This window comes from Cibotium barometz, chromosome 3, assembly GCF_041138505.1.
Source record: "Cibotium barometz isolate CiBa-2024 chromosome 3, ASM4113850v1, whole genome shotgun sequence".
Lineage (NCBI taxonomy): Eukaryota > Viridiplantae > Streptophyta > Polypodiopsida > Cyatheales > Cibotiaceae > Cibotium > Cibotium barometz.
The window spans coordinates 41,320,396-41,380,899 of NC_141048.1; the positions used below are offsets into that span (position 1 = coordinate 41,320,396).

General features: G+C 41.2%; 1 protein-coding gene across 1 annotated transcript; it reads right to left on the bottom strand.

Moving 5' to 3' along the window:
• Positions 1-27,285: 27,285 nt before the first annotated feature.
• On the bottom strand, positions 27,286-51,187 carry LOC147640070 (topless-related protein 1-like). The gene is made up of 26 exons (XM_086776730.1): positions 51,068-51,187; positions 50,849-50,954; positions 50,474-50,653; positions 50,105-50,218; positions 49,861-50,019; positions 49,592-49,766; positions 49,369-49,495; positions 49,146-49,264; positions 48,834-48,981; positions 48,632-48,741; positions 48,425-48,494; positions 48,186-48,259; positions 47,763-47,858; positions 43,954-44,049; positions 43,737-43,864; positions 43,328-43,562; positions 43,057-43,236; positions 42,883-42,972; positions 42,648-42,794; positions 42,450-42,560; positions 42,174-42,353; positions 41,929-42,057; positions 41,736-41,831; positions 41,391-41,579; positions 41,086-41,258; positions 27,286-28,106 (listed from the first exon to the last, which is right to left on the bottom strand). Exons 2-26 carry the CDS (start codon positions 50,926-50,928, stop codon positions 27,896-27,898), a joined length of 3,417 nt encoding a protein of 1,138 aa, XP_086632856.1. The 5' UTR covers positions 50,929-50,954; positions 51,068-51,187; the 3' UTR covers positions 27,286-27,895.
• Between the last annotated feature and the right edge of the window lie 9,317 nt (positions 51,188-60,504).

The following is a 60,504-nucleotide window of genomic DNA, read 5'->3' on the forward strand; positions in this document are numbered from 1 at the left end:
CTTAAATAAGTGTATCTTACATACAATGTCTTTTGTCTTCTCTTTTGCATACATATGTGTGTGCACATACACACATATGTGTGATTGTGTAATGTCTTCACGCGTGCATGTGTAGTGCAAGTGTCTTGATTGTGTGTGTGCGTTAGTGTGTATTTATTATGTGTGTGTACATGGTGTGTATGTTTTTATTTATGTGTATCCATAGCGAGTGTTTGCATGCATGTGTGTGTGAGCATGTGAATATACTCGTGTGTACATGTGTGTGTGCACGTGCAGGTGCATATGTGTGTGTGAGCGTGTACATGTCCATGTGTGTACACATGTACTTGTGTATGTGAGTGCACACACATATGCACGTGCAGGTGCATATGTGTGTGTGAGTGTGTACACATATGTCCATGTGTGTACACATGTACTTGTGTATGTGAGTGTATTTATGTGCTTGTATGTATGTATACGCATGTGTGTATGTGCAAGCTTGACTATGTGTGTGCAAGTGTGTGTATGTGTGTTTGTATGCGTGTGTGCACGTATCATGTGCTTGTGTCTGTGTGTCATGTGTATGTGTGTGTGAACATACATGTGTGTGCGTCGACATACATATAAATCTATTTATATATACATGCTTACATACCTATAGATACATATACATACATAATATATATACATGTGTGTGTATGTATATTCTCTCTCTTACACATGCACATAATATATGTGTGTGTGTATGTGCAAGCTTGAGTATGTGTGCAAGTGTGCATATCTCTATATGTCGCACGTGTGTCCATGCGTGCGAGTGTGTGTATGTGTGTTTGTATGCATGTGTGTATGTATGTGTTTGTATGCATGTGTGTATGTATCATGTGCTTGTGTCTTTGTGTTATGTGTCTTTGTGTTATGTGTGTGTGTGCATGAACATACATGTGTGTGCGTGGACATACATATAAATCTATTTAATATACATGCTTACATACCTATAGATACACATACATACATGTATAATATATATGTGTGTGTGTGTATATTCTCTCTCTTACACATGCACATAATATAATATTAGAAGATATGTGTGTGTGGGAGGGGTGGGCAATTTACTTTCTAATGTATTATATATATATATATATATATATATATATATATATATATATATATATATATATATATATATATATATAAAAGAAACTCATTCAATGAGTAAATGGTTTGATGGTGACAACTAATTGTGAGCCCCAATGCATCTAGGCGCGTGGGAAAGAAACCCTCAAACTCTTGTCTTCTCTTCTCCTTTCTCCTTTTCAAAAATTCTCCCTCTCCTTTCTCCACGTAAAGGGGTGGGCAGTCTTCCTTTATCTTGTAATAGATAAGCTATAAAGCTTAATAGTTAACTTTAATAAGTTTAGTTCTTACAAGCTTAGGATATTAACCTACAAAATTACTAAATATAGAATATATATTAGTTTTAAACTAAATATATATCCTTATAATTCATTATTAAAAGTTTAATTGTTAATTAAAAGAATAAAAAATATGAGTAAAACTTTTTTTATTTTGTGTAAAAGAATACGATAAATGTTATATATATATATATATATATATATATATATATATGAAGGAGTGTGTATCATATGTAACTAGAGAATAATAAGTGATACTAAATAATAATAAATAAAATTAAATATGAATATATATATATATATATATATATATATATATATATATATATATATATATAGGAGACCTTGTATGTATGTGTGTGTGTGTGTGTGTGTGTGTATATATATATACATATGTTCATAATTGATAGAATAAAGAGTAGAGACGAGTCTTTTTTTAAAAGAGGAATAAAGGAAACTTATACATAGGAATAAGGGAAACTTATAAATATAATTATGTATATAAATATACATATTTATATATATATATATATATATCCCCTAAAATTCATAGATTAAGGAAGGAGATGAATGAACTAGAATATAGTATATATATATATATTTCTTAAGTAAAGTTTAAGAAAAGGTAATAGGAGGGTTGATATAAAGCTATATATATATATATATATATATATATATATATATATATAGGTAATAGGAGGGTTGATATAAAGCTATATATATATATATATATATATGCAAGAAAGGGGACCGAGTGCACTCAACCAGAGTACCACGGTGGTTTGCACTAGTAATGGAGTACACATATAGCTTCTCAAGAGGGAGATCTCACCAGCAAAGCTTGCTCTAGGAAAATGAGCAAAATGGTAATATGTCAAAAAGATGTACAAACTGTTATGTAGTCACTTACTCCTAGGACCTTTCACACACATTAGGCTACCCATAAACCTAAGTCCTATGTACCACATCATGTGCTGAGGCCCTCATCCCATATGTGCATGTGCAATACATCCAAGCACATAATTTCCTACATTACAAACCATCCCCTCCTATAATGATTTTGTCCTTGAAATCAAAGGGTGGTCGTGCAAAAAAAAGCCAAAATCAACCCATAACATGTGGAGTCGTAGACCACAGTAAGTACCCAACAATCCATTATCCCATATAATAAACCAATTCACTACCAGGATCAAATGGAAAACCATGAATGTCGATGCACAAATAGCATCAACATCAAAAGGCCCTCGTAGGCTCTCCTAGATCAAATGGAAAACTCCATGGATCAACTCCCAGGCTGTAAAACATGATGCCACCTGGGTAAAAAGATGATGTAGCCATGCATCCTCAATCATCACACAATCTCTTGGGTCAAATGGAAGTCCCAAGCACCAATGATCCATATGCACACGTGCATGACCACACATAGTACTAAAGGAAGATCCATCCAATGATCTCCCAAGAAAGTCACCAACAATGATCCAAATGACTACCTGGATTAAAGGGAACTCCATGTGAAAGTCACCATCCAATATCGATGTCTCATAGTCATGGGAATCCCAATAGCATCTGCAATGATCAATAAAGTGGCCATAAATTGTGCTAGGATCTAAGGAAAATCTTATACAACCATCCTCAATCACCAAGTAACCATAAATCCAAGTGTGGCCTACCCCATGATCAAAAACCATGCATCATCCCAAATGACATATGCTACATCCAAAAATGAATGCCTCAGCTCTATAAACCACAGGATCATGATGACATCCACAAAGGCCAAATAAGCATGTCTCATAGGTGGAATCATACACAATCATAAGCAAACCAACACCCTCATCATATATATCATCCCCTGAACGATCCAAGGCATGGTCCACTATATGAATGTTTCTCTGAACAGGATCTACATGTTTATAGCCACCATCATGAGTATGCATAACCATGACATTCGTAGCATCCCAATTATATCCAAATGTGAATGTCTCATAGATTGAGTCTATAGTTTCAAGGCAACATCCATTATGAATAAACATAAAGTATGAACATGGGGCTTGGTATAAAGGATAGCTTTGTAAGCTTACTAATCAACATTAATCACTACTAATCATAATTATAGCTTTTCAAGATTCCATGGCTTTCTTGGCCTCCCTTTGCTCAAGGATGGTGACCTACACCCATGCCTACTCCATGCCCTAAGTAGCCCCTTTCTTGCAGTGGTATGAGAGTTTTGCTTTTTGATCCCATTTTTCCCAATTTTTACTAAAAAATTCTACACATTTCCTTTTTTTATCCCTTCACCCTAGAAATCTATCGCAAATGCTTGAACCTCTTTACATGAGACACTTAGGGAAACTTATGCTTGATCTAGACCACCCTTGGCATCACATTAAGCTCATGAACCCTAGGAAAGCATGCAGCAAAAACAACAGCCTAGCGATGAAAATTCAAAACCCTCCATAGCCAAGTAACTTGCATACTCCACCATAGCTCACATTTTAGCTTTCTAAGGCATTTCTTACTTGTATTATGGTGTTTCCAAGCTTCTAATAGCCTCAATGGGACCTCCTTTTCATGCCTTGAGCAAAATGTGGCTAAGCTTGGACATGGAGTTCTTCATTCAAGTAAACATCAAGCATTCAAGCAACAAGGGGTGAGATTCATCAATTGCTATGCTAGTTTTAACTTCAATGGTGCTTGCAAATGATTTGTGCACACAAATTTGGGGATTTTTTGGCTCGTTTTTTGGCTACAAGAAAAATAAACCATAAAATTAGGGTTTCATAAGCCTAATTAGTGGTTTATTAGGACCAAGAGGTCCTAGGTTCAAAGCCCCCCTTGGTGCTTCCTTGGCGCGGCATCGCCTATAGGTCACATAAATAAGTGCCTACTACGGGTGGTGAAAATTAGTAACTATGGGAGGATCTTGGACCAAAGGCCAGTTGAAAAAAAAAAGTAAATTAGTGGTTTATTACTATCATTAGCATCTTTAGCTTGCCTAATGGCCAAAACTATAAGTCATTTTTGTTGAATATTGGCCCATACCACTCTCATGCTTCCATTTGTGCAAGCATTGATATATTTGCATGCTATTAGAGCCATTCCATATGACATCTCGACAGCATTATGCAAGTCCTTACTCTACATCTCGCATGTCATTGGCTAAACCCTAAGTCAATATCTTGGGGATTTTGATTAATGCCAATCAATTTTATGCATTTGAGGGCTTCAATGGCTACACACATGCTATTAGAGATGCCATATGCTTTATTTCATGTCATTTGGATGCCCTAGTTGCCATTCATAGCCATCTACATGCTATGGAATGACATGACATGCCTATGTGATGGGGCCAGAGATGGAATGAGCACATGTACTTGATTCACACACTTGTGGGATGTTTTTTTGATGCTTAGGAGCTATATGGTGATGGAAAAGAGCATGAGTCCATGCTAGATGATACATGATATAATGGTATTAGCATGAGTGCATGCCAAACTTGTAAGTGGCTTCCTCTCATACTTGTGGAAGTAATTTTCATTGAAAATCTACATTGTAATGAACTCTCTTTTCATAAATGGAATCTAGTTGAGATAAAATTCAATGTACAGAAGAGAGAAAGTGAAAAGAAAAAAAATAAAAAGGTTCTGGCACAATTTCCAAGGTTTTTGAAGAGGGATTAAGGTAGACTATGTGATGGATATTGATAATGTGATTGGGCACCTATGTGTCATGCAGGAGTTGATTTGAATAGGTGGCAGGCGCGGCAGGCCAATGCCAAGTGTCAGCTCAGGGAGCCTCCTAGAGAACTTGCCCGTTTTTGGAGCCGTGGAGAGTCGATTTGGGAGTTTTTTTTGGGTGGCGATGATGAAGCAGGCGCCTGTGTTTTTTTTAATTTGGAGGTGCTGTAAGCTATGAACGCAGAAGAGGTCGACAGTGGGCTTGCTACGGATGCTCGGAGAGAAGATGGCGATAGGAGGCTACTGAATTCGCTGTAGGAGGCTAAGGGAAGCAAGAGAGAGCTGGTCAAAGTACTGCATCTCCATCGCAAGGGAAAGTGGCTTTCGAAGATTCTAGAGTTAAGAACCTGAAGAAGAAAGGCGATCTGCATAGGCCACACTGGAAATTTTCAGAGGCAGTAGAGGTAAGACAACTTCTGTTTTTAGAAATCTCCCAGGTACCAGGAGCCAGAGTAGCTTGTGGGTGTAAACCTTACAAAGCCTATTGCATAACATAATATGGGAGGAAGGTGACTGGAAGTTTTTTGCATGGGCTATGTGGCTGTGAGGTAGGTGTGGAAGCTGGAGGGGAAAGAGGACAAGAGAGTGCCCTTCTGTGATATGGTGGTTTGCAGAGTTGGCTGGGAGACACCCTTCTTTAAGCTAGAGCCGTGGAGCTTTGGGACTTGCTCATTGCTGCTTTGAAATGGTGGAAGGGTTGGCTGTATGAGGTGTTGATGGTTTTTCTTGAGATCGTGATGATATTGCCAGTGTACCACCCCAGTGCCCCAAACACTTACCACACAGGCTATTTGCAGTGTCGGGATGTTTCTAGAAGTGGATGTGGTGCTTTCTTGCCACAATAATGGCATTCCAAGTCCTTTTTGGAGTGGGACTTGCTCCTTCCCCGTTCTTGGCTTTTACCCCTTTGCTAGGATCTCCCACGTGCATTCATTGCATTGGACTTTCCAGCAGAGTTGTTCTTCCTGTTCATCTCCTCTTGAAGGAGAGCACCCTCCACATCTGCATATGACAGCATAGCATTCGAATTGCTAGTGGCTGTCCTGAATGTGTCCCAACTCTCTGGCAAAGTGCATAAGAGAAAGGTGGCTTTGAACTCATCGTCCTGTTGGATAAATGTAATCCCAACTCCTTAGTCCAATTTAAATGTGGTTGATAGGCTAGTGGTCAGTGGTTGGTGTGTAAAGCCTACAAATGGTTGGTGCATGTTGTTCATGCAACTCATGCAACTAAAAATAGGGTAGAGGAGTCTCTAAAAATAGGGTAGAGGAGTCTCTAAATAAGGTACAAGTCGTGATCAAGTGATTATGTAAGTTTGGTTCATGTCTAATTACAATTAGTGTCTTCTTGTGTTAATCTCATATCAATTTTCTACATATACCAATTTTGTCCCTCATATTCATGATGTCTTGTACAATCTTTGATCCACCTTGAGGATGTTTTGATCAATCTTAATAGCTTAGTTATCATATCCAACATGTCCATTGCCAACTTTTGATTGATGACCTGGCTGACAACACCATTAAACTCATTTAGATGGGCTGTCATAGATGCCCCTTCCTTCATTTGAAGACCTATGAGTTTCTTCAACCAACTTTGCTTGAGGCACTTTGCTAGGCATACAAGTCCTGCAATCTTTGCCACATTCCCCAAGCTGTCTTCTCTTCACGTATGCTGAAAAGTAAAGTGTCTGACACAAACAACATGATGGTGGATCTTGCTAGCTCATCCATATCTTCCCATTCTTCAGCAGTAAGAGAAGCGGGCATTACACCCCTTTCTTTGATGGGCTTGTGTTGCTTCTTCTGGAGCAACACATTATAGCACTGGGTTTGCCAAATGTCATAATTATGTGAGCCTTCAAGCTTCTTGATGTGAAGTGAAGAGCTCTCACCTGTGGTTGCCATAGCAATATGCAACCTTTGACACAGTCAATGCCTGACTCCCTGCAAGATGTGCAAACACTACACCAAAAAGCACACAAAGTGCTCACAGTTGTTCTCCCAAAGTTTATCTCCCACTACAGAAGCACAAATGCAACTCTCCTCCCACTGAATGTGATAAAATCACCAAAATCTGGTTGCTGCAGATTTATGATAGCACCTTAGATGTGCTCTGTTCCCCTTCCAAAGTATTGTACAACAGTACTAAGTGCTCACCAATGATGTACCAAATCTGTACTGGCAAGTATAGCAGCTGAAAATGAGCCTTTTCCTCACTCAAATCAATGTACAGCCATGCCAAAACTTGTACAAAGTTGTACCAAATTTGTACCAGCAAGTACAGTAGCAATAAATTCTCTCCTGGCTGTCCAAATGACTGAAAATCAGACCTTGACAGTCCCCACCACTGCATACAACAGTCCCGGACAGAAATTGGGCAAAATCCCCTTGACTGCTACAAGTGGATTACTGAGGGTTCAAGGCATAAAAGTCTTCCCTACTGCTTTGCCAAGCTCAACAAGCACAAAGTCTTGAAAAGCCCCTTGATTCAAGATCAATTTCTTATCACACGAATGGTACATTAATGCACATGAAAGCATCTAGAGTCTTCACAATGCTTCCCCCTTGCCACATATACATCCAATACATAAAAGCCCCTTGATTTACTGGCACATTGAGTGCTTGACAGGCATCAACACATTGCCCAAAGCATCAAATGTCAGTGCCTGCATGCAAAATCAACCCAATTGGCACAAAAGCCCTTTGATTTGCACTCCAATTTCCTGTAATTTTGGCCCGAATGTGAGATTGCTCACATCATAGAGCATGTATGAATGCCCAATGGCACAATTACATCAAAAGCCCCAAATGTTGACACCCAATTTTCTGCAAATTGACCTAGAGTGTGACCAATGTCATGCAATGTTGCCAATTTTGCTCAAAATCTGAGCCATTTGGACCTGTACTTGCTCAATTGATGATAATGGACATGTAAATTCCAAAATTGAAGCAAATACCTCTGAAATCAGCTAATTTTTGTTGCAAAAAAGGGGGAGGGCTTCGTATTGCTGACTGTGCAGGTACGGATGCTGTATTCGTGCAGGTGGACAGTAGTTTGGTTACAGGTCGTCAACTGCAGAAAATTGACGTTGGGCTTCGTATTTACTGACTTGTGAAGAAGCTAATGCTGCTGCTGCTGAGCACGAGGAGCTGTCGGATGAGCAGGTACGGGGCTTTGGAATTTGGGTGGCACAAGGCACTGTAGAAGGCATGAGCACGTGCAGGTACGGGCTTGTGTCAGTTGCGTAGTATGCAAGGTCTTCGTAGATGCAGTCCTCTGCTGATGAGGTCGCGCACGGAGTCGAAGTCACGCCGGCACCAGTTGAAGGGGGTGCTTTTACGTGTTTGCCTGAGTATAGACGGTGATAGCAAACTGGAGCTACTTTTACGTGTTCGCCTGAGTATGCATACCCGCCTACCTGCATGCGCGTATCTACCCAACGCTTGCGTGCGCTTATTGACCACCTGCCTGCTCTGCGTGAGCGACTGGTTCAACGACTCTCTTGGCTAGGAACAGAGAGCCAATTGGACGTGGACAGCTGGCACTCAGAGGCCTTGCAAAGCAGCTACTAGAGAGTCGTGCTATCAAGAGAGTGCAGGCGAGGCAGAGCTGCAGAGGCCATGAACTATGTTGTATGCTCTGATACCAATTGAAGGGGCTCTGAAGAGCTCAGCTGTAGAGTGTTAGGGTTTCATGTGGGAGACACACAGAGAAGAAGGGAGAGAGAGAGAAAGAGACATGTGGGGATAAGTCAACTCACAGTATGAGTGTGTGACTCCCCTATCACACATGTATATTTGCACTAGTACACATAGTGCACTTAGTACATTAAAAGTACTAAGTGTACTATGTACTATAAAACTTATGGGCTAGTACACACTATAAGGGTGGGCATAATGCCTTTACCCCAACACCCCAGCCTAGCCACAATAGCATGCACGGACTACATATACTGATTCGCAGCACAAATATCCCATCTTTTGTTATAAATGCCATAAAAGGGCCATAAACAGTCTCAGTGCCATTTTAAGCTTCCAACAATGGATAACCCTTCAATCGGCAAAACTCCACTATATTGAAGAGGATAGCGCTATTGATAATCTCGATTTCACTCCAGATTGAAGTTGAGATGGTCTTCAATCCAAGGTGAACAACACAAAATCTATTGATCAAGTATGCCTCCCTCGCTCTACATGCTTTATTGCGAATGAAAGGTCATATAAATGGTTTTGAAGTATGTGTTTTACACGACAATGGTAGTTCACATGACTTCATCTCTGAAAAACTTGTTAAGAAACTCCAACTTGAAACTTCTCCTTCTGTTTATAAAGTTAAATATGCTTTTCAAGGAACTAGGTATAATGGCACATGTGAAATAAAAGATCTCGAAATTTCTATTGATCCTTATAAAAACGAATTGCACCTCTGCACTCCACAGATGTCATTCTTGGTATGCCATTTAGAGACCAACATAATCCATAGATTGATTATCATACACACACTATGTCTTTCAATTTCAATAATCCATAGATTGATTATCATACACACACTATGTCTTTCAATTTCAATAATCTCTCTCTCTCTCTTTATCTAGTCACACTCTTCTCTTGAAATGTTTCCACTCATCTCTCACACACAAGCACGTCGTGTATTAAGGAAACGTGAGAAAGTGTACATGATTTATGTTAATAAAGTGGAAAAGAAAGAATCCTCTCTCACCCCACAACAACAAAAAATTCTTCCTTCATTTAACGATTGTTTTGCGGATGACTATCCTCCCCATCTACCCCCTTTTCGTGGTGACTTAGACCATAAGATAAAACTTCTTCCAGGTATTCAACCGACTCACAAAGCACCATATATACATGGCCCTTTGCACCAACAAGAAGTGCAATGTGTCGAGTAGTTGAATTTCTTGACAAAGGTCTCATTCACCCATTAGGAGAAATATGGACTCTCCATTTTGCCCCTTAACGGGTTTCTCTCACTTCTCTCTCTCTAGAAAAAGATTCTAAAATAATGTTATAATATTAGCTCTTATAGAATCAAGGATATCTCTTTATTTTATTTTTAAAAGAGATTCACCTATTATTTTATTGTAGTATTGTCCCATCTCCAAAGTTAGGACCACCTATCCTCAAATTTCTCAAATTTGAAATAATAATATTCTATTTGATCTAAAAATGTGAAGCATCTAAGATGTAACACTCTTAAATACCCATATGATTTTTTAGCTTCTAAATCCTTCCAACAAATAGATTGCATTTATGTATTTCAAAATGGGAGAAGTTAAAAAATAGAATAACTGTTATAGACATCACATTTTTGAATTTCTTTTTACCCATGCCTACCTCTATGCTCTAAGAGTGTGACTGTTATTTTTTGTCATTTTTCATTAAGTATACGGAGGTTTATGAATTTTTTCTTCATTTAGAGACTTCTCTAGATTTTTTAGAATAAGAAAAGTAGGGTTTTCAGTTTAGGGTGATTTTAGTTTGCTTTAATGAGATATTGCTTTAGGTTTTTCACTTTCCCTCCTTTGTACAAAGAAAATTCAAATCCCTGTTTGTTTTCTTTAGTAGATATGCTCAAAATCTTTCTTTCCCTCCTAAACCACATTAATGAGTTTAGATCTTCTCAATCATAGGGTTTCTTCTCTTCTGTATAACAGAGAAATTGAAGAGTATGTTAATTATTTGGTGCCATTTAGTTGGAACCAGATATTCATCTTTCCTTCAATCATCTTTCTGTTCATTAATCTCTGCAAAAGAATCAAAGAACAAGAGAGCAATGGAGGTATGTCCATCTTGTTATCTGTTATGTTGTTTTGTTATGGTTTAATTTTGTCTGAGTTATTATGTTTTATTTTCTATTTTGACCATCTTATTGTTCTAAATGTGATTTAGTCATGTGTGAAATAGAAGATAATAGTTGAGTTAAATGATGTTATTTCTGTGCTATTTGGATTGTTCATTATTACTAATTTTTTGATTGCAACAAGTGTGTGAAATATAATTGTTGATTAATAGTATTGATTTAGTTTTGGAAACAAGAGAGTACAAGAATCAAAGAACAAGAGAGCAATGGAGGTATGTCCATCTTGTTATCTATTATGTTGTTTTGTTATGGTTTAATATTGTCTGAGTTATTTTGTTTCTTTTTTATTTTGACCATCTTATTGTTCTAAATGTGATTTAGTCATGTGTAAAATAGAAGATAATAGTTGAGTTTAAGGATGCTATTTCTATGCTATTTAGATTGTTTATTAGTGATTTTCTGAGAAACAAGTGTGTGAAATATAATTATTGATTAATAGTTATGATTTAGTTTTAGGATATATTGAAGTCTATATGTTATGTTCAATAATGTTATTTCTCATTTATGATGTTATTTCTCTATTATTTGGATAAAACAAGTGTGTTATTTTGATTACAAGTTATGATTTAGTTCTATATTATATTGAAGTTATATCTGGTTAACGTTATGTTCAATAATATTATTTTTGGTTAAATTTTTGAGTTGTACAAATGTATAAAAGTTACTTTTTTGTTAATAGTTATATTTTGTCCAGAGCTAATTTTTGGTTAATAGCTATGTTTTGTCCAAATGCTAATTTTAGGATGTAGGCCACAACAAGAAGAGATACATTCATTTCCAATTTGAGGCTGAGTATGTACCTCTAAACAAGAGAATGGCAACAAGTAAAAAGCAACTAGAGATAATGCGACAAGACAAAAATACAAAGGCTGAGTTTGGATCAAAGGAAGTGCCCTTTAAATTGCATGTAGACAATAACTTTGTATTGAATGTATGCAAGCTACAAGCAGCAATGGTAAAGTTCTACAACATGTCTATCAAAGAGTGCAGAGGTAAGCTTCAATTTGTTTTGAAGCTTGATGAGAGTGAAGTTGTTAAGGGCCAAAAGCTTGAACGTGTTAGCTTGACACTAATGAATAGGGTGTTGGATCCCAACATCACACTTTTGCACCTTGCATTGCATAGTAAGGATAATAGAGAAGTTGGTGTTTGAGTACGTGTGTTTTGCCTACAAGATGCAGCCTACTTCAGATGTTGATGCAACATGCAAGAAGGTAGAACAAGTCTTATCTAATGTTGGATTGCACCAGGGCCAAGTAGAAATAAAAAAGGATGAGAAAAAGTCAGGAAACAGTGAAAATTTGCCATGCAAACCGTGTTTTGGGGGAGTGAAGGCTAGGAAATTCTTATCTCCACCACGAGATGAAGATGGTAAGTTGCTTGTAAAACAACCAGAGAAGTACAAAGCATGGAAAAAAACTACACATGGCTGGTGTAAAACAACCAGAGAAGTACGAAGCATGGAAAAAACTACACATGTTGGTGCCATTAGATCCTAAGTGGAATCCTATTTCAGAAATACCCTTAACAAGGGTCTACTTTTGCACCTTGCATTGCATAGTAACGATAATAGAGAAGTTGGTGTTTGAGTACGTGTGTTTTGCCTACAAGATGTAGCCTACTTCAGATGCTAAAGCAACATGCAAGAAGGTAGAACAAGTCTTATCTGATGTTGGATTGCACCGGGGCCAAGTAGAAATAAAAAAGGACGAGAAAAAGTCAGGAAAGAGTGGAAATTTGCCATGCAAACCGTATTTTGGGGGAGCGAAGGCTAGGAAATTCTTATCTCCACCACGAAATGAAGATGGTAAGTTGCTTGTAAAACAACCAGAGAAGTACAAAGCATGGAAAAAAACTACACATGGCTGGTGTAAAACAACCAGAGAAGTACGAAGCATGGAAAAAACTACACATGTTGGTGCCATTAGATCCTAAGTGGAATCCTATTTCAGAAATACCCTTAACAAGGGTCCACTTTTGCACCTTACATTGCATAGTAAGGATAATAGAGAAGTTGGTGTTTGAGTACGTGTGGTTTGCCTATAAGATGTAGCCTACTTCAGATGCTGAAGCAACATGCAAGAAGGTAGAACAAGTCTTATCTGATGTTGGATTGCATCGAGGCCAAGTAGAAATAAAAAGGGACGAGAAAAAGTCAGGAAAGAGTGGAAATTTGCCATGCAAACCGTGTTTTGGGGTAGCGAAGGCTACGAAATTCTTATCTCCACCACGAGATGAAGATGGTAAGTTGCTTGTAAAACAACCAGAGAAGTATGAAGCATGGAACCCTTATCAAAGCAATGGGGGACGGATGCGGACAACAACGACAAATGTGTGGATTGCCCTTGATAAATTGGAACCACTTTTACAAAAGATGACATTCAATTCTAATGATGCCAATGCATTTAAAGAGGGGGTTGTAAACTTTCATAACTCAACGACGGAGGCATGGACTTCAAATTGCATTACACACTATATGGTCAAAGTGGTCTCCATTTCCTTTTTACAACTAAATTGTGAATGTAATATTTTGAGTTTAATTGTGGATCCTGTGTTTTTGAATGCAGCACATACTTGAGGCTAATGGTCCGTACTTTGCTAAACAAGGAAGTTTGGTGATATGGTCCACACAAGGCATGGTGGCGATCTTATTGGCAAGCTCGATATGCGGATTCCAAAAAGCAACAGCACATGGAGGTAGAATCAATGATTCCAATCCTATGAGGCACTCCAATGGTGGTATAGGAGAATACATATAAGATATGAGGACAAATTAATAAAATCCAAATCCAAATTTCTCTCTCTCACCTCCAAGAGCATGGCTCGCACCATTACAAGCGTAGGTGGAGGCCTGGCACTGTTGTGTGGCTCTCTGTGAGATTAGGAAATACCAAAATACGGTGAGCCTTCTCATATATCGAAGCTCTCCTTCCAACGTGTGGTGCAAGAGGTCATGTAGGATCTGCAAGACCATCGCGTGATAGGAGGTTTTGGGTTTATGCAACATCAAGCCCACTACCTACGTGGTGGACAGGCAAAGCTTTGGAGGTACTCCAGGAGGCTGCGGAGACGTACCTAGTGGACATTTTTGGTGACACGGTGTTTGCAGCTGTCCATGTGAAGAGGGTCACCATCAGTGAAAAAGGACATGCAGTTGGTGTGACACACGCGACGCTGGAGAGATCCTTCGGGTTAGGATCTTTAGTTTTATTTTTGTATATCTCGCATGAATGTAATTCTCAGAAGCTATGTAAAGCTCGATGTATATCTTTTAAAAAAAATTCTCTTACCTTGTGTTTCAAATAAGTCTCTTTTAATTTGAGTTTATATAATTTATTGATTTAGATGTGTCTTCGAATGGATACAATTTTTATTTGAGTTGTGTGTGTAATTTGAATTTATTTGCTTGAGTCAACTAATAAAATACATTACAAGATGCGTATTAAACAAAAAAAAAAACTCTACAACCCAAATTTCCATTCATAGCATAAAAAATTACATAGTCTCATCAAAGTTACATAATCATCATAGCTATATCCTAGGCTTCTTACTAATAGGCTCTCCAAACTCTAAAGCCGCCTTGAAGGTTGGAATCAAAACATGGAACCCTTCAAGCTCTGTCCTAATGACAGTGGGATCTTGTACCCCCACAACAATGCCATGGGCCACCACAAAATGTAAAGGCCCTGACCTTTGAGTCGAGAACAAGTAAAGTAACTTTGAGCGTCGAAGTAGAACAACTTTTTCCAAACGTGATTTAGTCGGAATAAGTTTCAATGCAGCACCCTTTGTAAGTGCTTTAATCTTCAAAACGTTCTCCGCATACCCCAGAGAGCAAGACTTGTGGAAGATTATCACATCATTAGCAAGTTTGCCAATGTACTCCTTGAGTACAGAGTCCTGAGCCCTTGCTTGGCCCCCAGATCTTCCACTCTGCCTCCTCGATGCAAATTCATCAAGATACACAATTTCCTGCAAAAACCAATAAAAATTGATGTCAGCATCGATCATGCAATGCATGGGAGAGGATGAATTTTTTTTTATAATGGCCCCAAATTTGATATTTAGGGCCTCTAAGGGCATGTAGACCCCACATGTATGATCCCATGCCCATTAGAGGTTGGGAAGTGCACTGTCCGAAGGCTCGCATGCCCATTAGAGGTTGGGAAGTGCACTGTCCGAAGGCTCGCATTGGGAAGCTTGATTTTTGCAGATTCGGGGCTTCCCACGTGAGCCTTCGGATAGTGCACTTCCCAGCATCTTATGGGCATAGGATCATACATGTGGAGTCTACATACCCTAAAGGCCCTAAATATCAAATCTGGGGAGCAACTGGTGTAAAAGGAGATACCTTTCCTGCTTCGTCAAGCTCCTTCTGCAAGGGTGCCTCCATACCTGGTCCTAGAATGGGTCTGCCACCATCGTTCGGCTGGACCACAGGTGTCGCATGCTATGGTTGAGGTCCGAAGAGTTCATTCTGCAAGCGCTCAAACTCTTCATCTGAGATCTCATATTGAGGAGCTGCATCCTCAATTTGCTTCTAGTGGACGGCAATGATAGCAGAGATATCATCTACACTACTTTCATCATATCGTCCTACCTCATCAACCTGTGGTAGGGCTTCTTGGTAATCAAAGTCCAAGAAATCATCACTGGCATCTTGCACAAGTATACTATATAGTTCCTCCTCCCTCAAGTCCAAGAGCTCCAACACATCCTGCACCCCTTCAGTGGTGATGGCACTCAATGAAGCTAGTGGTGGGTCGTGGCACTCAATGAAGCTAGTGGTGGGTCGTGACTTTGGGTTTCATCAAGCTGGATGGATGCAAGCGCCATGCGAGAGCTCTCTGCGGCCTCAACGACAGGGTCTAGAGTGGTCTCCTCTGGATCTACGTCTATGTATTCCACTAGAGGGAGATCCTGGATGTCATCATCCTTTGGCTCTTAAATATCAGAGTTCAAGATGTTAACGCTAGAAGGGTCATGACCCTCCCAAAGAATAACCACATCAATGAGGGCTGAATACGTGCCATCTCGCATATCTTGGTCCAAGCTAAGCCACTCCCCTCGTAGAAGTCGCCGCCTCCTATATGCTTGAAGCGAATGCACAAAGTTTGTCTTGCAATGAAGGTACCTGTCATAAAAACAAACAACAAGCAACATAAAAATATTAAATCAACAATCAACAATCAGTATTTTGCAATAAAGTACTTATGAATAAAAACCATCAACAATCAACAGAAGTGCAATCTTACCTAAAGGTTGTTGAGATTCAAGCTCGATGTCAGTGAGCCAGCTATGCTATGTACTGGCAGATTAGGTAGGAACATGTGTGAGACATAAATGACCGTGTGTCTAGCTGGTCATAGTGTGTGGACATTAGCTAGGGTTAGTAGAGTGTGGACACAACTCATTGTGTGTTGTGTGGATTATGGATTAGTGCAATATACTTTGTGTGAGAGTGGACATGGCTTCCCTCTATGGTTAGGGTTTGCAATAGACATTAGGGTTTGCTCCTGTGTGTGTGTCTCCTCCTCCTCTACCGTTCTTTCAACATGGTATCAGAGCCTTGTGCTGTTTATTAGGGTTTATGAGTGAGTGAGTGAAGAGGGAGAAGAAGAAGCTGTGAAAAGAAGCTGTGAAGCTGCCATTGGAGCTGTGAAGCTTGGAGCACACCAAAGACTATCAAATCTGAGAGCTTGGCCTACCGGGTAAGGTCCTCTAAACATCCTTGAGCGGATTGCAGGTGAAACAGGCAAAAGCAAAGCATTTTAGAGCAAATCAAAGCAAGGCAAAATTTTGGTTTTTGAAGCTTTCCATTAAAGCTTGGGAACATTGATGTATGGTGGAAATATGTGTGATTCTGGCAAAGCAAACATGTATCTGACAATGAGAGATGTAATGGCAACTCTTATGCAAGCCCTACTGTGTTTTTGGAGCAATTTACATGCATTTAATTGAGAGAAATTACTGGTTTTTTGAGCTCTCACAAAACAGAGAGAAGAAAGTCAAAAATTGATGCATTTGGAGCCTATTCTTGGTGAAAATCAAAGCTTTGGTGGATTGCACATGTGCTCAAGTGTGTTGGGCAACTAAATATATCATCAATTGACATTATAAACACTCCCAAACACCTCAATTGCAGGCGGCGCAGCCAGACAGTAGGAAACAGGGCAGTTTTTCTGGTTTTTGACTCCGAGGAGATCGATTTCTCATTAGTTGATTGATAGCTTCCACAACCTTCTTAGCAATTGGATGCTTTACATCTTGGAGAAGAGGGCTATGTGATTTGTTTGACCAATGATGCTTAATTGAGCTGGGAATGAGCTGATTAAAACAGGCTGTCCACTGGTTGCAGAGAAACAGAGCATTTTAATCGAGCAATTAATCTTTGGTGTTTTACAATTGGACAAATTCCTCTTACATGGAGTTGATGGACACTATTGCTAAGCCAATGAATGCCTGGTTGCTCAATTTGGTGAAATATTGAAGGAATTAGAGCCAAATCATTACTGGTTTTTCTGGTTTTTCTGGTTTTTTCAAAAACAGAGAAAGGGGTTTTCAAAAATTGATAATTACACATGTCAAATGGAGTTGATACTCAACATTGAGGTTCATTAGGTGTCAATGCAAGTTGCCTATACTTGATTGCACCATTACATTTCGATCTGGAGCCTTGGAAGGCGTGTCAATACAGGGTATCCCGCACTGAGTGAGACAGTTCGTCTTGGATGATTACAGGTTGATTTTCTACATCAAATTTGGAGTTTGTTGGCTATCTTGGAGTATCTGGAACATTCATTGGAGTGTGGTTGAGCTGAGGAAGGCTCACTTACAGATTTGAAGTGTGCGGAAGGTGTACGCATTGAGCAACATGTCGGACAATCCAGTTCAGATTGTTGGTGAAAAGCTGGATAGGAAGAACTTCCAGGCATGGAAGTACAGGATAAAGAGTTTCTTGAAAGGAAAAGGATTTTGGAATCTCATTACAGGTGCTGAGCCAGAGCCTGAGCTACTTCGGCAACCTACACAGCAGCAGCTTATTGCTCATAAGAGTGGTCAGAGAGAGCATTCAAAGTGCTGCATTATTTGTCTATATGCATTTCTGATGCTATGCTCATACACATTCAGGATGCTGAGAATCCCAAAGATGCATGGGATACTTTGGTCAAGATGTTTGATACAGATACGAGTGCTCGCAAGTCTCAATTGCGACAGCAGATACACAATGTGAAAAGGAATAAAAGGAGCATACATGATTATGTGCAAGAAATCAAGAAGTTTGCAGATGCATTGGCCACAATAAATGCCCCCATGCCTGATGATGATTTGGTGGATATTACCTTGCGTGGTCTTAGCAAGGAATACAAATCATTTGATACATCTATCTCAGTGAGGAGTACAGGTTTACCCGACTTCGATGAGTTGGTTTCCCTCTTGTTGGTTGAGGAAATCAAGCTCAGTGATTCATTTCTGGATGCATCTACTAGCCATGATGATGGCAGAAATCAGGCATTTTACTCGCAGAGAGGTTTTAGAGGCAGGGGGAGATTTGCATCACGTGGACGTGGTGGTAATGGTCGTGGATGGCAGGATAGGCCTCCACAACAGAATTTTCAGCCTTCATATGGTGCTCGAGGTGGTCGTGGATATGCACCACAAAGAGGCAGAGGTACCCCCCGTGGACGAGGACGTTGGCAAGGCCAACAAAATTCTATGCAAGATGTTGAATGCCATTATTGTGGCAAATATGGTCATATGGCGAGAGATTGCTTTCGCAAACAGAATGATTTGAGAGGGGGAAGAGCACATCGTGGTGGTCATTATGGTGGAAACTATGCACAACATGGTGGCAACTATGCATCAAGTAGCAATGATGGAACTGCAAATCATTTGTTTGCCATGAAGCATGTTGTGGGTTCTATGACGACAAATGCTGAGAATGATGATACATGGTACATGGACTCAGGAGCATCAAATCATATGACATGCCATGGTGAATGGTTTGAGCACATGAAGCCAATGGATGTAAAAGGCTATGTGGAAACAGGTGATGATACCCAGCATGTCATTACACATGTTGGGAAGTGTACCATTGGTCATGCATAATGGTCAGACAAAGTCTATGTCAGATGTGCTGTATGTGCCTTCGATCACTAAAAGCTTGGCCTCAGTTGGTCAAATGGTAGAACAGGGATTACAGGTTAGATTCAACGAGCATGGATGCTTCGTTGAAGACTTCAAACATGGATGTAGAGTGATTGCTAAAGGCAAGAAAGAAGGAAGACTGTTTAAGCTGGATACTAGAATTCTTGAGCTAAAATCAGCCATGTTCTCAAAGAGCAGGAATGTGGTACAGGATATTGATATGTGGCACAAGAGGATTGGCCATGTAAATATACAGAGATTAAAGAACATGCAAACAAGAGGCATTGTCAATGGATTGCCTAGGTTCAAATATGATGGACATATGCATGTTTGTGAAGCCTGTCAGTTTGGGAAGCAGGCAAGATTGAGATTTCCTAGAGAAGGAAATATGAGCAACAGGCCACTTGAGATAGTACACAGTGATGTATGGGGTCCTGCACAAAACCCATCTATCAAAGGCAGTCTATACTATGTTACATTCATTGATGACTTTAGCAGGATGACATGGATATACTTTCTCAAAGAGAAGAGTGAAGTGTTAGAAAAATTCATGGATTTCAAAGCTTTTGCAGAAAAGCAGTATGGCTGTTGGATTAAATGTCTGAGGACAGATGGAGGTGGTGAATACACCTCAAAAGCTTTTGAACATTTCTTGAGGAAGCATGGGATAAGGAGACAATTGACATGCAGGTATACACCTCAGCAGAATGGTGTGGCTGAGAGAAAGAATAGAGTTATATGTGAAGTGGCAAGGGCAATGCTTAATGAAAAGAGCATGCCAGATTACTATTGGGCAGAAGCATGTGCTACTGCAGTATACATATTGAACAAAACACCTACAGCAGCCATTCATGGAAGCACGCCAGAGATGCGGCTCACAGGTTACAGGCCAGACATTGGACATCTTAAAGTTTTTGGATGCATAGCTTATGTGCATGTGCCTGATGAAAGAAGAAGGAAGTTGGATCCTAAGGCAGAGAAATGTATATTTGTTGGATATGCACAGGATCGAAAGGCCTACAAGTGTTATAATCCACAAACTAGACAAGTGGTCATCTCACGTGATGTGGTGTTTGATGAGCTTGCTAGTTGGTATAAGGCAAAAGATGAAGGTGTTATTGAGTCACTTGAGGCTGATGTACATGTGAACTTGCCACCACAAGCAAGTTCTAGTTCTACTACTATGTCTGGGCCAGCAGCAGAAGCTGAGAGCAGCAGTGTACGTCCATGGTCAGGACGGTTGAGACATGAGAGTGTAAGCACTGGGAGTAGTGCTATGGACAAAGGCAAAAAGAAAGTCGAAGGAATTGGAATCACAGGATATGAGTCATCCAGTTCTGAAAGTTTGGATGAGGAGCTTGGCATACCTGTTCTACGCACACCTGGTGCTAGACAGGACAGATATGTGCCACCACATGCTAGAGTCACAGGTGTACAGAGTGACCCGCATGCATTGCGGAGATCCCAGAGGGTCAGATATCCTGTTGACAGGTTGACATACAGAGATTTTGCTATGCACTATGCATACATGACATCTATGGTGAAGCATGTGGAACCTACATGCTATACAGAGGCTGTTGGAGAGCATGTATGGGAGAAAGCAATGGACATAGAGATGGACGCATTGGTCCATAATGATACATGGGATTTGGTTGCCCTACCAAAGGACAAGAATGTTATTGGATGTAAATGGGTCTACAAAGTGAAGTGCAAATCTGATGGTTCTATTGAAAGACATAAAGCAAGATTGGTAGCAAAGGGTTATGCACAGACCCATGGATTGGATTATGATGAGACGTTTAGTCCAGTGGCTAAGATGGGCACAGTGAGAGCAGTCATTGCTATGGCTGCAGCTAATGGCTGGGAAATGCATCAGATGGATGTTAAGAATGCATTTCTGAATGGAGATCTACAAGAGGAAGTATACATGGCACAGCCAGAAGGGTATGTACACCCTAGATATCCCACTCACGTATGCAGGTTGAAAAAGGCATTATATGGTCTGAAGCAAGCACCACGTGCTTGGAGTGATAAGATGAGTAGATATCTTATCTCACTTGGTTTTCAGATCTCTACAGCAGATTCTTCACTGTATGTGAAGAAGACACAGCATGGGATTGTTTTACTAGTCATCTATGTGGATGACTTGATTATTACAGGTGATCATAGTGCAGATGTGATGCATGTCAAGAAAGCTTTGAGTGGGCAATTTGACATGAAAGATCTTGGTGAGTTGAGATACTTCCTTGGCATTGAAGTGGTGAAAGATCATGCAGGTACTTGGTTAGTACAGCGCCAATATGCATTGGATATGTTGGCAAAGTATGGCATGACAGGGTGTAAACCTATGAGTACACCATTGGAGCAAAATGTGAAGTTGCGGGCTGATTATGGCGAGGAATTGGATGATCCTTCCATGTACAGGAAGATGGTTGGTAGTCTCATATATATGACTATCACACGCCCGGATTTGAGTTATGCAGTGGGGCTGGTTAGCCAGTTTATGCAAAGCCCCAGGAAACCACATTTGGATGCAGTGAGACGCATCATGAGATATGTGAAAACCACAGCACATTATGGTTTATTCTATGAGAGTGGTAAAAGCTTGGACATTCATGGCTACACAGATGCTGATTGGGCAGGTAGCGCATATGACAGGAGGTCTACTAGTGGATATGCTTTTACACTTGGCAGTGCTGTGGTGAGTTGGAGTAGCAAAAAGCAACCTACAGTTGCTTTATCCAGTACAGAGGCTGAGTACAGAGGTGCAGCCATTGCTACTTGTGAGGCTATATGGTTAAAGAGTCTCTTGGCAGATTTATGTGAGCCTCTTGATGGCAAAGTTGTCATACATTGTGACAACATGAGCAGTATGCAGTTGGCAAAGAATCCAGTATTTCATGCGAGGACCAAACACATAGAGGTCCATTATCACTTTGTCAGAGAAAAGGTGCTGGATGGTACAGTTGATCTTCACTATGTGAAGACTGATGAGCAGGTGGCTGATATCTTCACGAAGCCACTTAGCAGGGAGAAGTTTGAGTACTTCCGGACTATGTTGGGAGTACATGGGATGAGCTTGAGGGGGAGTGTTGAGAGTGTTGATATCCCAAGCTCATCTACATCTTCATCGGCAGTACATCATGAGCTTGAGAGGGGCTGTTGAGATTCAAGCTCGATGTCAGTGAGCCAGCTATGCTATGTACTGGCAGATTAGGTAGGAACATGTGTGAGACATAAATGACCGCGTGTCCAGCTGGTCATAGTGTGTGGACATTAGCTAGGGTTAGTAGAGTGTGGACACAACTCATTGTGTGTTGTGTGGATTATGGATTAGTGCAATATACTTTGTGTGAGAGTGGACATGGCTTCCCTCTATGGTTAGGGTTTGCAATAGACATTAGGGTTTGCTCCTGTGTGTGTGTCTCCTCCTCCTCTACCGTTCTTTCAACAAAGGTAACATCTGACACAGTAATTTTGCACTCAATGATATCATTATGGTGAGTTCTCTTGAGAAGCCACCATGGCTTACCCACAATAACTGATGAGGATCATGTAATGCAATACATACTTTGTGTAATCTTTGACGTTATGTTTATATAACTAGTTGCATTTCTACTAAGAACAAAGGGTTGTTTGCCAAGGAGACTAGAGGTCAACACACTTAGGGGGTTTTTGATGAGATAAAATATTGGAGGTGCTTAGGCCAATCTAGGGAGGCATGCTTTTTATTTATACACCACCGTGTGTGCATGCTTCCTTGCCCACTTAGTTGTCTTCCCATGCAATAGTAAAAGAGGGTTTGTGAATGCTTGAGTTTGTGCATTTAGTTTTTCTATGAATGTGTGCATGCATGCTTACATGTGTGTGCATGTGCCTCCTTGCCCTTTCTAGTAATTCTTCAACGCACTATGGAGCACTAGTATGTGGTGAGCAAAGAGACAACTTGTGATTGATTTTGTGTATCTAGATTTGTGTCTGCATGTGTGTGTGTATCTAGATTTTGTGTCTGCATGTGTATGTGTGCATGCTTGCTTACATGTGTGTGCACGTGAATTCGTATGTGCGGATGCATGCATATGTGATGTGCTGCTATTGTGCAATTATGCTTCCTAACCACCATGATATAATTTCTATGACTCGTAGTGGTCACCGGCGAAACATTTAATTGCTCCGATTTATTTTGGAAGGAAACATTTCAATGCCGGGTAAGTGAACAATGAAACGATTATAAACAGATATTTGAAGGCTAAGGACCAAATCTGAAATTTCACATTTGGGCCTTCAATTGGAAAGGAAAAGTGTAATTTTCCCCTCCAATTTAGGGGCATAAATGTGAAATTTCATATTTGGGCCTTCAACTAGAGAGAGGAAGTGCAATTTTTCCCTCCAATTTGGGGGCCCAAATCTGAAGTTTCACATTTGGACCTGCCAAAATGTGAAATTTCAGATTCGAGCCTTCAATTGGAGAGTGAAAGTGCAATTTCCTCCTCCAATTTGAGGAACAAAAGTACCAAAATCCAGTAGTGAATAACCAAACAAAGTTTAAAACTACAATGCATTGTTGATTGCATCCATGGAAAATTCTAAGTGATTTCCTCATTCTAAGTCATACTGTATACATGTAACATAAACAAAAAATAACATGCCTCATAATTGGTGAAGCTGCAAGCATAAATTACAATAATGTTCAATATTGAACATTTTTATTTCTTCCTTCTTGACTTTTTAGTTGCCTTTAAACGTTGGATGAATTGTCCATGACTAAAACGTTTCAATAGCAAAATGCTTCAATAGCCAATGAGACACGTTTCGCAGTGACCCTAACACACATGCATGCACATGGGGTAATGCTTTTGAATAATATACATGTAAGACACTCAAATGGTAAGAACAAAATTGTGAGGATCAAAAGCGGCATCAAAGCTCTTAGATAGACTTGCAAGTATTAAAAGTATATGCATCAAGTGAAGTGGTTCTTAAATTTCCCTTTCAATGTTGTTAGAGAGACAATGTGTATATTTAAAGATGATCTGCAATGAAAGGACTTGTCTTTAATGTTTTTCAAGAGGCAATTGAATGCTACCTATTTGTTTATTGTTAAACTAGTGACAATATTGCCCAACGATGAGGTTAGTGTAAGTGACAAAAAAAAACCAACTTTAATGAGGACACACATGACTTTAGTAATGTTTGAAGATTTCAATGAAGAAGATTCAAACTGAAAAGAAGACAAATCTCCAAGAAGATAAGTGATTTTTAAGGACTCTTGCTTCTATAAATTTATTTTCTACTATGGACGAGAGAGGCACGATTGAGATGCATGAAGTGTTAATAACTAACTGCTTTTATAGACTTGAGAATCATGTGCAAGAGAAGCACCTACAAAACGTTAAAATACCAATAAAAAGAATTCAAGAAACAAATCAAAAAGAGTACTCGAAGGCATGGACAACAATGGAACGAGTTTAAAAACCAATTTCCAAGTCCTTCATTAGGCAAACAAACTAAACCACATGGCGTCTTGGCACCAAAACAATGAAAAGCTCATGTGAGCAGATATCTATGCACTTCTAAGGTAGAACCATCATGATGGCTCCTCTCTTTCTATATAGCTTCAAGTTTAGTTCTATGTTAGAAGTAATATTTGAGAAGCATCAACATGATAAACAAGTCAACATACGACAAGGAGGGCTTGAGGAAAACAATCATGATGTAAAAATAGAAGCCAGTTTCACCCAAGAAGAGTCAAAGATAGATCCTCAAATGGTGCAAATGAGAGCCACAATGATTGGTGAAGAATAAACTTTGAAAGATGAGCAAATGGGAGTAGAAGCAAAATGTAAGTTAAAGAATTCTTTTGATTCAACAACATCAAGAGAAGGAATGTCTGACATTTTTTATCTTGGAAAAATTCCAAATGATGGGAGAGCAGCTGTCAAAAGATTACATTGACATTCTAAACAAAATAGAAATAGGGATGATCAACACATTTTTCAAAAATTTCCCACATGATGATATCTTTAACAAATAAACATCAAGAAACACCACAAATTGATGAGGATGATTCTTAAAAGAGACATGTTAGATATATTCCACATACCAACAAAGGATGACTAGATCAAGAGACACAATGCAGATGGAGGCGTCAAAAGATATATTAAGTTTTCTTTTCTCTCAAATGTTCTACATTGAAAATCTTATTTAAAAAATGTGATTTAAATTAAGTATTTGTTAGAGAACATTTACATGAAAAATGCCTCCAAATAAGTGAAGGTAATGTAAACAATGACATTACAAGTTCAAATTATAAGCTCAAGGGGCACTTCTTCTCCTCGAAATGTAAGCATAAGTATCTTTCAATCACTTCTCGATACTTTTGTTACTATTTTCTTTCTAACTGAAATATTAATTCATAATTTCTTGATTGTTGACATAGGCAAAGCTCTAATCATGCGCACATGCTTTTCTATATTTTCAATGGACCTCCAAACAAGTATACTTCTCTTAAACGTTAAATAGTTAGTATAACATGTGAAGTACAATAAATGTTACGACATAACTAATTACTCCTACTCTTGTTTCTTTTTCTCGCGTGCATGCAAGCTTCTCGTTATAGCTCACCCAAAAAGCTCTTTCAAAAAATTGTGGTGTGACCAGATTGTAAATAAGCTTTATAATTATTTGTTTTTTTTCAAACTCTATTTTTTTTTAATGTCTACAAAGGCATGAAATGTCATAGTTCATTTAAATGAACCTTCCTTGACTTAAGTTGCATCTTCATGTACTAATTTACATCAAGGCTTATTTTCAATCTGCAGGACGCTACTTCTTTGGACAAGGTAGGCTTCAACAATCATGAAACACCTCATCATACATTTAACCCTTTTATGATACCCCCTTGGCACCTTTCTTCTCCAACTAAAGTATTCAATCCCGTATTCTACATGTTTACCCTTGCAAATTATTATTGGAGATCAAATTGGATATATTTTGTGATGAGAGGACCTATTTGGGAGATTCAAGTAGATGACCTCATGTTCAATCTACACGACAATAGTTGGATGCCCTTCTCAACTTAAAAGAGATACGTAGCAATTGGCAAGTGGAAGCTTCCTAGGGGGTAAAGCATGGCACATTAAGTCCTTTTGAAAGGACAACAATGGTTTGTTCTACTGTACATAGCTCGCTCTAATACAAGGGAAAAAACAATCCAACATAACACACCACCTATAGAAAATGCTTCCACATTCACGCATCGTTATTAAAATCTACAAGTAGCTTTCTTGTCTGGCAAAGACACGGCAATACGATGCCTTCACCTCCCATTCAGGGAAGGATTCCTGTCCACATATTTGGAGCTTCATTACCCGAGGATCCGTCGCAAGGGAAATGTTCACAAGACCGAACAAATCATTACCAGGATGGTGTGCATAGGATGGCACTCTGGTTACAACAATGTTAGACGGAATACCTACAAATCTTCTAGCCCTTTGAGGCAAGTCATCGACCAGCACACTCACTCTAGATGAGTGCATCCCCATGCCAAGGACTAACCAGGTGCATGTATTGCAATTCCTATCCAGACTTAAAAGATAGACCTTTTTCTTTGACACTCACCACAAAAATATTCATGGCATCAAAAACCTCCGAACACATTACATGATATAGAGCAGGTGGGAAGAGAGAGAGTGGAGTCTTCCCCTTTATATCATATAATTTATCCCACGTAGCAAATTTTCTTGGATACCGCTTACCTGATCTATTTCTTAAAGTAATAACAGAAGGCTCTTCTTTGCAAGGGGCAAAAAGTAGGCACTCCAATGATTTCCTTGAAGAGGAAAAGTACTCATCATGGAGCAAATAGGACAGGACCCTTTCTGTTTGCCACCCATCCATGTCATGATTACCTAGTATCACAACAGTTCCAAAAAGAGAGACTTAAGCGTAGAGCTGTCAACAATTTGACTGGAACATATTGGTGTTGAGCTTTCCTTGCAAGTTTGGTAAAAAGATGTTCTTAAATTGCCTTCCCCCACCACCAAGTAGACTTTCAACATGGTAGTTTTAATTTTCCAAAGCCATCAAAAGAAATGTAAAATACTTCGACACCACAAAAAACAAGAGCAAGAAGCATATAACAAAGCACCTGTTTTGAAAAAACTGAACAACCAGGGCAGAAGGACCATCATCTACATAGTTGAATTCCCAACAAAGAGGATTACTAGCGGATAACCACATTATCACCTAACAATTCTGAAAGTACAGCTTCCCAAGCCCAGCCCTAAATTCGTCAAGTTCACCCAAGACAAATCCAGGGCCTGACCATAGCGTTCTATTTCCTCATTATGGGTTGAGCCTGACCAGAATGCTTTTTTTTCTTCACTGACCTCATTTTTTGTCATTGGAGAGGAAGATACTGAGGTCATCCTGGTTCAACAAAGACAGAGCAGTAGCTCAACACCCTTACTAAAGCCCCTACGCATCATCACCGCCTCTTTTAAAAGGCTGGACTCCAGGTTCTACTTTCCCCTCAAAAACTCATGCTTGAGAAAAAGAAGATCAATTGCACACAAAGCCACACCCATCCACCTTGGAAGATTCTGGAGCACGTCTTTGAATCCAAATTTTGATCATTCCCAGGAATTCGGTACTATACAAGTGTTGAGCAATAAAAATAGAAAAAATTTGTGATTTTACAAAAACAAACAGCCTTGTTCAGAGTCGTTATGCCACCAACTGCTACCTTGGGGCTGACTCTGCAACCTGGGGACTGGATGCCACAGCTGACAAAACACCTTTGATCGTCCCACCATTGTCAGATGGTGGACCTACTCCCCATCTTCCTTCAGCTTCCAATGGCTCAACAACTTGCACTCCTCCATCACTTAATCCAAGAGCAAATTGATTTGGCTCCGAAGGATGTGCCGCAATCACCAGAGGGTAGACAGAACTGCAGTAATCAAATGCCATGGTAAAAACAAAGCAACACAACTAATCAAATACCATGGTAAAAACAAAGCAACACAACTCCATAACCTCTTTCTCTCTCTCTCTCTCTCTCTCTCTCTCCCTCTCTGTGGAGCAGTACTAGAGGACAGGATGAGCTCTATGGCAAAGAGGATGGGAAACAGAGCATCAGGTCAGGCAGGCCACAGGAGAAACTTCTCCACTTGGACCCTATCTTTACTTTACAGGCTAGAGGAGGCAAGGTTTGGACCATATCTTTACACTTTACGAGCTGTCATAGAGGCAAGGCTGTTTCGTGGATTTCTGCAAAGCTTTGACTCTATCCCCCAATCCCTTTTGTTAGGATCGAACGCAAGAGCTCCAGTTCTCACATGAAATGATATGGGGCACTATATGAGGCAATACTTGGCCGAGCACATGCACCCGGTAGCCTCTTGGAAGACATACGTAGCTCTATTGAGGTTAGGCAGGGCTGCCCACTATCACCTACACTCTTCGGTCTATATAAATTGATGAGATTGCAGTATTGAGGCAGTTTCGGAGGTGGAGGCTCATGATTGGCCCAGTCAGTAGTGCCCATATTGCTTTATGCTGACGACGTTGTCTTGATCTCAGCTTAAGCCAAGGGTTTGCAAAAACGCTTTGATGATTGGACAGATTCTGTTGGGGGAGACAATTTGAGCAAAACGAAGGTTATGGTCTTCAACAAATCTTATGTGGTCACCTCACGATTATCTTTCTTATACAGAGAGGCCCTAGTGAAGATCGTGCAGAAGTATGTATACCTAGGAATCACCTTTTATAGGTCCCAGTTTTGCCTAACCACGACTGCCTCTCTAGCCCATCTGGAAAGATAGTGTTTCCAAGGACATTTCTAGGAGCCCCATGCTAAGTCACGTGTTAATTATTTATGGTGCAGCCTTCTGAGAGCCAGGCCAAGGAAGGATGAGTGGAGGAGCATACAAAGGCTACAAGTGATGATGATGTCACACATGCTCAGGAGTAAGCCATCTGTACCACATAACATTATACATGCACGGTTTGGGGTGACCCCATTGGTTAAAGAAGATGTCATCTTTCAGACCGTCATTTACATTCAGCATGTATACATAGATCACCTCTCACGGATAGCACTAGAGGGAGAGAGCGGGTGAGAGGAGCTGGAGTGCCCTCCTCATTACACGAGCACCACCATTACCAACACATGCTGAAGACCAGTAGGGTCAGAGTTATAGGCAGCAGCTGTTGCTATGGAGGATGAAACTCCATCGTGAATAAGTGAGAGAGAGAGAGAGAGTGTGAGAGAGAGAGAGAAATTGCACGACTCAAATCATCATAAATTAATGTTGTAAAACTTGAATCTAGACATGCTTTTTGTACGTTTAGAACCTTATCTTTTGACTCACACAAATCACATAAACACATGACACATGGAAACACAAAGCCTTTTATAAAACAAGAGAAAAGAAACATATAAGCCTTTTATCTTTTCATAAACACAAAAGAAACATTTATTACAAATCTTTTTTGGGAGACAATCTACGCAGAGGACCTATGACACTCACACATAAAAACATAAATATTTAAGAAATTAAAACCCCCCCACAGTTGTTGCACGCATGTGTGTACGCTCCTTCTCTTCAATGATGTCGGTTAAGGTCTCGACAAGAATGCCCTAGAAAATAATGTCGATGCGACTGCCCCTTCTACGTACATGCAACTACGCTATTCTACTCAGATGCCTGGTATCTAGCTACAAGCCTAACACCCGGAACACCTATCATCATTCCAAAGGGTGACACACAGTACGGATTGACACTGCTTCATGTGCGGGACATCCACACCTGACCAAGACCACGTGCAGACTTGTACACCTGACCTTGGACGCTTAGAGTGGAACCTTGTCTGACTTGTCCTGGACTGGGGCTCACAAGGGACCACTATTCACTCCATGCCCTACACCTGCTGTGCAGATATGTCCATGTGGAATCCAAGTGCGAGATGCACATGACATCCCATTCTGTTTAACCTGATGGAAGCCGCAAAGTCTGCTCCACAACAAGCTACACCTCAAGAGCAAGATTCGACTTCTAAAAGGGGGAATCTCATATTCCCAATTGGTTGTACCACACATTGTGGGACTCCGGGGTAGTCCGTCAATAATGCCGGAAATCTTCAAAGAAGGTCTTGTCAAGCCACACTACTTCGTGTGTCCCTCAATCTTGAAACTTCTTGAGGAACAGTCTTTCTTTTCGGCCGGAGCCATGCTTGAACTGATGTAGAAGGATCTATTCTGGAGCCATAACTTCATCTTTCATCCACTAAGTCTGGATCCTGTTCTTCATGGACATCAGAGAGATATAAGGCTTTAACCAACTCACATGTAACACATCTTGCATGGTCCAACTGGGTGGTAGCTTCAGCTTCATGGAAATCTCATTGATCTTCTTTAAAATGGGAAAGGATCCGAAGCTCCGAAACGACAACTTTGGGCATCTTAACCTTCGCTTCATTATCCTGAGATAAACCCAATCTCGTAAAAAAATCACATCTCTGCTGTCCTTGTTGACATGTCAAGTGTAGGCCTCTTGCGCTTTAGCCAATCTGTCTTTCACAAACTCCAAGATCTCTTGGTAAGACTTCGTCAATCTGTTAGCTTCAGGCACGGAGGACAACGTCTTGGTACACACCCCGTATCCTAGCGTGAGGGCATCCTTGGATGGTCAGATTGCGTTCCGGCATGACCACCGACTTCAGCATCATGTCTACAGAGGAGAGTACCATCAGCCGCCGGAAGAAGTCTCCCTCGAAGGAGACATTGCTCTTCCAACTACAACAGACACCATAGCTCTTCTTAGAGCTCCGAACCAGCTGCTCATGGAGCGTCTCCAACTCTTGGAGGCAGCAACAGCACGTCCTCCGCCTCCAGCAGTCCCCGACTACATCTCCCTCTTCTTTCAGATGGAACAACAAAGAAGAGAAGACGAGGCCCGAAGGAGAGAAGAAAAGCAAAAGCAGAAGCAAGAAAACAACAAGAAAAAGTAAAAAGATGGCACTATGAGGAAGCCCAACGCCGCAGGATCGGCGAAGACCGGCGTCAGGCTGAACTCGCCGCTCGGGAGCACCAACGAGAGCTCGATCAAGAACGTATGTTACTCGAGCACCAAAGGGAAAAGGAGGCCATTCTGTCAAAGTTGACAACGCGGAAGCAGTATTGCGTTAGTGAGAAAACGCTAAGGGAGAGAGGATGAGAGAAAACGCTGGCAGAGAAAGAGAGAGAGAGAGAGAGAGAGAGAGAGAGAGAGAGAGAGAGAGGGTGCACAAACGCTAGAGAGAGGTAGAGAGAGAGAGTATTCGAACCAACACAACAACAATGAATTAGATGAATTTTACAATGGAGCTAGGGTGCTTATATATCCACAAATGGACTTGGCTGACCTCACTTGAGATGCATTAAAAAAAATTTTAACACCCTCTCTGCAGCTCATAGTGGACATAAGTAGGAATACCAAGTCGATGAAGAAGCTACCATGGACACCCCAGCAATGGCCAACCACTAGGTACACCTCGGATTTGCAACCACCAGCTTGTCACCACCGAAAATGCCATCCTGAGCACCAACTTCCTCAAAGAACATTGAACTGTAGACCACACTACGTCCAAGAATCCCCATTCATGAACTGTGAACACATCACGTCCAAAAAACTCCACAAGATAATGAACTTTGGTACACACCCTGTCCATTATCCCGAACACAACAATAATGACTGCAGCACATCCATAGTGTTTTATACGCCATGTTGGTTCCTTGCCAGATGCCTAGTGCTTTGAATTCCGACACACGGATCCAAACACCCAGAAACTGAACTCCGACACACGGGTTCAAGTCGTCAAAACGGGAGCACAAACTGCCCCTCTCTGCCACTCACATGCCTCTCTCTGGCCGAAGCACGTGGTAGCATCCATCCACCAAGCTAGAATGCTGGAGCATGTGCCAGTGTAGTCCTCGCCACACCGGCAGAAGCCGTATCATCCCTAGTAGTATCACTGTCACTGTCATCCTCATCAGCTTTGCCTTTGTCTTTGTCATTCGTCGAGCCTTGAGCTTTAGCTTTGGATTTGCAATCCCGAGCCAAATGCCCTCGCTTTCCGCACTTATAACAACGGCTCCTAGACTTCTTATTGAATTCCGATGCAGCATGTGCCGATTCTACATCCTTCAGAACTCGAATCTTGCCTTGGGAAATGAGCACTGCTTCCTCCTCAATGAGAAAAGAGCTGAGATCATCAAATTCCAGCTTTTCCTTCGTGACTTGTAAGCGTAATGCCCTTGAGACCATCTCGTACTCCTCAGGCAACTTCGTAAGAACCAAGGCAGCTAACTGGGTACTAGTTAACGCACTATTCATAGCCGATAACTGATCATGGATAACCTTTGCCTTCATTAGAAATGAAGGCATAGAGGTCCCAGCTTCAAACTTGATAGAAAACAACTGGCCGAGAAGGGTTACTGCTCGCTTATTGAGTCTCGATCAAACATTCCTGCAAGCTTTGACCACATTTCCTTGGCAGTCTTCAAAGTCTGTATGGCAGGGGAAATTTCCTTAGTGAGAGATTCTGCAATCGCCGACATTGCCTTCGCATTGTGAGCATCCCAATCCACAAGAGATTTGAGAAACTCCTCCTCCTGAAGACGTGTGAACCGATTGCTATCCCTTCAGGGACGTTCCTCCGAGCCACCAACAATGTCCCATAAGCCTTTTCTACTAAACCATAGCCTCATAATCAAGTTCCAATGCGCATAATTGTCGCCATTCAGTTTGTCGTCCTTGCTCGAACACGGGAGACCCATCTCCTTCGTCAATCCGATCCTCCTCTCCAAAAAACGCAGCCCAAATCTCGTCCAACTTCACGCTGAAAATCAGCAGCACTCCTCCGTCGATTACAGGCTGAAAAACGCAGATTTGAAGGGGTTCTCCGCGATGAAAACGCTGCTAGATCCAATCAGCCCCCCTCTTATAGCAAAAACGCTGGTCCAAGGGTGCTTCTCGCGATGAAAACGCAGCAAATCAATCACACTCCTGCCGGCTGAAAAAACGCAGCCGAGATCTGCCTTCTCCTCGCGCTCCGGTCCCCTAGGCGTTAACGTGCCTCAGCTCTGATACCATGTCAAAGTTGACAACGCGGAAGCAGTATTGCGTTAGTGAGAAAATGCTAAGGGAGAGAGGATGAGAGAAAATGCTGGCAGAGAGAGAGAGAGAGAGAGAGAGAGAGAGAGAGAGAGTATTCGAACCAACACAACAGCAATGAATTAGATGAATTTTACAATGGAGCTAGGGTGCTTATATATCCACAAATGGACTTGGCCTACCTCACTTGAGATGCATAAAAAAAAATTTTTGCCAGGCCTATAGTACCCATGTCCATCATTTTTCCAACCTTGCAGCACCTCTTACCGACTTGCTCAAGGGGGTGAAGACTCACAAGCAAAAAGTCTCAGTTTTAGGCAAGGCACTTGATGCATTCCGTGCACTCCAGAAAGCCGCCTCAGAAGCGCCTATATTAAAGTTAGCATCTTGGGATGAACCTTTCGAGGTCATTACCGATGCAAGCAATGTAGCCATAGGAGCAGTGCTCCAACAGGACAATAGACCCGTGGCATACTACAGTAGAAAGTTGGATGTCGCCGAAAAGAATTATTCGGTATATAACAAAGAGCTTTTGGGTGTGATCACAGCGCTCAAACATTGGAAGGCTTTTCTTTATAGACAGGTCTTCACAGTAAAAACAGACCACCAAGCACTTAAGTGGCTTCAAACCATGCCAAGTGCCCAATGGAGTGATCGGCAGGCCAGGTGGAGTCAACTCTTCCAACAGTTTGGAGGAATGATTGAAATACATCCCTGGTAAGCATAACCCAGTAGCAGATGCTCTTAGTCGAAAGACCAACATCCAAGCAGCCCACGAATCTACCATTCTCGAAATCACGGGGAAGGACTTAGATAGCATGAAAGACCAATATGTCGACTCCCCTGAGTTTGGTACTTAGTATAATTTGGCCCTCAATTATGAGCTTGGCTACTATTCAGTACAAAACGGTTGGTTGTTCTACAAGAACCGTCTCTGTGTCATTCGAGAAAAGCGATCAGCTCTTCTCCATGATACCCATGACTCCTTAGTTGGAGGACATAGGAGTATCAACAGTACCCTCGAGAAATTAGAACGGTCCTTTTATTGGCCAAAGATAAGGCGTGATGTAAGTCCATCGGAGATGAAATAGGCCTACAGTTCTTCATCCCAAAGGCCTCCCGCAACTCATGAACATACCGCTGCTGAGAAACAAAGAACCCCCTCTAGGTCTGCCAAATCTCCAATCCCAAAAAGAAATGAAGCCAGCCTAAATTGTCACATGCACTCTGCACTCAGTGCATGGTGACAAGATGGCTCATCATCAGAAGTGCAGCAGTTGTACAGTTTTAGAACCCAATAGGATGATATTTGTCGTACGCCGTGACCCCATCGTACATCCTCAGTCCAGGATAAGTCAGGCATGAGCTACGTAGGTCATTCCTCAGCCTTAGTGGGTCAGTCAGTCAGTCAAGTCCCTTAACCCACTTGGAGAGAATCATTCATGCATGTAGAGTCAGTAGAAGCCTTAGGGTTTGCATCAGAAAGCACTCTGCATCTTGCATAATATGCATACATATGCCTATGCATCATTTAGAACATCCCCAAAGCCTTAGGAAATTTACTGGGATTTATCTGGTATTTTTTCCATATTTATTAGTATTTATTTATCATTATTTGCATTATTGGGCATTTATAAATATTAACTTTATTAAATGACCAACCTCCAATTAGTATAAATAGGCTTGCCTAGAGCCTCTTTTGCTCATTCAGTCTTCATTGTGCTAAGAGCTCTCCTCTCTCTTGCTTTCAGCCCAAGACTAATCCAGCCCTAGAGCCCATAAGCTTTCTTCTCCAGCCCCTTGAGATCCATAGCTTCAGCCAGCCCTAGGTGCCTGCCTTCAGCCTCATTCAGCCCTGAATTCAGCATCAGTTCAGGCCCACAGTTCAGCCCACAGATCAGCATAGATCAACGCCAGAATCAGCCTGCATAGACCTGCGTTTTTGCACAGCCGTACAGCAGCAGTGCTGCGTTTCTGTTCCAGCCGTACAGCAGCCCTGCAGTCCCCTGTTGCTCATGCGTTTCAGTCCACAGCCCTCTCTACAGCTCAGCGTTTCTGTCCACAGCAGATTCCAGCCCTGAAGGTTCAGTCTACAGCAGTTTCCAGCCCTGAAACAGTTGTTTGCATCAGTGTCCAGCATTCTGTGCATCATCCACACATTCAGCAGTCATCTGGTGAAGGTAACACAGCATTCATATGTGTTTTCAGCATTCTAACAGTGTGTAGAACAGTCCACCTTCTTCTTCTTTGAGCCTCAGGTGTGCAGCCCTTCCTCATGCCCTTGGGAAGAGTGCATAGGCTCGAGATCAGGTCATCGAGGTGTTTCTACAGCAGTGTACAGATCAGCCACTCTCCGATCCTCCGAGATCTTGCGTTTGGCTTATCTACAGTCCACAGTCATTCTCTCTAAAGTAATAAAGCAAATACTATCTCGTTATCGGGATAGGGGGCCCTTCAGTGGGTAATTCGGGACCCAATCTGGTGTACAGTTCTCATATCTCTCTCTCTCATCTCTTTAAAGTTTGAAGTAATGAAATGGATTGCTAAACTCACGAAACTCGGGATACAGAAGACGGTGTGAGCATTTGTGTGACAGGATCAACCAATACAAAGACTTCCGCCGCATATCACATAAATCCCTCATCTCAAGATCCTCTGACAAGCCTTCGTCACAGCTATGTGCTCCACATAACCGCCAGTGAGGATAAGATCATCCACATAAAGGCTTATCAAGGTGACCATACCACATTCTCGAGAGAGAGACAAGTTCGGATCTGCAACTGATCTCTGAAAACCCTTTTGAAGAAGGAAAGAATCAATCTTCTGATTCCAAGCCCTAGAGTATTGTTGGGCTGTTCGGGACGTGGAGAAGAAGATAGAAGGCAACACCACTGTTGGACAGCCACCTTGCATTTATCTAAGCCTCTTCTTCATATTTTTTTTCCCACCCACCTTTCCTTCACAGGACCAATTAAACCCCCAAGATGGCAGATTTGCTCAAGATGGCAAGAGGAACATGTGAAGATCCCCACCTTCCTGACGTTCTCGGTGGACCAACACTTGGACGAGAACAACTATGGCATCTGGAAGGTAATAATGGAGTCTGTCTTGGAGTCTTATGATTTGGCTGATTTCATTGTGGTTGGAGTTCCAAGGCCAGAGTTGGAGGAGCTTTCAATATCCACTAGGAGGCCAAAGTTGTTGGAGGCCTTTGGGTTACTAGGTGGGCTTCGAAACCCCTGGAATTGGCACACTGACTTGTGTGGACCTATGCAGACCCCATCTTTGGGAGATTCTTTGTATTTCATGCTGCTTGTGGATGATTGTAGCAGGTTCACATGGCTGTATTTTCTCTGAGAAGGACCAAGCCTTTCCTAGGTTCAAGGATTGGTATGTTATGGTGGAAAAGGAGTCTAGATTGCAGGTGTAAATTGTTCGGGCTGACAAAAGAGGAGAGTTTTCTTCTAATGCTTTTGTGCGGTTTTGTGTAGAGCATGGCATCAAGCGGGAGCTAGCCAATACAGGGTCACCTTCAGAGAATGGAGTGGTTGAGCGAAAGAACAGGACTGTGGTGGAGATGGTGAGGACGATGTTGGAGCATCGTGATCTTCCTCGTCCACTTTGGGGAGAGGCTGTGGCTACCGCTGTCCATACCCTCAACCGATCTCCGACGACTTTAGTACCTAGGATGACTCCATTTGAGGCTTATTTTGGCAGGAAATCAGATGTCTCCCATTTCCGTGTTTTTAAGAGTGATGCCTATGTTCACATACCAAAGAAGCGAAGGGGGAAGCTGACTCAAAGTCCCATAAGCTTGTTTTTGTGGGATATAACTCTCTTTCCAAAGGCTAAAGGTTATATGACCCAGAGCGGAATGAGGTTGTTGTCAACAACAGAGATGTTGTCTTTGATGAGCATGTTCCAGCTTCCACTATCGAGGAGCCACCAGTTCTTGGAGAACCAAATGAATATGAGGATGATTCCCAAGCTATTGTTCCAGCTAGCTGGCCTCAATCAGTTGTAGAGGTTGAGCCCGAGGTTGGAGATGAGCCACAACAACAACAGGATGCTCCACGTTCTATTCAAGTACCAAAGTGGTTGTTGGACACCATTTGAGAGTCAGGTGTTACGGAGTATCCCTCCGAGTGAACCACAAAGGATGGACCTCGAAGATCACACATAGTTTGTGATAGAAGTCAATCAAAGGAGCTTTTACAGGTAAACTATGCATTTATGTCTTGTATCATTCGGGACAAAGAGCCTACTTCAATTAAGGAAGCTCTTTTCCAAGAGACTTGGAGGAAAGCCATGCAAGTGGAACTTGAAGCCATAGAGAAGAATAAAACTTGGGAGTTGATTTCGAGGCCGTCAAAACGATCAGTCATTGATGTCAAGTGGGTCTACAAGACCAAGTATACGTCAGATAGGTCCGTGGACGAGCACAAGGCCAGACTTGTGGCTAAGGGGGTATACTTAGCGTCCTAGCATTGATTGTGAGGACACTTTTGCACCGACAACTAGGATGACCACGAGTCGGACAGATCTTGCCCTTGCCTCTCCTCAGCAGTGGCCGGTGTATGCTGAGCAACCTCCAGGATTTGAGATTCCGCCATCAAAGGGTATGGTTTACAAGTTCTGGAAGGCCTTGTATAGTCTTAAAAAGGCTCCCAAGGTTTGGAACCAAAAGATTGATTCTTTCTTTCTTAGAGGGTTTCCAGAGATCAATTGCAAATACGAACTTGTATCTCTTTCGGGAACGCAGTATGTTCACCTGGATTATCCTCTATGTGGATGATCTTATTCTCACTGGCGGTCATATGGAGCACATAGCTGTGGATGATCTTATTCTCACTGGCGGTCATGTGGAGCACATAGCTGTGACAAAGGCTGCATTGTCAGAGAAGTTTGAGATGACAAATTTACGCTAGCTTCATTTCTTTTTGGGATTGGAGGAGGAGGAGCTTTCACTATCCACAATCCTACGTCCCAATGAGTCTTCAAAGGTGTCTCCTTAAATGAGCTCAACAGCCCCATTGGAAAACTCAAGTCCAATCTGGTGTTCAGCAACCAAATCAATGAACTGACAAGTTTCCGATATAAGAAGGCATCAACCTACTCGCAAGGATCGTGATTAGTGTACTAGAAGTTTGGTATTCAGGTCCATCAAAGATGAAATAGACTTGCAGTTCTCCATCCCAAAGGCCTCCAGCAACTCATGAACATACCATTGCTGAGAAACAAAGAACCCCCTTTGGGTCTGCCAAATCTCCAATCCCAAAAAGAAATAAAATAAGCCTAAATCCGTCATCTCAAACTCCTTTAACAAGATAGCCTTCGTCACAGCTATGTGCTCCACATGACTGCCAGTGAGAATAAGATCATCCACATAGAGGATAATCAAGGTGACCATACCGCGTTTCCAAAAGAGATACAAGTTCAGATTTGCAATTGATCTCTGGAAACCCTTTCTAAGAAAGAAAGAATCAATCTTCTAGTTCTAAGCCATGGGAGCTTGTTTAAGACCATACAAGGCCTTCCGTAACCTGTAAACCATACCTTTTGATCTCAGAACCTCAAAGCCTAGAGATTGCTCAACATACACCTCTTCTTGCAAGTCGCCATTTAGGAACGTAGATTTGACATCCATCTGATACACCAGCCACTGCTGAGAAGAGTGGTCATCCTAGCTGTCGATGCAAAAGTGTCCTCATAGTCAATGCCAGGCCGCTGAGCATAGCCCTTAGCCCTTACGAAGGCCTATTACAACAACAACACAAGGCCACACATATAGTATTGGGTGTCTCAATCGAGAAGATTTATGCATTGCTGAAGTACTAGGCATTAACAGGCTCTCAAGCGAGTTTTTTGCTACTTACAGGGCACTCAGTTTCTTGGATTATTCTATCCCGGGAAAGGAGTCACAGTTGCATGCCTTCAGGATTCCAATTAGGAGGATGTTAAGACACCACGGTGTCCACTAGTGGCTTTTGCTTTCATCTTGGTGATTGATGTATATCATGGCTCAACAAAAAACAGCCAACAGTGGCCACTTCAAGCTCTCAAAATGAGTACAGGGCAACTTTTACAGTGACAATTGAGTGTGTATGGCTTAGATGCCTATTAGCTGATTTGATTGTTGGACAATCGTCTCCCAATTGCATCTTTACTCACAGTCAGAGCGCATTGCGAGGAACCCAATGTTTCATGCTTGCACTACGCACATTGAGGTGCACTATCATTATTTTAGCAAGAGACTCTCTGCAAGAGAGATTTACTTGGTCTATGAGTTGACAGATGACGTGGCAAATTTGTTCACGAAGGCTCTTCCTCTTAGCATTGTGACATACGGGGGATTGATCATAGTAAAACACCTTAGGCTATTTTCTATCTTTGTGATTGTTTAATTTGAGTGTAAAGTATTGTGTTGCGAAAGATCCTACTTGAGTGTTGCTTGCATACACATCACGTTGTAGCCTCTTACATGGTATCAAAGCTCCGGCTTGGTTTAAAACTTCTTTGCTAGTTTTTTATTAATATGACCGAGGAGAAATAGTGTCTTTTGCAAAACCTTGTGGACCACCATTTGGTGCTAATGAAAAGCGCAATGGCACCCATTGTACTTTCTACATGGCAAAGAAAGATCAAGCTTCTCATGATGAGGGATGGAGTGTGGAGTGTCGCCAAGGGCATTGAAAAGCAACCTGCAACAGATCAAAGTGCCGAGAAAATTCATGTCTGGCAAGCCAGGAATGACAAAGCCCTTACACTCATTGGACTCAGCGTCACAAACAACCTCATACATCATGTGTACTTCGACAAATCAACCAAGGAGGTATGGGACAAGCTAGAGCATCTTTTTGGCAACAAGATTAACAATTCAAAGGTATTCTCAAGGAAAAGCTCTTTAAATGAGAGTAATACCTTAGGAGAACATTTGAGCAACATAGGCTCTATTCTTTTGCAACTTTATAGCCTAAAAGCAAACATTGATGAAGATGACATGAAGGCAATTCTAGAGGGTTTCAAAAATTTCGGAAACCCTAACTGTACCAAGGGTGGCGATGAATCAAGCCAAAATACTATCAGTGAGTATACACCATATTTTGAACCTTATTCTTATACAATACACTCAGGATTCAATTGTGAGAGACCATAATCAGAACATGAGTCTACTTTAAACAATTTTGACTCACGACTGTCGGAGACCACAATCACAACATGATTCTACTTTATATAATTTTGACTCATGATTGTACAGCACACTCCCAATTCAATTGTGAGTGTCTATTGTTAGTGACCATACAACCTGGAAATGTGTTCCTCTGGCCCCATGTACCTGGGGTGTCCCTAGATCCCTTTTGAGAGGCACCGACCCATGTCAGAGGCCTCATCTCTCCACCAACCAGTTACAGATCCAGGACATCCTTTGACTACATGGTGAGCTCCCATCACAGAGGGGAGATGCTATGGCTTCATTGCATTCTATTCTCGAAGGAAGATGGTATCACCATGACCACACATTGCCGTCATGTAGCATCACATGGATACTTTCACTTATGTAGCTAGTTTCGTAAAGTTATTTTCTTTTCACTTATGTAGCTAGTTTCGTAAAGTTATTTCTTTTTCATGGCTCAGTATTCCTCGTGGATACAATGTACTACCCAGACGTCTCTCTCTCTCTCTCTCTCTCTCTCTCTCTCTCTCTCTCTCTCTCTCTCGCGCGCGCGCACGCACTCAAACATGGGCATGATTAAGACATCTTCTCTCTTTCACCTGCTCGCCCCAAGGCTTAAGTAAACTGAAGGTGCCAATCTACAACGTGGTTGCAGGCTTTCAGCATCAAATACTCCGACAGCACCGTCGCAAAAACTCGCATATATTAGTTGGCTGTCACAAGAATAAGTAGCATTGGAGATTGGAGCAGACAAAGAGTCACGTGGAGCCCACTGCAAGGCAGCCAAAATGTCACTGGTTGAGTTCGGAAGATCAATAGAGAGCACAAGAAGAGATTGAGCTCCTGCTTAATCAATGGAAATCAAGCTTGACATTATGCCAGTAAAGAACACGAGAAAGTAAACCTGCCGAATGCGATCAAGCTTAGCAGCATCGTAGATAGCAAGCTGGCTCTCATGCACCACCAGCAATCTAACTTGGTCATTGTGAAACTGTACTCTGGTATCTCCCATGGTAGGGGGTGACCTTCCAGCCTGAGGCTGAAGAAACTTGGCTTTACGCTTCTCCCATCCATCCGTGGTCCATACGCACACCTAGCCAGTAAATGAAATCAGAACATCCTTTGTAATCATCACTCATATAAAAACAAATCATCTTAAGAACAACCATGTATTATGTACAAGGTGAGGTGAACACTGATTACAAAAAAAAGGCAGGTTTACGCACATAGTGGTAAGCATGAAACATACCTGTGCATCAGCACCCGATGAGACAAGCACATTCAGTGTGTTTGAAAAAGCAAGGCCAGAGATTCTCTTTTGATGACCTTTCAGCTTACTTTTCACCTGCAAAACAATAGGGTCCTCAGTATACTGCGATGCGCGAGTTCGGCAATCCCAAGAATTCTTCAAGTACTGTTTCCTCAATGTCATAGTGCCTAACCTCATCCACTCTAACATTGTATATATGGATGGTTGAATCTTCCATCCCAATTGCAATGATATTGTTGTCCTGAGGATGGAAAGCCAGGAAGGTTGCAGCAGGTGGTGGTGACATAAACGTTGTCATTACCTGCATTGGAATATCAATGCAGCAGCGTAGTAAGGCGACCTTGCACTGTCATGTTCAAGTAGCTCGAGTGTATAAAGAAAAGGCAAGGACTGAGAGAAGTATTCAAAGAAACAAACCTTAAAAGTCATCATGTTAAATAAGGACACCTTGCCCCCTGAAGCTGACATCACATAAGAATCGTTCTTAGAAAGTGCTATACAAGGGACAGCCTCTTCTGGGTTTGTATCACTAATGTCATTGGTCATAAGAATGCCACTGGCAGGCTGCCACAACTGTGGAGGAATGGTTGCTGTTGCCTGTAAATCCATCAATAGTTATCAATTTTTGGTAAACACTTACCCAAATATCACATACAAATTTACACACGGTTCATAAGACCAATCGATACATGCCTTGCCAGAAACATTACGGTCATTCCTCTGCCATTTCCAAAGCTTGTGGACTGCATTTGAGGCCAGGGCCAACAAGGAAACCCCTGCATTTGTGTAGATCAACCTTAATACCTGTTACAAGAAGGGAATGAGGATAACCTGAAGCCTTGATACCTGCATCAATGGTTAAAAAGAAGAAACTATCTGTGCATGACTTGCCTTGCTGGTCGGAAGATTGTCAGGGAGCTTCAAAGTCCGACATTGGGCAGGTTCTGTAATCTCTGTCAGTTTCCAAACTTTACCCTTATCGGCTGATTCCTCGATTTTTGGTTTCACATCTACTACCCGGTTGCTATCAATAGAATTCTGTTGGCACACATTGCAATGATTAGTCCCCCCTGGAATCGTCTAAGGAGATTCTTAACTTTAAAACCATAGCTTACAAAAGCCTTACCATTCCCACTAATGAAGCAGCAGTTGAAACTCTCTCAATAACCCCTGAAGGTGCTGGACTTACTGCCACCATTGCATTCACACCAAGAGGCTGCCCAAAAAAAAATCATTGGTGAACCTGAGGATCTGATACTGCTAAGTCTTATGTAATTTACATCAAAAGAATGAAAGCTACCTTAGAAACACCAGTTTCCACTGAAACCCGAGTAGATTCAAACATACGATTTTCCTGACGGTTCTCGAGGGCACGAAGCAGCCTAAGCCCGTCAGTATTTGCAAGAACCTTTATGCCATTATCATTTGTAGTTACAGCCAGGAGAGATCCATCCTTGTTGAATCGAAGACGGGGACTTGCCTGTGGACAATCATGAAGGCACCTGACCTCAGAAAAGAACACGGAAAATGTATGACCAAACACGTCTCTCAGTCAATTATACATGACTCACTGGAAGTCCACCCTCTGCATCCACTGTTGTAAGAAGATTTGTGTTATCCATGTCCCAAAACTTGATTTGGAACTCATCACCAGCAGCAAGAAAACGGTTCCTTGTTGTATCAAACTGTACAACACCTAGAGAACGCTTCCGAAAGCCAGAATAAGTCCGCTTAATTGCCCCTTCACTTTCATTCCATTCCACAAGGAAAGATTCCCCATCTTTACTGGTCCCACAGGAAAACAGCCTGAGGCAAAGGTAAAATGTCAATAACTGAAATGATTCTACTAATCCCCTCACCTTAAGGAAGCAATTCCTAACTTTCCACAATACCAAAAGAAGAATGGCAAACAAATACAGGACATAATCAAGTAGCAACCGTCGCTACCGATATAAGATAACAGCAATCTGCTACTTATACCTGGTTCCATCAGCGCTGTAGGCCATCGTCGTGCACCATTGACCTGGGGCATCATAATCCACTCTAGATCCCAAAAGGTCATACAACCAGGCCTTGATCTTTCCATCAATAGCTGTGGAAAATATGAACTGCATACGAGGCCCAAAAATTCAAAACAGGTAACGATGTCTTGAACAACTTTTCAAAGGCTAGAGCACCCAGTAATATAGTTACCTACCTGAATGTTTTCTTTCTGATGAGGGCATACTGAATAAACTGGAGCTTCATGACCTTCAAATGTGTACTGTTTTCGCCCATTGACTGCATCCCAAACCTGTTACAACACAACAATCAATTCCCCTCAGTCCAGGTGGATATTTAGGAAGTCTAGAGGGCTAACCAATGCAATGTGAGGTAGAAAGGCCTCAGGGAACGCCCAAAGGGATCAATTAAAGGATTAAGGTGAAGGTCTGAAAGAAATTTTTAGCTTAGAAGTAATAAGCCACATGGCAAGCATTGGGCAAGGGGGAGTGTTGCCTAGCATGTGATAGAAGACACAAATCATTGGCCTTCTAGGAAAGAGGCATGCATGAAGGAAAGGTCATTCTATGCTTGGGTGGAAAATAGACAGGAAGCACTTTGATGATTTTAGGGTTTTGTTGTTGATTAGCTTCTCATCTAATTAGATTAATCAACACTGATTTAGGGATTGATTGGTTGCAAACATGTGTTTTGGTTAAGCACAATGTTCAATGTTTGAATTTACTGGCACCATAGTGTAGGGGATGGAAACTCTTATTTAGAAGCTTGATTGGTTGCAAACATGTGTTTTGGTTAAGCACAATGTCCAATGTTTGAATATACTGGCACCATAGTGTAGGGGATGGAAACTCTTATTAAGAAGCTTGATGTGTAAATGGATCCATGACTGTGTGTGTGTGTGTGTGTGTGTGTGTGTGAGTGGGCACAGCCCAAAGGTCAAATTGCGGAGGGTTGTAGCTTATTTCTCAGCCATTAGGTCGTCGCCTGGCAGCAAACACGCCATTAGAACGGCTGGCAGCAGTCTCAGACGCTAGCACAGCGTCAACCAGCACAGTCTCAAACACCAGCAGAACCGTCTCCAATGCCGTAGCCACAGTCCAACAAGCAGCTGCCACAACAGGAGTCGCTGGCCAACAAGATCGAAGCCATCCCAGTCCACAAAAAAAAAAAAGGAATAAGAAAAGGTACCTTATGTTAGAATTTTTAGCTAAGAGTGGGTTCAAACAAATGCACAGCATGCCATCAGATCATCAGCGTGTTTCAGTTTCAGCATTTTCTACAGGAGATCTCATCATTGGGACAGCAGCCCTCTGTGCTACAGTCGAGCTTTCCAGCGTTTTTACCTCAGCTCCTACTACCTCGGGATAGCGGCCCTCTCCGCCCTCATCCACCATCACCGGGGCAGCAGCCCTCTCTGCTCCTTTGCCTCGACATCGGGATGGCAGCCCTCTCTGCTCTTTACTTCGGGACAGCAGCCTACCATCTGCTTTGGATTGTTGCCTTCTCTGCTCTCAGCATCAGCACGGGACAGCAGCCCTCTGTGCTCCTTCAAAGTCTCACACCGAGCTCTTGTACTGAATTTCATCATATATACACTCGCTCATTTCATGCTGTGTTGATTTGCTCTGATCTCTCATACATTTGGTCCTTTCATCCTTTCACCCTCACAGTAGAAACTTTATTACTGTTGAAGCCAATTGTCAAGGCAACGCCCGTCTCCTAGCTTGGGAGGGTCACCTTCAAGCTAAGGAGATACAATGGCAAAAGGAGCTAGCTGCCATTGAAGGCTCTGCAGAGTTTCTTGATGACACGCTTTTCTTCCGAAGAGAATGCAAAGGCGTTGCAAGCGCTCCCTACGGACAAGTGCCCAAGCGAGGATGGGCTTCGGATTCCCCTGTTTCTTCATCATTGTAAGCTCATGGAAGGTGGCTTCCAAGCGGCCTTCAATGAGATCATGATTTGCCAAAGAGACTGGTGGAGGGCTTGATTCACTTGATCCACAAGGAGGGAGGCAACAAGTTGGAGATTTGCTGGTGGAGACCTATCACCCTCTTGGGGACAGCCTACAAAATCCTAGCCAAAACCATCAGCCATCAACTACAGCCTGACCTCCTAGATCTAATTCATGACACACGGACAATTTTTATCTAGGATAGGAGCGTCTTGAATAACATCTTCACCTTCTCGGAGATGACCGCCACGGCCCATTCCCATCAGCAGGATTTAGTGGTTCTCCTTTTGGAAAGTCTACGATAGGGTAGATTGGACTATGTGCAAGATGGGCTTGCCCCTACCACCTGGGGTCCAAGGTGTCTCCGCTCTCTACTCGGCCTCACACTCAGGGTCCTATCCAGAGTGCTCGAGGTGATAGGTTTCCACTCTCGTTCAATAAGCCGGGGATGTCACCTTGCACTCGAACTGGGGTTAAGGAGCCAGGGTCCTTTGAGACCTAGTCCGAGTCCCAAGGAGCCAATGGTTCCAAGTCCAAGGGGTTTCAACCACAGTCGACTCCAAATCAAAAAGCAAGTCCTCGCATTTTAGGAGGGAAACTATCCCACCGACAGGAACGCTAGTGCGTCTTTTGTCATACTTTGAGGGCATCCCAAGCATGAGTTCCCTAAGAGGAAGTCATTTTAGGAGGGAAACTATCCCACCGACAAGAACACTAGTGCTTCTTTTGTCATACTTTGAGGCATCCCAAGCATGAGTGCCCTAAGAGGAAGTCATTTTAGGAGGGAAACTATCCCACCGACAAGAACGATAGTGCTTCTTTTGTCATACTTTGAGGCATCCCAAGCATGAGTGCCCTAAGAGGCAGTCTAGTCCCACTAGTTCGCCTACCTCTACCGTGTCGGTTGTTGCTCAGACTCCTCTATCGAAGCCTCCACCAACGCAACCATAGGTCATCTCCAAGACCAACCCCTTGCTAGGGGTTAGGCACCAACAGCACGGCATATCCTAAGTAAGAGCTACGCGTCATACAATGCAACCCTCACAAATGAGGGTGAAGCTAGGGAGACCTTGCTAGAGGACGTAGCCAAGCATGGAGCTCTGAATGAAACCCAATCTTCAATAATGACAAATAAAACTCCAACTCATAAGTATTGTTATTATAAATTAGAACTAACCCTTGATTAACCTAACCTTATTTTTATAGCTGCCTTACACTATAGCTTTAGGGGACAGCATACGATAGAAGGACGTAATTTGTACATGTATTCTAAGGTAGGTAGAACCATGACAGCTAGGGTGTCTTTTCCGAAAGAAAAGCAGTGATCAAGTATCAACTTTATGCCTATTAAGATTATACATATAACCCTATCTGTACCAAAGGAAAGCAAAAAGAAGTCAAGGGTGGGGGGAACAACATGGTTGCACCGACCATTGTTTTGCATTTTGTCAACTAGCAGATTTTTACTACCTAATGCTTTGGAAAGCTACGCATGGTCACGTTGTATGGCCTATTATAGCTAAGAGTAGCCTATAGTAGTAGGGCCAGCATAGTTGCACTAGACGGGGGAGAAGAAAACCGGTTTGAGGACAGGTGTAATGCCACACATAACTGAATAATCAACAACTGCCACAACAGCAAACTCAATAGTGGTCCACGGGGGGGAAGTACAAGCCACCAAGTGGAACTCTGCTGGCCCCCATACCCTAGAGTAGAGTAGGCACATGGGGCCCTACCCACTTGAGAGAGTGCACCTAAGGTATGCCTTGTAAAAGGCCTTCCTCATAAACTAATCTGATAAGACTAAAGGGAAGATAAGAGTGTAGAAAAGGGTAGGGAGCTACCCCGTTTACAACAAGAAGGAGAGAGCCTTTGTACAAGCATCTAGGAAAAGCAATGGGGCCTAATGTGCCAATATGAATGCAAAGATCACAACAAGATTGTAAGTAAATTTCCTTTCTTCTTTTAAAATTTTTCCACGCAAATGTCAGGAATGCTGCTAAGGCCTTCCTTTTGCAAAAGCCCAGCCAGAAAACATGAGGTGAATTACAAACCTTGATAGTCTTGTCATCACCACACGTGATGATGCAGAGCTGTTTATTGGGATGAGAAAAGGACAGGTCATTCACACCACCCACATGGGCATCAATCTGCAAAAAAAAAACAGGTTCGAGTATGTAATCTCAAATGTTGTTTCATTCAACTCCCAAAATAGTCACTATCTGTTAATTGCTTTAAAAAAAGCCGTAACCCCATGATGCTAGCATGTCAATCGCACGTGCATGGTCTTTCAGGGGGCAAACGCTACTTGTTAGACAACTATCGCCACCATCCCCAAAGATTTTTAATTGCAGAAACTAATTACAAAGCTCAACCTCGCACCAAATGAATCATCCTTTAATCAGTGATGTGCCCATGACCATGTCAGTTATACAAAGACCCTACTCATAAAACCAACGAAACTACTCCAAACAAACCTCAAGATGTTGCCGAAGATCGGTACTCCCAGTATATGAATAAACATGAACAACATGTTTTGAAAATGCTACACCTGCAAGATTCCCAGACATTGACTTAGACTAAAAAAGGGAATCCTTCAAAAACAAGTTTGGTATTGCAGTAGCACAAGGACACATTCCCACCACCGATAAGAGGCACAAACATTCTTTCTGGTTGTTTTCATATCACTTGCTTCTAGGATGATAAAATTCCTTACCCACTAAATTCCCATCTGGACTCCACATGCATCTGTTCACAGAAACTGCAGGGTCCTTGACCATTGTAGCCTGTCAAACAGGTTGACAACACATTATGTTAGAACCATCCAAGGTTAAAATTGAACTGATATTTGGATATCAGACCCCTACTGATTAACTTGTATCAAGGCTGTGGCACAGCTATGAATGCAAAATGTGACTGGTACCTGCATGGGTATTGAGCACGCAGACAGATCCCAAACTTTGAAGGTTCTATGAGCTAGCCGTTCCCTTGTGCCAACATCCCAAATGGCAATGTCACCCACATTTGTACCAACTGTTGTGAGAATACATGAAACCTTTTAGTTATGGACGATGCTCAGAATCACTTTAAACCCCCTTACAAAGGTGGGATGATGAAAACCATACCAAGCAATATTGTCTGCTGCATTGGATGAAAATCCATGCTCATTACACATGAGCCTTGATTCAAAGTTCTGGCAGGTGTCTTTGGCAGATCTTCAGAAGAGTACATGCTAGACTGATGCATCGATACTGGTCCAACAGGATAGCTGACCTGTGACAGTTGAAAAATCATTGAGCCCAATTAGACTACAAGCTAAGAGCGTAAACGCTCTTTCTGTGAACCTCTCAAGGGACATTCTGGCCATACTTCTAATGTGGCTTCGTTGAGGTATTTACATATACCCAGCACAGATAGAAGGCAGCAGTAATTCAGACCTCTTCCAAAGCTTGACCACCAGGGCGTGCTCTCTTCATGATGTGCTCAGAATCTCCAGACTGGTAGTCAACAGTTGAATTATTTGGTGGGGACCTGGGCCGTTTCAGAAGAGTAGCAGCTGCAGACAGTAGGCAAAAAACCCAAGTCAAGTAAGTCACAAAACAGTCCCATATGATGAGAACAATTACATTCACTATCAACAATAGTTATTACTCCTTTTACCTCCAAGGTTGGGAGAAGCTCCCAGTGTGGCTGGTCCCACACCCACAGCGACATTAGGAGCTGGAGGATTGGGGTTTGCCATCCAGCCAGCCAAGGCACTTGCAGGAGATGCAGCTTGAGGGAACGGCTACACATCATAAAAGAACAAAATGCATCAGCTAACAATGCAAGTTTCTGAACCCATAGTGAATGTATGCATAAATGGATATTCCAAAACACTTACATTGTGTGTGAGGGGAGGAAAAGCTCCAGCTTTCGGTAGCGCTCCTACAAGTGGGTTATTTGCAGGAGGCGGTGCACGAGCCCCGTTTGGAGGGCCACAGCTATGGTCTACAAAGAGGGTCTTGATGTCTGGATTGGGCCGAGGATTCTTGCACAATTGATGTTGCCAGTTCAAGCTACAAGTAATATTGAGCAACATGCATCTGAAATAAGCAACGGGCATCATGGCTGGCTGTCAACAATGCCTCTATGAGGGGCACAAATGATTACCTCTGGTTGATTAGGGTCCTCAGACGTGAAGCCTTCAGGGCAGGAAATGCGAGTTTGTCACGAAACAAAGGATTGGCCTCAATAAGCTTCTTAAGCTCTAGAAGCATAATGCCTCTTGCAGACTTGGTATCCCCGTATTTGGATAGCTGCTCGTTCTCTCTGTGAGGCATTGAAAAATTAGAAGTTGAGGACAAAGGCATGAATACACATGCAGGCCCAGAACTAAAACAGAGACCCTCCATACCTGAAATTTTCCAGGGTCAAAAGCTGCGTGATCTCCTTGTATAGTTCCTCGTTGAAGGAGGCAAAAACCTTGAGGTCTTTCACAAGAATGTCAACAGCTTTTCCCCTATCTTGTCTGAGATGCCAAAAAGGGGTATGTAAATGCAGGCACATGTACCTCTCTCTACCAAGAAAAAACTGTCAAAAGCATTTCAAAGTATATAGAATCTATGCAAATCACATCATGATCATCTCAAATGAATTTTTTAGAAAGGAATCTCAAATTATCAAACAAAAAGCGAAAATCAAAAGAAAGCAATTTTCACATTAAAATATCTCCCTCACAAAAGTGAAGTATATCAAAACAGCAAATTTCTCGGCATGTATTTACTTGTCCAAGGCTTCTAAGTATTTCTGCTTGCGGATCTCGAAGAAGATCTTCATGGAGTAGCGATTATCGTCTACTTTAGTAAAACCAGACAGATATCTCTCCACCTCATCCCATTCTCCCGCTTGCACTTGCTCTTCGAAATACTTCATGTTGAAGAAGAAACCAGACTCCTGCTCAAGCCTGGACAACAGCCAAAGGAGGGTGAGACATCACTGGTGGGAAGGAAAAACACAGAGGATAAAAAGCCATAACCATAGGTTAAGACACCACAGACATGTTAACAAATTCAAGGCACCAAAGCAACAAAAAACAATGAGGTTCTACAAACCCATACCAAGACACTGTTGACATCCAAAGACAGGAAGCACAGCTTACTTGTGTACGCTCTCCTTGAACTTCTCCTCGTCCAGGAACTGCAGGATGAGAAAGACAAGCTCCCGACTGAGAGAAGACATGGCCAAGGGCCTGCTGCTGCGAGAGTCTGCTGGATCAGGAGGCGAAGGGGGAAGAGCATGTACTCAGATCAAGTTAGAAAGGTGGACTAAAAAGTGAAGGAAAAAAGGGCGGGCAGCCTCGGAGAATTTAGAATTTCACCTCTGCCTGTGGATTAGGGTTTCTCAAAACCCTAGAACAAAGGGGGAGGTGCAAGACACGCAAAATCGCACACACAGGGAGAAGAAGGTTGTGATGAAGAAGAGGAATACGGGCCTGTTTTACTGGTAAGTGGGGGGGGGGGCGGGCGGTGTTGGACCGCTTGATACGCAGATCTACGTATCATAGATATGCGGGTTGGCGTATCACCACTTTTCCGTACTGGCAGCTTATCACGGTCATTTCATTTTATCGCCGTATCACATCTGCCTCCTAACCTACAATGCAAGACTACTTATGCACAGCTACTGTGCACAGTCCTCCTGTCACGGCTCATCTGTGCAGTGCGGGGGACATGTCCCCACTGCCCATAGTAATAAACGTCCAATCGTGGGTGCGTGGGAAACTGAGCCTCTTTTTCGAACCGATTCCCGAGTCCCGAGCTTCCCATGATTTTATGCAGGCCTCCTTGTGACTTACAAGAGGCTGTTTCCACGAGGTTTAGCAGACGCCCGCTTCCGTGGAGAAAATACTCAATTCTAGTGGAGAGAAGACAAAAATTCTGAAAAAGCTGCACGGAGTTGCAGAATATGTGCAGCTGCCACGTTCGGAATATTTTTTTTTTATTAAAATGCACTGTCATGGGCGGATCATAATAAATAATACCACCCAACGTGAGAATAGCCTCTAGCCTCTATAATCTATACGACCAATGACCACTATATGTTATGTTTTGTCTCCTTATATCATAACGAAAAGAAAACTCCCATACCCTATGTATGTATTTGCTTGACAAATGTCCCTTCCTAATATGCTTGCTGGTAAGAGTGACTTCTTACGACATGGTTTGACTTAAGAATTGAAAAATGCAAGCATTTCAATACATTAGTGATCCTCCCCCATGACAAACTTCTCACAACAACATTGCAACTATTATTGTGAGGATCAGTGTTCATGGATAATTTCTCACAACAACATTGCAACTATTATTGTGAGGATCAGTGTTCATGGATAATATTTTTCTTCTCGGATCTTAAAACTTGCAATTTTAAAATTTACGAGTTTTTCTTCAATATTTACAAGTTTTTTCAATAAAATGCTCAAAATTTTACCAATTTTTGGATTTTTAAAATTATTTTTAAAAAAAAATACAAGTGAGATCATGAATTTTGCAGGTGTGTCACTAAGGGTTTGCGGGTTTTTTGTGAACACTGCCAATGTGACACTTGTCAAGCATTGATGCAACCTTCATAGTGTTGAATATAAGCCTAATGAGTGAATTAGTTTCTTTAGAGTATAGGGTTTTGCAACACGATGGGTGTCAATACAAACTCACCCACCCCTCCCCCTCTTAACTCAATGGGTCAACAGTACAAAGAAAAGCAAATGTGGCATTTTCTCATTTGCATTAATATGTTGGATTTTGTGGTTCCACACTAGATTTTTACTTCCCCCAACTGACTCTTTGGTTTCACCCGCATTACTAAACAATCTACTTAGGTAATGTTGGCAAAAATACTCATAATCACTTAAAAATCTTTTTGAAGAAGCATTGATCCATATAAAAAAATGATTTAGAGAGCATTCCTTGGTTGTGAAACTTTTTTCTATAAAGGTGACCTTATAGTGGCCCCCAAATCCTCGTGCCCCTCGATAAAAAGTTTGTCATAAACTAGAACACATAGTTGAAAACTTATGTGGGGTGTATGGAAAAACAAAGAACCATATTTTAAGGCTAAATATTATAAACCCTAATTGCAATCTACAAAAGAGGCACGAGTATATGCCAAGAGTGAAAAAACACACACACCATCACTCCTTTCCTCCCCAAAGAAATCACTAACTTGATGGAATGTTTATCTTACTAAAAGAGGCAACATGCTATAAAATGTTTATGCTTCTCAAGCTAGTTGATTTTCAAGCCCATGTTGGGATCTAGATTGCAACTTATCCCAATTTAATCATTCTTCCACTTGTCCATTAACATGCTTATATAGTTGTCATGCCATGCATTCAAGGCATTGATATGGCCCATTTATACATGTGCTTTCCATTATGGTACGAGTAAGTTTTAGAAGCACCTAATATTCCTCTAAGTAATCCAATGCTCTGGGTTGCATAAAGTAAGTCCCACTTCTCAAGAGGATGTAAAAATGCCACATACAAAACTTTTACATTGAAACCCATAAAAATATTAATAAAAGTCGGAAGTTGAGAGTTCCTAAAAATAATTGGGATCTCAAATGGCATCTAAAGTTTATTTATGATTCTTCAATATCCCTAGAAAGTTTTTTGTGCACACCTAGGTACTCTTAAACAAAGTCCCTTTTCTAAATACCCAATCAATCTTCATCATCCATGGGTGGTGTATTGCAACCACATATAGCCACATTTACACTCGTCTCCTCTATGTTAAGGTATGTGTGTATGCAAATCAAAGGTTACCATGTGAACTTGCATATGTAGGAAATCTCTCTCTCTCTCTCTCTCTCTCTCTCTCTCTCTCTCTCTCTCTCTCTCTCTCTCTCTCTCTCTCTCTCTCTCCATTCTTCCTTTTTTTAACATAGCAATTGTTTGAGCCTACTACATTGACACGATAACTTATGGTAAATGAGAGTAGAATTTATGGTGTATACTTATCCTCAGGATCAACATTTATAGTACTCTCTTCAGCTTGATCAATTATTATCTTTTCAAACTTCCTTTATATTTTACTAGGCATGCTAAAATTTCTTAGGTTAGTCTCTCGTTGTGCATTCCAACGAATAATAGTTTCGGATTCACATCATGTTGGTTATATGTGTAGGTCTAGTAGAGCAGTGACATCGAAAGGGGGCAAAGGGAGCACTCCACCCATGGGTCATGTGTGGCTATGTGTACATCTCTTCCTTGGGCTAGCACTACTTTTAGATTCCTTCCACCTTCATGCTATTGTCATTATTAATGTCATTTAGAACATGGAGAAAATTGATGGGAAACACAACTAATTTCTACAACTCGTGTTATGATGTCTCTCTCTCTTGCGTGCATGGTTGTGTGTTGTGTGTGTGTGTGTGTGTGGTTGGGGATTCTTACAAGTTATCATGCATTCATACATAACATTTTTGCTTAAGAAACAAAATAGATTCTTGCAAGCTATCACACATTCATACATAATGTTTTTGCTTAAGCAACAAAACAATATACAAGTGAATATTATGATATAATCATAATATACAAGTGAATATTATGATATAATCATGCAAGAATTTTATGTGCATAAAAATTCTTGCAACAAAACAACACACAAGTGAATATTATGGTATAATCATGCAAAAATTTTATGTGCATAAAAATGTGAGCTTAAACTAATCACCTACTTCTAAAAATGCGGGTTTACAAATAATGCTTTTGTTGGTAATTATTCAATATAGGATGGAAAATCATGTTATTAATCACAAGGAGAAGAAAGAAGAAGAGAAAAAAAATTTCTAAAGTGGTATGTAGAACTAATAATAAGTATACCACAAATTCTAGATTCATTTACTACAAGTTATTAAAAAGCTGTTTAATTAAAAAAGGAAGAAATTATGATGTGTGTGTGTGTGTGTGTGTGTGTGTAAGAGAGAGAGAGAGAGAGAGAGAGAGAGAGAGAGAGAGAGAGAGAGAGAGAGAGAGAGAGAGAGCTATCACACATTCATGCGGAAGCTATTTACAACTTGTGCAACATACAAGTGAATATTATGATATAATCATGCAAGAACTTTATATGCATGAAATGTGACTTTTAAACCAAACACCTACCTCTATAAATGTTGATTTATAAATGACGCTTTTCACAGCTTTATAGAATTGAGATGGAAAACAGTGCTATTAATTAGAAGGAGAAGAAGTGCCTAATAAAATTTCAAGGTGGTATGTTGAAACCCAATAATAAGTATACACCACGAAATGTAGCCTCACCACCACATTTATCATGTCAAAGACGTAGTCTTGGCTTACCCCAACAGAAGGGGGGGGGACCCTATAAGATCTTAGATGGGTTCATTGATTTGTCAATGATGTAAGCTAATGGTCATAGCTAGTAGTATGAGCCAATTCCTTAATTTGGAGATCAAAATTTTACATTGATTAGACCACTCCAAGCTTTGTGTAAAGGCAAAACATTTCCCCATTCACCTTAGAAGTCATTAATATCTCCTTCTTTCTAAAGTGTTATCAAGTCCCCATTCACCTTAGAAGTCATCAATATCTCCTTCTTTCTAAAGTGTTATCAAGCCCCCATCATAATCTTCTATATGCATCAATAAAGGACAATGACATTCAAGTTCCTCAAGGATGCATAAGGAGAGTAACATCTATTTTGTAATCAACTCAAAAGTAAATAGATATTTGTTCTTCTCTTCTAATGTGGATTTTATGCATCAATTCGCAACAATTGATCCTCATTATGTGAGTGTGAAGTGTGTTATGCCACAAAATGTGTTCTGTCACACAGAGAAAAAAAACAAAAGAGGAGGAGAAAAAGAGATATGAGAGAAAAAGATGTTGACAAGAGAGAGATGAAAGAAAGACAACGAGATAAAAATTTGTGATAGAAAAGAGTTTAAGAGAAAGAGGTAGAAGAAACATGAGAGAAATATTCATTCTCAAAGGGGTGGAGGAAAAAAAGAAAGAAGAAAGTTTCAAAGATAAATATTCATTCTCAAAGAGGTGGAGGAAAAAAGAAAGAAGAAAGTTTCAAAGAGGAGGAAGAAAAAGGGGTGCATTTGATATGCATGAACCTTTTTAGAATTGATAAAGTTTCAATAGAATAATGTCTCTATCATATTTTCTTAAATGTGCATGCAAATGTGTACATCCTATATGCACACATCTTTCTAAATTTGAAAAAGTTGTATGCCATCTGATAGAGGGACACTATCACCCTTTCCTTTTTAGACATGTGTATGGAAAATTATGCACCCATGTGTCATTATCACCTTTTTGGAAAGGTGGATATTGTGACTAGGATAACATAATCAAATTTATGTGATTGGAATTAAAGGGATAGCCCTAAACTTCATGCACAAATGTCATGTAGAGAGCATTATCTTTGTAACAACTTCCACAATGAGGTAACTTTGCAAGGTGTTATTTGACATGATTGATGAGAGTTTGAAGCACTATGTAAGTTATTAGTCTTTATTAGAGGAGATCGTGCTGAAAATTTCCAACTGAAAATTGACATGATTGATGAGAGTTTGAAGCACTATGTAAGTTATTAGTCTTTATTAGAGGAGATCGTGCTGAAAATTTCCAACTGAAAAGCACTAAAGGAATCCTTTTCAATCATTCACGAGCCCTTAAATAGGCCATGTTTGGAACATTTTAGAATCCACCATTTTCCTCCTTAATTTCCTCTCCAAATTTTTATCCATCTCCCCCCATGTGCCTCAAAGCATTGCTTACATCACATCTAATGTTGACAACAAGGTGCATCCAATTCTCACAAAAGTCAAACTTTGAATGTGGTTTATGGTGATTTTTAACACTCCCCCTCAATAGGAGGTTCTATGAGAAAACCAAAAGACATGTGCTACATGCATAATGGTCACTTAATGCTTGTACCACAATGGTCTATTATACTGTCTCACAAGATCCTTGAACACATGTTCCACTACAACCTCGAGAATAAGAGGACCCATGCCACTTCCCCCTATTTTGTTGGCATCTTCCACACTGCAACATCCAACCTTAGGGTTGGTCTTCGTACCCTCTTCCACCATACATATAAAATAATCTTAGATGCCACTAGGCTTTACCTATTTTTCGGCACCTTTGGTGGGGTTGCAAAGAGATTAATGAAGATGCTGATGTTGATTATTTTTTAATTAGTGGGGTTGTAAAGAGATTAATATTAAAGCCATGATATGAAAATTTTTATTTAAAAGATATTTACATAAACCCACCAACCACCTTGTCTTTTGGATAATATTAAAGCCATGATATGAAATTTTATGTTTAAAAGATATTTACACAAACCCACCAACCACCTTGTGAACACCCTCCCCTCATCCCCTTACAATGACAAAATGAACCATTGTGAGAAGGGTTTCAACTCTACACCACCGCCAAAACGCTCTCAACATCCTTATCAACTTGCCTATGGGTTAGGTCATTGATGTGATATGCAAAGTTAGGGCGTCTTAGCTCTTGTTTTCTTGAGAGACCTAGTGTCTACACTTACCAATTGATTTGCAGAAGTAAGATAGCTTTATAGTAAATTTTCACTGGTAAGACTCTAATGCAAAGCTCAAAATTTTCAATAGTAAAGGTTTTTAAGAGGCTCTTTATACCTCAATTGACCCTTGTCTTTAAAAAAACCCAAAACTGTGCTAATTTCATGTGATTGCATAGAGAGATCTTGTAGCATTTTAATAGTAAAAGTCTTAAGGAGAATTTTTGATCCTCAACTAACCCTCAACTTTAAGACAATCCAAAACTATGCCATTTACACATGTAGTTACGTGGAGAGATGTGACCAATTGCTGTGCCACACTTTTGCTATTGCCACCCTCATACGTGGCCTTGATCACCAAAATCGATAAGGATGGGCTTGGTTAAAGATGCACCTATTGCACTTTGAGTCAACAAAGATGCTTCTTCTTTGCTATGTAAAATAAGCAATGATGATGAAGTTGCTACTTCCAAAGAGATGCGTCCCCTTTGTCTTCTTGCCTTAATCAGCTCTTGAGTTACTTTATGACATCTCCTTTTTTATTTCCCCTATGAGCACTTGATGGCACAATTCGTTAGTGTTGCTTATGATTATGGGCTATATATATATTTGACAATATTCATTGTGTTAAACTTGTAGCCATTTAGATGGTAGTGATGTGTGGACATAGGCTAATCATGGGCCAGGGTAAGTTTTCCCTCCTCATGAGTTTTTTTTCCCTCGAGCGTGTGTACACACTCTTATGAGTGTGTGTGAGTGAACTTATCATGTCACATCATTTTTAGTTCACTCATTCTTATCAATCTACTTTGACTGTTATTCTTCTCTCTATCTCTGCTTTGACTGTTATTCTTCTCTCTATCTCTGCTTGCTTGTTGCACTTGTGTGTGTGTTTGTGTTGCTACCTTTCTCTCCACTCCAACAAGTGGTATTACAGTAGGTTCTCTTGTCCCCCACCCCCTCATCGTCATCATCTACTTGAGCTTATCTTCTGATTATCTCATATTGATCTATCCTCTTAGGTGGAGAAGGTATACCCTATAGTGTACGTTAATAAAAATTTACAATTTCTATATCATGTTTGGTACATTTCGGGGCTTATTCGCATATGTTGTAAGGTTTTCACAAACATCACGAGGGAGTGTCAGTTCGAGCTGAATTTATTCGTTTTAGGTTTTCTACACTACAATAGCATGAAGGAGACATCCGATACTCTAAGCCATGGGATTTATAGGTTGGACATGTATGAGAGATTGGCATATAATGCTTGTTTGGTTACTCCCACACGTGCTATGAGTGATGTGGAGCTATGGCATACCCACTTTGGTCACTTGAATTTTGGAAATTTATTGCACCCTAACAAGCAAGATATGGTGTCAGAGTTACCAAATCTTGAGCCCACTGTCAAACATGCATGTGAGGGGTGCATTTTGGGCAACATGTAACAAGCATCACTATTCTTAAAAGATGGATCAACTAGGACTATCCAAAAATTACAACTTATACATAGTGATGTATATGGTTCTATGAGGACAACATTGATCAGTGGAATTCTTTACTTTGTGACTTTTATTAATGATTATTCCGGGCATACTTGTGTGTTTTGATTGAAGGAAAAGTCAGAGGTTTTTACATGCTATAGATACTTTGTTTCTATGTGGCCTTGATTACACCACCAAAATCAATAAGGATGGGCTTGGTTGAAGATGCATTGCTACTTCCAAAGAGGTGCATCCCCTCCGGCTTCTTGCCTCAATCAGCTCTTGAGCTACTTTATGACATCTCCTTTTTATTTCCCCTATGATCACTTAATGGCACGATCTATTGTGCTATTGCTTATGATTATGGGCTATATATATATTTGACAATACTCCTTGTGTTAAACTTGTAGCCATTTAGATGGTAGTGATGTGTGGACATAGGCTAATAATGGGCCGAGGTAAGTTTTCCCTCCTTATGAGTTTTTTTTTAAGTGTGCACACAGTCTTATGAGTGTGTGTAAGTGAACTTATCATGTCATGGCACTTTTAAGTGAACTTATGAGCGTGTGTAAGTGAACTTATCATGTCATGCCACTTTTACTTCACTCATTCTTATCAATCTACTTTGAGTGTTATTCTTCTCTCTATCTTTGCTTGCTTGCTACACGTGTGTGTGTTGCTACCTTTCTCTCCAATTTTACTTCACTCATTCTTATCAATCTACTTTGAGTGCTATTCTTCTCTCAATCTTTGCTTACTGCACCTGTGTGTGTGTGTGTGTGTGTGTGTGTGTTGCTACCTTTCTCTCTACTCCAACAAGTGGTATTACATTAGGTTCTCTTGGCCCCCACGCCCTCATCGTCATCATCTCCTTGAGCTGCTCTTCTGATTATCTCATATTGATCTATCCCCTTAGGTGAAGAAGGTATACCCAATAGTGTACGTTAATAAAAATTTACAATTTTTAGACCATTTTTAGTACATTTCGAGGCTTATTCACATGTTGTAAGGTTTTCACAAACATCGCGAGGGAGTGTCAGTTCGAGCTGACTTTGTTCGTTTAAGGTTTTCTACACTACAATAGCATACATTTGGTGGGCATACATGGTTATCATCATCATTTCTCCATCATCATCGACATCACATATTTGATCTCATCATCAACAGCTTTGTTAGCATCATCATCATTGTATTGACTTTTGCATCCTTGCCAACAACATTTATAGACTCTACACTCTCACATTTTTCATACACGTTGCAGGTTTCTTCATCATCAGTGATATACTTATATCTATCTACAGTGGGCATTGACAGTATCTACAAGGGGTTGGGATATTTTTATTTTGTGTCAGAGATTCGTTACTTACATGTTGAAATGGCATGTATGTATTTGGGGTGCTTTCCACTATGGATAAGCTTTGATGGGACCAACTACCCATTGTGGTCCTATATAATGCATCATATATTGGTTGCTAAAGGACTTTGGAATGTTATTATTGGCATTGAGGCATGCTTTGTCTTTGCTAGTGCACTTTTATCTTGTTTGCCTTTAACTTTTTAACTGGCAAAAAATGTATAATATCCTACATGCACAATATTAGTTTGAATCAACCCACTATTCTAATAACAAGGATGCCAAGAAGGGGCGTGATAAGCCTAAGAAGAAAGAAAAATGCAATCAATGAATGTAAAAAAGGCTAGAGAAGGAGAAGAAGGAAGAGTCGGCATGGACTGATGTATCATCACTAAGTGCTGAAAAG

Bases quoted from the DNA above. Each gene is read 5' to 3' on its own strand.
- LOC147640070 (XM_086776730.1), bottom strand. From the start codon at position 50,928: ATGTCTTCTCTCAGTCGGGAGCTTGTCTTTCTCATCCTGCAGTTCCTG. The intron at 49,265-49,368 runs GTAAAAGGAGTA...TACTGTCTGCAG, and splicing joins AGCTTCTCCCAACCTTGGAG to CTGCTACTCTTCTGAAACGG. The intron at 43,563-43,736 runs GTATAAGTAGCA...CCTTTGCCTCAG, and splicing joins TACAGCGCTGATGGAACCAG to GCTGTTTTCCTGTGGGACCA.